Here is a 65,100-nt window from a genome sequence, read left to right as displayed (position 1 = left end):
AGGCACTCTTTTTAGTTTAATATGTTCCCAGACCTCGTGACAAGTCTATATAGCACAAGGGAAATGGAATAGGTGTATCCAGAAATTCACCAAGCAGTCATGTCTATGTATCAAAAAGCGAAGAATTAATTTTTGCAAAAGCCGTATTTTTAGGATTACATTCTGTGGCTAAACCTTTACAAAGGAAATATTTGTCCCTAGCCTCCTCATACAGCTGCCTTTTCACATATCACACTTTGGATAAAGTAGGTGCTTTGAGGAATGGACACAGATTCCTTGTTAGAAGGAAGTGTGCCTCAAGGCAGATTACCAATACTAAATTGTATGTTATGATTTGAGACAACTGCTCATGAAGCTTCTTGAGGAACTGCCTGCAGAAGGACATGAAAACACAGAAAAGTTAACTTTTGAAGTGGATAGTTATGCAAACTCACCTGTTATCCGAATACTGCAAAAAACCCAGAATCTTGTATTTAAGTGATATGTAATAAAGTCAGGTGTGGTTAAATAGGCTAATGATTACAGTAGGTTGGGAATCAGATTTCATTCTTGCCACCGGAAAACTAGATGGAGGTGGCTACTGCTTCCTGGGGACCATACAGAGCCAATGGTTGGATGGTGCAAATAGCTGCAGTGGAATTGGAGCAACATAGCAACAAATATTTCTACCATCCCCAAAATACTGAAGGGTTCAGATATCTTCAGTGATGGAAAGAGCCGTCCACAGAACCTGGATTTAGGATAGCTTGCTACAAACTGAAATAATCCCTTTATTCTTTTTCCTTTCGCATTTTAACAGGTGAGAAAGAGGTGTCTCAAAAGTGCAGTTTCCCCAGCGCAAACCTATTAAAATGTCTTGATTGCAATTTAGAAACGTCATTTGGATATATCCAAGGGTAATATGTAAGGGTTGCTTACCTGTAACTGTATTTCTTCGAGTGATAGTCTGTGAAATTTGCACATATGGGTTTCACTGCGCATGTGCAGCTTTTCAGACCATTCTAGAACTTAAGCATTGAAATATTTTGGTGGAGTCCCCACCCATAGTCCCCAAGTATTGTATAAGCCTGTGGTGAGACTGAGCCTCAGTTCCTGGCTGCTAGATTGTAACTTAGGTGTCAAGGTATGATAAAAGAGGGGAGGATGGGTGGGGCTGTACAAATTTCATAGACTACCACTCAAAGAAATATAGTTACAGGTAAGCGACCCTTCCTACTTCTTTGTGGAGTCTGTGAACATATGGGTGACTGACAAGCTACTAATCTTGGAGGTAGGTCATGCCACACAGGAGAACAGAATTGTCCTGCTGAAGGCAGTGTCCTTCTTTGGAAGATGTCCAATTTGTATTGCACAGTAAATGAGAGCGCCATCCATGTTACTGCTCTGCAAATGTTTTCAACAGGAACACCTTGTAAGAATGCCCAAGAGGTGGACAATGATCTGGTTGAGTGTGCAGGTCTTGACCTCCCAGGTGGTAGGCAAGGCAGATTGTCAAGATGACCCAAGAAGCCAGGCATTGGGAGGACACTGGTAGCCCCAGAGCATCTTTCTGATATTTAAGGGAAAGTCTCAGGGACTTTCTGTAAGGAACTGTTCTGTGTACATAGAATGCCAAAGCCCTCTTAACATCCAAGGAGTGGAGGGCCACTTCCAGAGGTGAAGATGGCTTCTGAAAGAAGGTAGGTAGAGTGATGTCTTGGCACATATGAAAATGTGATCCTAGCTTAGGGGTAAAGTCACATTCGTTCGAAGAACCACTTTATCCTCATGGAACCAGATGTAAGGGGCATCTGCCTGGAGAGCTGCAAGTTCGCTGGCTCATCTGGCTGATGTGATGGCCACCAGGAATGCGCTCTTCCAAGAAAGGTGAGGAAGATCGTTAGAAGCCATTGACTCGAATGGTGGTTTCTACAGTTGTGACAGGACAAGTTCCAGGCTCCAGGCCAGCGGGGGCAGGGAGCTTGGTGGATGGACATTTTTATATCCCTTAAGGAGTACTTGTGTCAAGGGGTCCTGGAAAGGGGATAGTTGTCCCATCTTGCTATACCAGGGAAGCACCGCAAAATAACACTTGACAGATGACAGGGAGAGGCCCTTTGTGGAAAGATGTGCCAATAAGTACCGTAGAAGTTGGGGCTGTGAAGGGGTCATGCCCCAAGTGTTGGGTGAATTCTTTGAAGCAAGACCATTTGTAGTTATGTGCTCTTTTGGTAGAGACCTTTTGAGCTGCTTGGATTATTCATTGGACTGCATCAGAGAGGTAGGCTGTGGTCTGATCCTCTATGTTGTTAGGCAGAGGGACGTCATATTGGGATGACAAATGAGGCCGTTCTGAATTGTGAGGTGATCAGGGCTGGATCTCAGGTGGAGGTGCTCGCCCTTCGATGCCCATAGGAAAGGGGCAAACCAGGGTTGCCGTGGGTTCCTCCTTGTTTGTTTATATTACATTTCACAGCTGTGTTGTCTGTTATCAGTTGGACGTGGTCTGTGAGCAGATGCAACTATACTCGGAGGGCCTTCTCCAGTGCTATCAGTTCCCAGGCATTTGTTAGCGGTCTGCTTCATCTTATGCTTATGTTTGAGGTAGAAATCAGTCTTGAGGTTAAAAGAGGCTGGCTTCGTCCATAGGCAGGTCTTCTATAAATATACACAATGATGGTAACAGAGTCGATGCCCGAAGCCAGGCATGGCGTCGTAAGGCTACTGCCCCAGTAAGGACCTTGCTGGGGCAGTCTATGGTGTTTTTGGCAAGCTCCTTTTGCAAGTTCACTAGTGAGCAAGGGTCCTGCTTGAATGCCTTGACTACTATTTGTTCGCTTGCAGGGAGCATGCCCAGGTATAGTGCAATCTTGCCCCATAGGAAGTTTTGGTACACACTCATATAGACACCATAGTGCACCATACGCGCAAAGAGGCAACCTGCAAATAATTTTTTTTGTCATGGTGTCAAGCTTTTTCTCTTCCTTGTCTGAAGGTGAAATTTGGTTTATTTGGGAGAGACGTAGTTGCGTTTCAGTGACTATAGTTAGCTTTGGGTTGTTTGGTCAACCAGGAAGCTGAAGAAAGGTCCACTCAATATAGGCCTTCTGTTCTTTTTGGAGTGGCCGGGAACAGGGTAGGAGACACCCTAGATGTTTTAATTAATTGGAGCAAGTAAGGTAGTGGGGGCAATATTGTAGTTGTAGAGGTCTGCTGCTCTGAGGAAGGAAAGCAGAGGTCGTCTACCACTGTTGTGGGCTGTGGGATAGGCAAATTGAGGGCTCTTGCCATCCTGATGAGGGCTGAGAAGTTTTTGAAATCATCTGAGGAGGGGTTCGGGCTCTGGGTCTACATGCAGCCCAGGTGTTGGGGGAGTAGGTGTGATCATGCTCCTCTTTGCCTTCCTGCTAGGGAGAGCTGAGGTTAGCTGGGGCTGGGCCACATGACTGGACTGAGCACGCGTTGTTGCAGAGGCTACTGCAGGTAGAAGTGGGAGACTTTCTTTGAGAGGGCGAGAAACTATGGCAGTCGGAACCGATGGGCTTCTTGAGCCCGAATCAGGGATTTGTTCCGTTGTGGTAACAGTCTGCATGGTAACATCTGCCATACCTTGCATAAGCAGGAGAGGTATGCAGGATAGCCCTAGTCTGGATATGGATAATAGGCACGTGGGTCAAGTGACTGTGACCAAGAGTGGTACTGAGATGCCCTAGGTGCGCTGAGGGACTGTGAGGTCCAACAATCTGCTAATGGTGAGTGGTATCGGTATCACAGGGAATGGTGGTCATCTTAGCGGCAGCGTTCTCCGAGTTCATCTTGAGCTCTTGGTATCAAAGAAGGGTGGCTTTCACTGAGGTGATCTTGAGCCCTCAGTACTGACAGATATATATAATGCTACTAGCTAACAGCTGCAGATCGCGGTGGAAAAAAGGAAACAAGGCTCAGGCCCTCCCATGGGCTTTTATAGTACTCGGGGAGTGTGAGCGGGGCCTCCACCAAAATGTTTCAATGATAAAGCTCTAGAATGTTCTGAAAAGCTACGCATGTGCAGTGAAACCAATATGTGCAATTTTCACAGACCCCACAAAGAATAAATACTTACATGCTTCTGAAACATTGTGTTCAAAATGGGATTCATACCCATGTAATGAAGATGCTCTTAGAAATTTATACCTATTGAGTTTCAGATTCAGCAAAGAAGCATAAATAGCTGTAACACTGTTAATACTGAAAACAAAGAATCAGTCCTTCTCAACTAGTCAGTTTTGAAGAAATTCAAACCTTAGAATGGAGTTGTACAACCAAACGTAACCTGTGAACTGCAGCCCCAACAGTTAGATTTTTTCTTTTCAACAGCAATGTCAAGACTTCAGGGCAGTCCTTTTCCTCCTAGTTACACAGATGTGCTTAGGCAATGGACAGAGATGGAAGAAAAGGAGAAACAAGTTTCCATCCCATGAAGAAGTCACAAACTAAGGCACACGCTTTTGTTGCAAGTCAGACCGATAGCGTTTTTGGTATTGTGATAGATGGACCCAATACCCATAGTTCTTGCTTTTCTTCCATCAAAAATACTGGATGGAATTTACAATCTTTAGTATGTTTTCAATAGTAAATAAGCAGCAGGTTGTGTAGACTTTCAAATCTATCTCCCCACACAAGGCATTCATTTATTTTTAAAACACTGCTTACTTTGGCACATTATTCTGTATTGTTGATGCATTTTGCAGAATGTGTAGCACACATATGTGTTAACATTGATTTTAAACTAATACCCGCAGTTGTATACTGCCATTAAAAGATGCTAAACTATATATTCCTAATATACGAAAACAGCTAATAGCACTGTTAAATAACCACTGTTTATTTTTTAAAAACTTAGACATATCTTAGAAATTAATGTAGTGTTCCAAAGCATAGAGGTGGAAGAAAAAGAAACTTTCCTTTAGAATAAAGTGCAGGGGTAAATCCAGTCTCAATAGGTAGTGAATCTGACCTGAGTATTTTTCAAATGGAGTAAATCTTTCACAGGGATTAAACCATGTCCATACCAAAAATATTACATTCAAAAAGTTACATCAAAGTTGATTTAATTTAAACAGAACATAAACAAAACCGTATATTCAAGATAGTTTAATGTTTTTTTCTGAATTAGAAATATCACTTTCTTAAATGATAAAATTACTAGTGTCATGACTGATTCTTCCCCCAATCACTGAATTACATTATATACATATATAGTACAGACTGATTGTAGCTGAAAACATTATTAAAATAAAATGTTTAATAGATACAAAGGATCTCTTCTTTCAATAACATAGCTTTAGAAGGTGTCCAAACACCCATTTAAAAGTAATTCTCTATTAGCATTAAGCTATTTAAGTGCAAACAATCTTTTTAGAAAAAAACAAACACCTACGATTGCAGCATCCATCTTCCTGAATTACATTTGCGAAGTCAGAAAGGAATGACTTTCATTTCCCATGATAGCATTCCAGGCTAACCATCTCTGGTTTTTAAAAAAATCAGTGCAAAAAACTCAACAGTGAATTTCTAATTTATAACACCATTATACTTCAATTTAAGAAACATTTTTATTTTACACGCATATGTGTATGTTACGTATATGATTCAATTACAGTGAGAAGTATAAAGAAACTGGAAAAAAAGTTTTACTATTTTTAATTGCAGCACCAAAAGAAGCATTTTTAAAGCAAAATTCTTCTTTGGATGAGCAGCCTAAAAATATTAGCTTTTAAAAAGAGTTCATTACATTATTATTATTATTTTGTAGTAAAACACTATGTGATTCACATAACTCCCAAGTTTACACTCTGCCTTTAAGAATTTGTGATGTTCTCTGGCTCAACGGCAGCTCCAGATTCCAATGCCATTACTTCTTGTTCTGTGTTCAAAGATTTGCTAGCAGGAGTGTGATGGCTATACTACAGTTCCACTTGGAGAATTGGCCTGGTTTTGAGATGGCAATAAACCCTGCAAACAAAGCAATTTACATTAATCCAGCAAGAGAACCCAACATTTAGTTTTCTAAACAGTAATGTTTGCAGAACGTTAGCAGATGGCATAATTGTCTATTGAATGTATTAACTGGTTTAGAACACACTATTTGAAAGCCTTGCAAGAATGATTTCACTCTCTCATATAGCTTGGCTTAAAGTAATTTCTAATATTTATTTAGCACATCATTAGGATTTGAAGAGAGGAAAAGCTGTATTCTTTTGCAACAAAAAACAACAATCCAATGGTCCTTTGGAATCAAAGCTGTGTGTTAAGTTTCCATGGACTACAGTTCAGCCCAGATGTATGAAGCATCCTCAACCTGATAAAGAGAGCAGTAATCCATTGAGTTATTTAAGTCTGGTTTGTGTTTTACAGAACCTCTTGTTATTTTTCTTTATCCATGGCCTCACAACACCAAGGAAAGGCCAATGAGCTACAGGCTGTGTTTGAATCTCTATTACGAAGATGAAAATTCTTTCCGAATTACTGGTGTTATTTGCCGCAAACATACAGTATACCAGTTTTTCTAGATTGAGCGGCATAGATTTCCGCATGTCACCTAAAATAGCAATCTCAAGTTTTTCTCAGTTTCCTTATATATACCAGGTCAATTTGACCTTTTTCTTGGATATAAAACTGCTTCTATAAAAGATGAGTAACAATTAAACCTTCCCAACTTGTAGAGAACTACTCTCTTCAAACTACAAGAGAGGAGATTCCATCTGAACATTAGGAAGAACTTCCTGACTGTGAGAGCCGTTCAGCAGTGGAACTCTCTGCCCCGGATTGTGGTGGAGGCTCCTTCTTTGGAAGCTTTTAAGCAGAGGCTGGATGGCCATCTGTCAGGGGTGATTTGAATGCAATATTCCTGCTTCTTGGCAGGGGGTTGGACTGGATGGCCCATGAGGTCTCTTCCAACTCTTTTGATTCTATGATTCTACTCAGCAAGTCTTGTGTGTCAGTCGTTTCTGACAACTCAAGGAAAATCCCATGGAAGGGAGTATCTCCTTGTGAGGAATTCACTCTACTTTTAACTAGATCTCCTTCCAACCTCAAAGGTTAAATAAGAACTCTAGTCACAGTCCATACTTCCTAATTAATGTGTTTAGGCTTTTAGTTTAAAATGGAGAGCTCATAGCTCTATCAGCTGTTTTGTTTTCAGTATACAACTTTAGGACGCAACTATGGCTTATTGCCAAGCTTGTCAAAACAGCCTTTAGAAGTGGTGAGAAGAAATTTGGTTTCTGTATCACCATCTTGCAAGCCATTTCATTTCACCTTAGAATTCACTAAAAAAACAGACTTGTTCTAAGCATCTAGAGAAGGAAAGCCTTCCAATACTTTCCAAATTGTTTTTCTTACCTTAACATCCAGCAAGTCATGTTGGTCAAGCTCAAGAACCAAGTCTGTCTGTAATGCAGAATTAATTACATCCTCAAGAGTCTACAGGAGCTCTTTCTAGCTCTGACCTAAACACTGAGGTAGAACAAAAGCAGACTCCCTAGTCTTGAATTGAGAAAGATGTACAAGGAGTCCCTGCATTGGAAAAGATAAGCCATTAGAACAGGCATGGGGAAACTTTGGCCCTCCCCCAATTCCTAACAGTCCCAGGCCCTTTCCTTTTCCCCCTCAGGAAGGGGCCTGAGGCTGTTAGGAATGGTGAGAGTTGAAGTCCAAAACACTGGAGGGCCAAAGTTTGCCTAGGCCTGCTCTAGAATCTGCTTTGCCATTTTGTCCCTTGAAAACCTCTACACTAAAATGTTTTATTCAGTTTCTTGCAGAGGCAAAGAAATGACACAGAGCCTACATGCATTAAAATTTGTTGCACACTATAATAATTTTAGATTCATATAGTCAAGAACTGTTAAGTTCTCTATTTACAAAATACTGTGACTAAGAACTTATTCAGTTGTGATGGAGCAGAACACTCAGTCTTAGCATACCCCCCAGCACAAGCTGCCTATGTCTCTACCTACTTCCTTCCTCAATGATTGGTTCTGCGGGACTCTGGAGTCAAGGGAATTTACAGGGGTTGGCTTGGGGCGTAGGCAGTTGTCGAAGTCAAACCTTAGACTCCATAGAAGAAACCATTCAGGAAAGAAGCAGCCATTGATGAATTAGCCCTGTTTTAGGAGATCCACGCTGAATGCCTGTTTTCCCCTCATACAGCAGTGAGCAAGTGTAGCAAGTGGCCAGTTTTGCCCACTGCCATTTGTTGCTGCTCTTCCTCACACAGGTAGCTGCCTCTCTCCAAGGTAGCGTGTTCTGCAAGCTATTTGTCACTATAGAATTCCAGCCATTACAATCAGTGTTGCCTAAGGTAGAATACATTGGAAGACCAGAATAGAGCTTTTAGTCCTAGAGATTAATGAGTATAATTGCTGAATTGAATTAAGGGAGTCATTAGGAAGGCATTCACTCTTTTAAAAAGAGTATAGCAGGAATAAGAATTGCATGAGAAATGCGAAAGCAGAAGACAAGCAGCAGTAGCTATATCTAAAGTTGATATACATTATGATAGCTTTCATGAGGTCAGGCAGAAAGAGAGGCTGATTAATTCACACTGTAATTCAAATCTCACTGTGTTGTATTTGTGTATATTATGCTGAAAGCTTTGGGTGTTAAGCAACTCACATAGTGGTATGTTGTCATTTTTACAGGACAACCCATTGTAGTAAAAAATGTAGGTTATTTTCTGTGGTATTTTATATTCTACTATAATCTATTGTTATGGATTATATGCAGGACCATCGTGACGAAACTTTCTCTGCTCACCCTGAGTTGTTCTTGGGTTTCACCCAGAACATAGCCCTGTAGGTTTCCCCAGACCTCTGCAGCAGGCTTCTGGGGTGCAAGGGATGGGCATCACTGAGGAGTTTTCCCTACTCTACTGTTCCATGACCATTTTTCCTCATTACAGCTAGGCCAATAGTTACCATACTCTTTCTCTTTCTCCCCCCCCCCCCCCCCCCAATTAAGACAATACCTACATAAAACAGCAAAAACAAAAATGCCTTGCTTGGCTAGTTTACAAATGATTTATCTCATCCAACACCAACTAACCATATGAAAGTAGCCGTTCCAATGGCTCCCAGGGACCAGGAGAGGTATGGTAGTGCAGTACTAAATTCAGTTTTCAGTACCTGAGTGGAAAATGCTTGCACCTCCACTTCCCGTACCTCTATATCAGTGATTCTCACACTATGTTACTCCAGGTGTTTTGGACTTCAGCTCCCACAATTCCTAATAGCTGGTAAGTTGAAGGCCAAAGCATCTGGAGGAGAAGAGTTTGAGAAACACTGCTCTGTACAAATGCAGTGCTGAACAAAAAACACACATATATGGCTATATCTTCAAATAAGCATCTGAAGTGCCAGAGTGGCTAAGGAGGATAAATTCCAATTATCTCTCTGGAAACAATCCTGAAATATTGGTAAGAAGCATAATCTTGCAAGTGCACAAAACTTGTGTATTATCTTTTGTATGTGCCAGTTGCAGATCTGTTTGGTCCATTAGTGCCTTCCAGTTTTAAGTCAGATTTCTGCACCAAGAGATACAAAATTCTGTGACTGGAACAACTGAGGAAATGTGTATTTTCCAGATAAGCATGGTGTTCTGTTTCTCACATGTATCAGAAGGAACAAAGAACTTTGGCAATGAACGCCATCAAAATCATATTTCACCTAACTGCTCTGATTTCTTAGAACTTCTAGGTTATTCACCTCCTCATACTGAATCACTGCATGTTACAAGGTTTTTAAAGAGTAAAACGGAGAACATTCCTTGCAATGTAAGAAATACTGTAATATTTTGATCCTTGTGACTCTGCAGAATAAGATTTCCCCTAGTATTCCTATTGTGAATTTCTCCCAGCTCTACTACCAGAAATCATTTACAAAAAGTTTGTTTCCCTCTGACGTTTTGTAGAAAGAGGCTGCCAGTGACTACTATTAGTGCCACAGCAATTATTAAAGTTTCCATGTTCAAAAGTAATTTTATACAAGACAAAACTGTTAATTTAGCAGAACTTCAGCAATCTTCAATAACATTTTAATACGTTTTGTTTCCACTGTGTGCTTTGGGAGAGACAAGATGTATCTGAACAAATACACGGAGATTCAAAGTCAGCAGAAACCTGGATGTCCAGCTCATTCTTGTACCTCTATAGCCTTAAGTAGCTGGTGTGTAGTCAGACAGTATGACTAATTTGTTAGCCAAATAGCAAAATATACTATAATCCATATGGAAAACCTTGCAATGTGACGTCTGTTGTAAGAAAGTGTAATTTAACAAGGCCTTTAGTGCATTTTGTTCTTTAAACGTTTTGAATGTTCTGTTGAATCCAAGTCTTAACATTTAACATTTGTCATATAGTATAATGGTTTCTACAACTACCCAGTGATTCAGGCCATGAAAGCCTTTGACAATACATATCATGGTTTCACCTGCGCCTGGATTATACTGTCCTGTGAATTCCTGAGATGCTGAACTAAAAATAAATGATTTTTTATTTATTGCAATGCTGACGATTTTGTTTTTAAATATATATTCAATATTGGATAAGTTTGATGTAAGAAAGAAGTCAATATATTTCAATTGCCCTCAAGTGTTATGGAAAAATTTATTTCTTCCCACACTAACAAAACCTATGGAAATTCTACATCTTTTGTTCATGTCAGGAGCGACTTGAGAATCTGCAAGACATATCTTTATGCAAGCTACCTAAACACTCTATTTAGTTGTCTTAAATATTTCTTTCAAAAACAAAAGTGATGTGGGCAGCTGCAAAGGTAGTAAGTTAAACATTTCAGCTACTTTAGGAAAGCTAATTCAGGGAGGATCTATTTGAAACAGAATATTCTGAAATTTAAAGCAGATTGGACAGGTGAAAATACACATTTTTCTAAACTGAGAAGAGGGCAACTTTCTCATCAGCTTTTGCTGTGTGCCTTCAAGTTCTTTCTGACTCAAAAGTGAACCCATTAAGGGAGTTTCTTGGCAAAATTAATTCAGTGGGGGTTTGCCTTTGCCTTCCTCGGAAGCCAAGAGAATGAGACTTGCCCAAAGTCACTGAGCGGGTTTCCATTGCTGAGCGGGGATTCAAACTCTGTTTTCATTGTCCAACGCTCAAACTACTGTACCACCCTGGCTCCTTTTATCAGCTTGTTATATCAAAGGTACATTAGTATTCCACTGTGAATAAGATTTGGTCATATTCTCAAAGAAGGTAGAACTAGAATCTTCTTTTTTGATGTTCCTCTCTCATTATTTACAACTGTAACTTGGAAGCATTTGAATGGTGTGATAACATTATGGAAGAAAAATACCTCACATCTGTATTGTCAGCCCTCAAAGGTTAACTGGAAAGTTGAAGATACAAACATCAGTTAAGCTGCTATACTGCAAAATAAGCTGAAACCACTGTTATACTTGACTTTTGTTGGATTCTTTCTCCTACTTTTCCTAAAATATCTAAGTTGGAGCACTAAAATCATCTTTAGGCTCTATCAGTAACTAATAGAAAGTGGGCAGCACCAGAGATGAGAACAACACACAACACCTCCATCAGCTAAGATTAAATCTTCTGCATTTACTTTCTTCCTTCTAGTTGTACACTCCAGAGCTTACATATCACCTAGCAGTTGCTGGATTTATATTGTTGGATAAAATACAGAAGAATAGACTCGGTGTTTCCTTAGCACACTCAAAAATATTTCAAAAACTAGATGGGTTTCACTTACGCAACTTTCCTTGGTTAACATATATATGCACATTTTAGTTTTAACCCAGTAGAATGAAAGGGTTTCTATTCTTTACATATAAGCAATCAAACAAAGGTCTAAAGATTTCCACTTTAGCAGAATTCAGAAGCACAATGGAGATATTTATAGGAATTGCCTTGTTTTCCTTTGTTGTAGAAGTTCTCCAAGCTCACCCAGTGACCAAGATTAGGGACCATCCATTTAAGGATTAAAACTGATGATGGAACAGAGAATTTTCATACTACACTATGGCTGAAGCTTGAACTGAGATTTGAAAATAAAAATGGTCTGGCTCTTGTCACAGAGTAAAGGTCACATAACTCAACCAAACAGCAACACCTATGAGCTCTTCAGGAAGAATGTCCTTTGGCTCCCTGCACAGTTTGTGCATTTCAATGCAATTTCCCACTGAAAATTTGCACCTGAATTCCTAAAGTACCAAGAGACAAGTGCAGGAAGTCCCCAAGTTATGAACAAGATATCACATTAAGAAGATTGCACCTCACTTTCTGCCCCTATGGTAATTGGATTTTGAAAAATTTGAGTTGCTGTGGAGACAAGGATGGGTGAGAAAGCCTCAGCTGAGACACCTTTTCCCCATGACCAACTCTCTCAGGAGTGAATTTCCCTTTCTATGGGAAAATTTCTTTCACTTCCTGTTGTCTCACCCTCGTTCTTAACTATGAATAGTTTGTAAGTGAGATATTTGTAATTCGAAGACTGCCTATATTAGAAAAAGAAAGGGAAATTCTTGTCATTTAAGTAAAAATTGAATTCTTCCTTTGAAAAGAACACCAGATGTATATGTATTAATCCAGCCGCACTTGGAACAGAATATTCTCAGACATACTAGCAAGGTCAGCAAGAATACCTGAACAAATGATTAGAAATACTTGTGGTGTGTGGCTATATAAATTCAGTGATCTTGGATTATTTGTTTATGCACCTTCTTAATTCTGATGAACAATCCCACAGTGCTTATATACTAATATTAAAAAAAACTGAAAGAGCTCCTGTAGAATCCAAAAGGCATCAATTCTCCATTCCAATGGCTCTTTAATAGATCTACTTAATCATCATAACCCATTGTTCCCTTATTTAAGACAGACACACCAATTTTGCAAAAACCCCTATGCATTCTTCAAGTTATGTACAATTTAACAGTCTAGTATAGATTTTATCACAGTTTGAATCAGCATACATGATGATGGATCAATATTAGAAGTATAAACTCTAAGTCACCATTTGAAATAGATATGAAATACTCAAGAGGTTATATATAATTCTTTAGAATCATTTATAAAAGCGGCAGTTACAGAGACAGCAGTTTCACAGTGGCTATTTGTTCAAGAAGGTGCCTGCTGAATCATAGGAGTCTCAGCTGTGGCAAAACATTGCAATTTCAGGCATGAGAAGCACTACTGACAGTTATCTACATTTTATAGTTCAGTTACACTTTTTTATTTAATGTCAGTATACAGAGGACAACCCTGGTAAATTATTCTGTAATGTCAAGTATTTTAGTGGGTTCGTTCAGCTGAAACAGTGACATAAAATATTAAAAAATAAGCAGTATGAAACAAACATGATTTCTTAAAATTATAAATATACCAACAATACTTATTAAAGCTTTATCATTATTGCAACAGTCAATTTAGTTTTAACAATTTGTCAGAAAGGCTCTTATGAAATTTATTCAAGTTGTCAAGAAATTAGATGGATGTATATAAAGAAAATACATATGAATTTTACTGTTGATTTTTCATTTTATCATTACAAATTTGTACAGTATCACCTAATGTGTCCACCTTAAAACAAATTCATGTATACAGACCATAAGTGCAGGAAAAGAAATCTTGGCTTTATATCTTTACACAAGTTGTGTGACAGTTAAATTAGCTGGTTTTTTCTCTTTTAACATAAGCAGGCCAGCAGTATTCTAAATGCAAATTTAGTAGCTTCAGTGTGATAGGAGGGAGGCATATAGTATTTTTAAGTACAGAACTGAGTTCCAACAGATAGAGCAATCCCCCCCCCCCAAAGGGTCTCAGTAAGGACCTTTTCGTCCTAGTTTGAAGACCCACATAAAAAAGGCTCTCTCTATGCTTCACAAGAAGAAATTGATCCATACCTGACTTGGCATCTTCTTTAAGAGGTGCCTTTAGCTCCCATCCCTTGTAATAACTGTGTATGGCAATATTTCAAAGAATTGAAAAAGTTTGTTTCTGGAGTGTATATTTTAAGATCTTTCATTTGCCCCCAACCTCAAGACTGATTTAGCAGTTCTCAAACTCTGAATGAGATATTATGTCTTACGATATAAGGATATTATTCAACAGCACTTTATACTTCAATCGCAACAAATAAAATGTCCTTTTACCACAAAAATGGAGTAGTGAATGTGTCTTTTACACATGTCCAGATATAATAATTCAATATATCTGTTAAACACCATTAGCAAATACAGAACTCATTTAACCAGGATGCTGTCTTATTACTTCTGGTACTGGACAACTGAAGAATGCTGTATAATTTAAAAACTAGATTTTTTTTCCCTGTACAATACAGTTCAAATAAATATAATCAATGTTATGTGCATTTTGTTCTACGACTGGTAACATGTTTGCTGGGGTATATGCTGCCATTACACCCTGCTCTTCCTTTTTTTTAGGGTTATCCTTACAGTGAGTCTTTAGAATTAGTGCCAAGTTTCCCTAAGCTTAAAAGAGGTTGTGGTGCATGATTTGGGAAGGACGAGGCTTTGTCACTGAAGGCAACATCTAACAGAAACATTCGTATGACTAGTCCTGCAAAAGATATTCAACAGCCTTCCTGCTGTCTCTATTAGGTTATAATTGCCAAAGACATGGACAAAATTTAGAAGTTTAACTTTTACCAGTAGCACAGCAAATATTTTATACTGTCAGTAATGAGGAGCTTTAAGGCCCCAAGAGTTGCCCTATAAATTAGCACAGATCTAAATTTTCAGCTTAATATGCAACATGGATTTACTCCACATTTTGAACTGGACACCACACTTTAAGCTTTTAAAAACATTTCCTAAAAGCCATATGAAGTGATTGGGGTGTGTTATATGAGTTCTTTAAAGTAGTCTAATTTTACCTTGGAAGGGGACAAAAAACCCACAAAAAACCCAAGGAATCTCAGGATCTGGAGTGCATATTAAGAGGACCTCCTACAGTCGTAGTGCATGTAGTTTTATTCCAATTTAGCAGCATATCCATCTACCTTCTGAGTTCTTGATATGGAAACTAAATTTAGATTTTCCAGCCAAGGCAAGTAAGCAGCCAGATTATTACTGCTTATTTTAACCCCATTCTAATATCCCATTCCATAGAAAACATATCATTTGCTATCCTGACTGAACCAATATGGCAAAGACAACTGACATCTTCTGGCAAAGGCAATAAAGACTTTTTGCTGATGAAAATGGGAGCAATTTTTCAGGGTTTTCAAGGACAAATGAAAACATAAACAGGTAGCAGCTTAAAATTATTTTTAAAAGTTAAATATGGGTTCAAACATCAGGTAAGACCCACACAAAATGCAGTATATAGCCCAGGGGGAAATATGTTACCACTACTGTTTTTGAAGAATCATTAAATAGATGTAGAGTTAAGTGCTCTTGTATAAAATAAAAAGAATGCTTATTAACTCATTTCTGGTTAAAAAAAAAAAGACTTCCGTGGCCTGAGCCCTGTAAACATTGCATCTATCTTGCTAGTTTAGGCCAGCTGAATGAGCTCACCAACTGCAAAAATAAAGATAGTAATATAATAACAATAACAATAACAATTTGAAACCCAGTCTAAGTAAACACGTCCTAAACAATATGCCATTTACATCAGTGTGCGATATTAGTTTTCAATGGTCTAGTGATTAGCATCAGCATGAAACTTACCTTTAATTAAAGATTTCCGCATTGGCCAAATATAGAAATCCTAGCTTTTGGTACTGCATACTCTATCTCTGAAATATTTGAAATCCATTTCAAATTAAATTGCTGCTGCAAACAAGTTGAGTTTGACCAATACAGTTTGCAATTCCTTTACAGAATATTTAATTTATAAAAAATGGAAGTAGCCCAAAGGCCAGAGTTCAGTTACTTTGCAATGGAGCAGAGCATTGAGATTTTTCTACCAGGCAACATCTGAAAAGTTACTCTCAGAACTGTCTCTGGGAAAATGAACAAAACCATAAAACATTTCCATAATTATAGCACAGATAAATAAATAAATAAATAAATATAGTTTTCTCGTTTATCTTCACAGTTTGTTCCCCACATCCATGAAAGCAATGCCACACATCCCTGGATTGTCTAAGGCATACTACAGATACAACATCGCAAACACACATTTGATAAGTTTATGGTGAAATGTTGAAATTTTTGCCACACAGCTTAGATCGTATAGTCATAATGGGCTTCAATTTCTGTAGGATAGCTTTTTGAAACCTGTGCACTTTAGTAGTTCTCAGTGACATTTTTTCCAACTAATTTTCAGGGCTGACTTTCAGGAACAAAAGAAAAGTGCAACTCTACACCTTAAAAAAAACACAACTGTCAGTCTTTTAGGGACTCATTACTGGTTTATCTATCAATACCCATGTGCTTCTATAAAGCATTTCCACACAAACACCAGACTCTGCTAATCTTTACTTCAAGCCAAGGATCCCCAAAGCCTTCATGGGTAGCTTATGGGGAAGTCATCTTCTAGGAGGATGAGCTCAAAATGACCCAAGTGCGTGTGCAGAAGCCACATCAAGTTTCTTTGGATCTTGGTCACTGAACTGCACATTGTTAAATGAGCATTTGAGACAAACCAAGCATAAAGTGGTATAATTAGATAATTATTTTAGCTGTGGTCAACATAAAAGAAAATGTGAATGCCACATTTAAGTGGATTTAATGGGAAATGGATGAGTTAAAAATTCTTAACAAGTACTTTAAAGTGAATGGAAAAATATAATACAAGGTACATTCCACACAGGGACGTTTTAAAAATATGACTTCTGCACATAGAAATGCTTGGAGGAGATTGATATTAAAAATCAGAATATTACAGTGCATATTTAATACCAGTTTATTCAAATTTTAAATGGAGACACTACAAATTGTCTTGATGATCACTGGAGCATTAAACGTTCTCAGTACTATGACTAGCTTTTGAAAAAAGTGAAAATACATCCTGCTTTATGGATTCCTGCCAAGTAAGTGTTCTAAATTCAATTGCCCAAAATGCATGTTATTCCATACCAAGGTACAGTCTACCCAAGCTGTGAACAGACTATATTCCTGAATGCCCTTACAATTTTACCCTCACTAATTGGTTTTTAGATTTGTCTCAAACATGTTATACAAAAATAGTTTTGAAAATATAGGAAAACTATCACTGACACTTTGGATACACAACACATCTCCGGCTGGAAGGCAACTGTATTTCAAAAGGACTTTATCCGGGTCAGACACTTCAAATCGTTCAGAAATATGGCATGCAGTATCCAAAAGTATGGCTCTGAGGAAATAATTTTTTTACATTAAGCATAAAGAAATTTATATTCAACATTCAGTTATGTTTTGAGAAAAACTACCTATTCAAGTTCTACTTCTTTGATGCAGCATTAAGGATTAAAACTTACCACTTTACCAGGCCTTGCCCATGTGCAAATAAATCCCTCCTGACAAGCAGTGACTATACAGTCTTCAAGAAAAATTAACACAGTCAGTCTTTCGTGTGCTATCTTTTTACAGATAAGAGGCTCTAACAAAGGAACATCTTCCATTCTGGGACACAGAGGCGTTCCCAAAGTTTTTGCTGGGTCTGTTTTGGTTTTAGTAACTAGGTTCAGTTTGTCACTGCTCTTGCTAGATATATGTCCCATACTATGGTTTCTCTTGTGGTCTTTTTCATGGTGTCTTTCCTTCCGGTCGTGTAGCGATAAGGTTGCAAACTTACTAACGCCGGAGGCAATGGCACCATCCATGACACTGCTTTTACTGCCAGAATTAGAAACTGCAGAGTGCGGAAGGCTATTTGATCGTGGAAGAGGAGGGGGCACAGAGTTCCCAGGCGTCGAGATGCTATTTCCATTACTTCCTGGGTTAGCCCCGCCACTTCCTGCAGGCGGACTTGTGGCATTCATGACGTTTGTGTGTGTCCTTGCCCTCGAGAGGGGTTGGTGAGGGAAGAGAATGTCTTCTGTTAGGTCCCATAAACACAGCTGTGTGTCCTGGCCAACTGAACCAAACCTATATGTTACGCTTACTGGGCGACTATCTGTAGAGTTCCTTTTTGACAGCCTAGACTGTGTGCTGTTTGCTCGGTCTCTTCCAAAATGAAGAAGGTCTTGGAAATCTTCATCGCTGCCACTAAATTCCATTGGGTCGCTTTCTTCTACACTAGTGGTATACGGATCAAAGGCCACAACGCTCACCCATGATTTGTGTCCATGGCCCCTAGCTATAACTCGACAATCCACAAAAGACCAGATAGTCACCAAGTCGTCCTCTCCCCCTGTTACAATGTATTTTCCATCTGGACTCCAACATGCACATAGCAGTCCTCCAAAGTAGCTTTTCATTGTACCATGCAACTCTACTGAATCAAAGTTAAACACTCGCAGAAAGCCATCCTGGCTTACACATGCCAAGAACTTCCCGTCTGGGGAAAAAGCAAATTCGTTCAGGGCACCTTCGCCTACTGTCCATTTAAGCAAAGGATTTCGCGTCGATTTGCTCTTGCATGTGTGGACTGCAAAGCTTTCTCCTTGTTTAAGTAGCTGATAGTGTGGGGCTGTGGTGCCACAATTGTGTTCCACATTATACAAGTACATATTGCCACTGGAATGAGCTACTAGGAAGAGACTTTCTGAACCAGGCACCCATTTTACACAAGTTACTCTGGACTTGTCTATTAGTCTCTGAAAAACAAAGAAAACATGTACAAAATCAGAGCCATCTCAGTGCTGCAGTTTTCATTTTTCTGTATCTGTGCTTAAAATATTAAAATATTCTAACTATGCCCAAAAGTTGGCTTCTCCTGAGGTATATAAATATGAACTAACAATGCAATCATTGGTTTAAACTGTTGAAATAATTTAAAAAATTAACAGTTTAACAAAAAAAGGAAAGTCTGACCCAAAACATTGTAAAGAAAAAAGACTCACCTATTAAAAACCTGATTAGAGATGTAAAATCTAAACAAAAACTTAAGGCATTAGTAGGAACATTAATATTTGAAACAAAGGTGTTATGTTTTAGAGATCCAGCAGATAACTGGCAAGTTTGTGTAATGGGACCACTGTAGATATTATAATATATTGATATGAAAATAAGAAGTTACTGCAAGAGAAATTTATGGATTTTTATAACTACACGCTGTGTAAACATACTACTTAGAAACTTGGCTGGAGGCAGAAGAGGAAAGATCCAAAATCTGGATAAATTAAAATTCAGCAGTCATAGATAACAATATTTTATGTATCCCGATACATCAAGGCAACTAGTTAAATGACAGAAGAGATTTTAAAGTTGCTGATTGTACCTTCCATTACCTCTGATGAGTTCCTGTAAACCAGTGGTTCCCAACCTGTGGTACATGGATGAAAATATGGCCTGAGGTCGCACCATTACTACACTGTTACAAGGAGAGCGACTGATCTAGTGAAACCCTCTTATAGTGCCAAGGCAATGAGGATACTGGGAGGGGAGAGACTGACTACCCACGAAAGATTACTACTACCACATCAACTTCAGATTATTAAGATATAGCTTTCAGAGGACGACTACTGGATGGCATATGTTCTGTCTAAGAAACTAGAACTGATGTGGTCTATCCAATGCAATTTTCTGAATCAGCATACAAATAACCAATCCAAATCTAAAGTTGACCAAAAATTGATTTGTAACCCTTTTGGTACTGATGTTGGAGAGTGGTCCCTGGTCAAAAACAGGTTGGGAACCACTGATGGAAACAAACTATGAGATGTAGCCTGTGAATTTATTAATTTACGCAATACTACTGCCAGAGCTGGGGAAAAGGTGGGACAAATACATATAGAAAGAATAAATAATAGAAAAAAAACAGCATAAACAAGAATAATAATATGCTAGTTCCAATTGAGAATGATATTGGATTATTTCAACTTGGTGATACTTGGTTACACCAAAATATATAACTCTTGATTAACAAGAGTTATTTGGAACTGGTAATAATTTGCTAATAAAATGATTAATCCCCCGAGAACTATATAAAAATTGTACTGAAGTATGAAATGCGACAACTCCATCCTACAGTTCTTACCTATCATACTTAATATACTATTAAAAATTCATTAAGCATCTGTAATCAAAACATTATTTACAGTAGAAGGAATGAATGATACAAACACAAGCATCATCTTTTAGAAAGAATGATCCTATCTAGATGAGAAAGAGAAACAGAAAACAGTGGGAGGTATAAATCTAATCAAACAGCAAATCACAAACACCGTATTTTCCAGCATATAGACAACTGGGCGTATAAGATGACCCCAACTTTTCCAGTTAAAATATAGTTTTGTATATACTCATATATATAAGACTACCCCTCTTCCAACGCACACCAAATAAAATTTTTAAAAGCACCAGATTTTATTTCAATATGGTAATTTTCCTATTACTGTACCTCCTTCCCTGCCTCTCAGATCTCGCACATGTGCACCTGCACTGCTTCACTGCAGTCTTCAGGAACGGGATATGAGAGGCAGAGGAGGAGGTACGGTAATAAGATACAAGGACGGGCCAGACAGGTAAAAGAGGTGTGTTTTTCTGGGCCCAGAGCCACTCTATCTTTTTTTTCCATACACTGGGTGCCCCGGACGCCTGGAGATTGCTCCACCCTTCACTTACACCTTCCCGGTGAGGCGCCCCTTCACCTCACCATCAGGACCACGAATTCTGATGAATGGATTTTCTTTTACCGTACTTGTACAGCGTTGCCCTTAGTGCTTTCATACAGTTGCTGTATACGGCAGGGACATGGCCACCTCCATTTTTGAGCTCCCCCCACAATAAGCAGCAACCACAGATTCTCCAATCCGGATTGGAAGTTTCAGCACCCGCTCTATAAGATGACTCCTGGCGTATAAGACAAATCCCGCATATAAGACAACCCCTGACTTTTGAGAAGATTTTCTTGGGTGAAAAAGTAGCTTTATATGCCAGAAAATATGGTATATAGGATTAGAAGATGATGTTGCTGTAGCAGAGTGGGAAATAGGGAAAAACTGTCATATTCTCCTTTATTATTGAATATTTTAAATAATTTCTATTATATTTTCTTATATTAAGAGGCTTTTATGTTTTCAACCAAACAAGCTGACTCATAGTAGAAAGGTAAGTTAACATTTGTATGGATAATTTACAAAATAGTATGTGTATGCTTGCATGCACCAAGAATAAGGACATCCACTTACTTCCTCATTAAATAATTTGCTAGTTTCTTTTTTAATAGGATCTATAAGTTGCACCTGCCCTGCAGAGAAGCCCACTAGTAGAGAAACACTTTCCGCTGTGGCTGTTAAATGATTGAAGTCATGACACGTCGGTTGTGTTCCTTTGTATATCCTTTTATCTATTGGTTTACTCAAATCAGCAGCCTGAAAAAACAAAAACAAAACAAAAACAAAAGTGAGATTAGCAATGAGCAACACACTATTCAGGTGATTTACAACAAAACAAGAAGTATAATGTTGTTGCAACCATAGCATCAGAATTGAGGAGCAGACAGGTTGAAAAAGCCAACACAAGCAGACAATTTATAATCAGGTCCTACAGTCTAGCAATTTTTAATACATTCATATGTCATTATGTTCCAAGTCTTTTTATTTTTCTTCTGGTGGGAGTAATATTCTGGCACATACAAACTGAAACCAGGGTAGGATCCATAATAAAAGTTGGCATTATCTTCTCAGTTACACAGTGCATGACTTAAGCAAAGCACTGCAATATATACACTGATGAACGTATATACCTAGGCATAGCCTAGGTCAATGGTTCTCAACCTGGGGTCCCCAGATGTTTTTGGCCTACAACTCCCAGAAATCCCAGCCAATTTACCAGCTGTTAGGATTTCTGGGAGTTGAAGGCCAAAAACATCTGGGGACCCCAGGTTGAGAACCACTGGCCTAGGTATACATTTCCTTTGTGGCTTTGTTTTCTTCCTCCATTTTCCTCATATACCTTATCTCTCTCTCTTTCCCTTTCTTTCCTTCTTGCCTTACTTCCCCTCATATGCCTCCACTTCTTTCTTCCTCTTTCCTTCCTTTTCTTTTTTCCCTCCTTCCTTTGTGCCTACTTTCCTTCTCTCTCCTCATACACATACCATCTAGCAGTAGTCAATTAATTTCATTCCTTCTGTTCCTGTCCCATCACACCTAGCAACAGCCAACCCACTTTGTTCCTATTCTTTCCCTTAGCTCTGGGCCCAAAGGTTTTTTTTGTTTTTGTTTTTTAAGTATAAACCTCTCAATTATTTAAGTTGGATAAGGAATGGTATGTAAGCCAGGTCTGGTCCAGATCCATGCAGCCATATATGATCCATGAAGCAAATACTGGGGGGGAGGGGGGTATTTAGTCAGATACCAATTGTATAAGTTCTCCCACTTAAAAAGATGAGAGAGGCCTGTAATTGACATCATAGGTAGACCTCAACTATGAGAGACAACATGAGAAAACGCATCCAGAAAATCACACTGTCTGATTTTTAATGAATTTATTTGCAAATTATAAGTATTTGGTCCATAATAAGTATTTGGTCTGTAACAAAAGTTCATCTCAATACTTGGTTATATATCCTTTATTGGCAATGACAGAAGTCAAACATTTTCTGTAAGTTCTCACAAGGTTGGCAAACACTGTTGCTGGTATGTTGGCCCATTCCTCCATGTGGATCTCCTCAAGAGCAGTCTTCCCATCTGGTGCAGGGCGACAATTTTGTTTCTGGTGTCCTTCGACAGCTCTTTGGCCTTCACCACAGTGGAATTTGGAGTGTGACTGCTTGAGGTTGTGGACAGGTGTCTTTTATACTGATGACAACTTTAAATAGGTGCCATTAATACAGGTAATGAGTGAAGGACAGAGGAGCCTCTTAAATAAGAAGTTACAGGTCTGTGAGATCCAGAAATCTTGCTTGTTTGTAGGTGACCAAATACTTATTTTCCACCATAATTTGCAAATAAATTTGTTAAAAATCGGACAGTGTGATTTTCTGGATGTGTTTTCTCATGTTGTCTTTCATAGTTGAGGTCTACCTATGATGTCAATTACAGGCCTCTCTTATCTTTTAAAGTGGGAGAACTTGCACAATTGGTATCTGACTAAATACTCCCCCCCCCCACTGTACATACAAACTGACACACACACGGGGGGGGGGGGGGGAGAGAAGATACCACTAAACCAGTGGTTCTCAATCTGTGGGTCCCCAGATGTTTTGGCCTTCAACTCCCTAAAATCCTAACAGTGGTAATCTAGCCGGGATTTCTGGGAGTTGTAGACCAAAACACCTGGGGACCCACAGGTTGAGAACTACTGCACTAGACAAAAGCAAAATGCTGGAACAAAATATTGTAAAGTTGAAGTTTGTTCCTTTCTAACAGGGATGGAGAACATATGACTTTCCAAATACTTCTGTGCTGCAATCCCCCGCAGTCCTTTTAAACACATAGTTAGAAGCGAAGGCTGAGGGGAGCCACTGTCCAACATCTTAATCCCCACCACTTAGTTTATATCAACATTTTTTCCTGACATGTAAAAACAGTGAACATAGGTTTTGCTAAATCTTAAGGTCACTCCCACAGTCTGATCTGTTGAAGAGTACTTCTTAGGTACTCTTAGGCAAGTAAGTTTCTATCCCATCTGAATTGAACACAAGTCAACGTCTTTCAGTCTTCCAACTCTTGTGGGCAAAGGAAAAGAAAGTATCCCTTTTTGTAATACACTGAAAATAAAATCTGACACAGCTTAGATAACAGGATCAGCCACTTTATGGGAAAATCCTATGCATCACTTCCTCAAGCAAAATACTGTATGCAACAAAAGTCATATGATGCTGTCTTCCAAATGACAGTTCTCCAAAAATACTGTCAGAAAGTAACTCCAGCCAGAAACATCATTAATGGGAGCTGCATGTGACTGCCTGTTTTTGGTATACAACGCGCACACAAAATATGGTTCATTGTTTAGTAATTTATCTCATTTGTACTGAAGGTCTTTATTACACAGGGCTTCTTTATTTTTCCCCATGACAGAATAGTTAGTGGTGAAAGATGGTCTAATAGGAACAGCAAAGTCTTTGAGTCAAAAACAGACAAAATATTCAGCACGGAGTTGAGGTAAAAAAAAAAACCAAGTTGTACAATGAGACCTTCACTCTCTCATTGTAATATTCAAGCATACATACACATGTCACTACAGTGGACCCTTGGTATCTATTGGGGTTTGGTTCCCGGAGCCCCAGTGGATACCAAAATCCATGGCTGTTCAAGTCACATTATATATATATATATATAACGACAAAGTAAAATTGTGTCCCTTATGTAAAAAAGCAAAATCGGGAATTGTGTTTGGAACTCTTTTGTGTATGGCTGAATCAGTAAATTCAAAATCTGTGGATACAGAGAGCCAAGTATATTAAGTACGTAAAGAAATCTCACAAAGTTAACTTTTCTCAACAAGCAGACTGTTGTGCAAAACCCTTTTATGCATTTAACCTTTGTAAATTTTCTCACAGCTAGTAAAAAGGCAACAAGAGCTCTTTTTCTTCCTTGTTGAGGCTCAGAACTGTGTCTGTAAAAAAACAACTGCCTTTTGCCTCTATGAACCAAAGTACATGCATGTGTGAGTGCACACACACTCTGCAACACAGATACCGAATCAAATAGGTACAAATAAGCGGCAGTTATGATAATTCAGCTAAGCAGTTTGTACAAAAATTGTTCTCATGTATTTGAAAACTCTTGAGATTAGCAAAAAGTATGTCTCATAGGCAAGAAGAAAACTTTATGGTTTATCATCCTGGCAAATGAGAATGGGGCAAGCAAAGATTTGCATTCTTAATACATCTGTGAACACACTGTGACCCGTGCTCTTTGCTGCACATAACTAGTGCTATGGACCTGTCTGGCTGCTGTGGACTAGATACAGGGACTTCACAATATGACAGCATCTTCATCTGGCTAAGTGTGCCAGGACACTTAGCCAAACAGTTTTTACTATCAGGAATTTCCTCCTAATGTTTAAATGAAATCTCTTCTCCTACAATTTGAATCCACTGCCTTAAGCCTTGTCTCTTCTCAATTTGACATCTTTTCAAATATTTAAACATGACTATCATGTCCCCTCCCAGCCTTCTTTTCTCCAAGCTAAACATACCCAGCTGCCTCAGCCGCTCCTTGGAGACCTTGGCTTCCAAACCTTTTATCATTTTGGTCACCTTTCTCTAGACACATTCAAGCTTGTCAATATCCCTCTTGAATTGTGGTGCCCAAAACAGGACACAGTATTATTCCAGATAAGTTCTGACCAAAGCAGAATAGTGAGATACTGTTTCTTCTCTGTTCTCTTTGAATCTTCTTTAAAGAGGGAACCCCATGAAATGTGACACAAAGAAGACGATTCCATCCACTTCCCCCACCTCCTTGTGGGATGAAAGTCCTAACACTCAAAACTATTATGCCATTCTGGCTTTCATCTTTTGTATCATTTTATTTGGTGCTAGCCTTCCCACTCCACACCCATTTTTATCATCTTTCTAGCTAAAAAAAACTATGAAGACTCTTAAAATCTGAACAGATACACTTGCTCAACACAGAAGTGCCCAAAGCTGCCTTGATTTTGTGTCATGCTTAGGGATTAAACTACTTCACACACCCACAAGACCTCGATTCAAGACTCATGATCCTTTGTAGTTATAGTCACCAAACAAAAGTACCTTCTTCACCCTTACTTAGTTCCTTTATACTCTTTTGCACATTTTCAAAATTCTAATGCCCTTCAACACAATTATAAGCTGTTAAGATTCACTATTGAATATTTGTATAACTCCAGATAAGTGGAGATAGCGAGTGCTAGCATCATCTAAGAGGCATTGATTCAAAACACATGCCACTACTGTCCATTATGAATTACATCAACTCCATCTTTTGAAGAAACTCCTCAGATGGGAATTCAACATTGGGTCATCAAGAAACTACACTACATGAATGCATAAAGGTTTTCATTCTTTTGATAAGCTAACAGCTATCAATACTGATTTGTTTCTTCTCTGACAATTAACCTTGTGTTTGTAAGCTGATGTCAAATGAGCAGTATATGGATACCTGCTATTCTAGAAAATGTATTACCTTGGTAACAACTGACTAGGAATGTTTTCCACTAAGTTCCTCTCATGATGCAAGATTAAGATATGTGCAATGGTAAAATGAGACATGTTCTATAAATCCTCAAAACTTAAATTTCCTTTGATTAGTGAAATTCAACTAACTACATTTTAGAGCTAAACCAGGCACAGGTATATGTAAAATTACCACACTGGCCTTTGAATAAAACCAAAAATAGATGCAGGAACAGAGCTAAACAGAAGAGATGCTTCATCATTTCACCTGTTTTCCTTACTTCATATCAGTACTCACCCAGCTCCAGGTTCCCAAACACAAGTTTTCATATGGAAAATGAGTTGAGGGCCCTTGATTTGGAGTGGGGGGAGGGGGTAAAGAAACTAGGTAAAAGAAAAAAGCCAATATTCCCAATTACCTCTTCCCAGTGCTGCTCTTTATTTTATTTATTTTCTCAATTTCCAATATCCTGATATAATTGCAAACACTTAAATATACTAGTTAACGAACAGTTATAACAGCTACAGTAAAATCCCAGCAAAATTTGCAACTCGATAAAAAACTCTATGATACATCCAACACTCATCTCAGACCACACCTCAAGATCTGTGGAAATAAAGTTAGTATCAAGATAATTTACATGGAGACCAAATGACAATTTACTAAGACAAGAAAACATTGTAGAAAAATGTAAAGAAGATCAGTGAATTTTTAAAAAACGAATCGGACTCCGAGAATGTAACTAAGAACAATTTGGGACACAATGAAGGTCTATATGAAGGGCATTTTCATCCAAAAATATTGTGAAGTGAAAAAGAAGAGGCAACATCAAATACATGTAATTCAAGACAACATTAAAGATAAGAAAACCAAATTAGAGCTCTGTCCATCAAGATGAATTATACAACTATCCTAAAAAGTTTAACAACTTTTACAAAAGATAAAGATGTGTTATGTAGCCTCATAATTACAAACGAAATCACAATGGCCATTAAACATTTAAAAAACCATAAAGCCACAGGACCAGATGGGTTTCTACAAAAAAATGGAAATTGTTTCATTTGTTTTATTTGTGTAATTCCTCAATTACACAAATTAATGAATAAGTCTGTACAGAATGGATCCATTCCTGATTCATGGAGAGAAGCTAATGTTATGTTAATCCTAAAAAAAGACCAGAATATAAAAAAGATTCAAAACAATAGACCCATCGCTTTGTTAAACACAAATTACAAATTATTTGGAGCCATACTGGCCAACAGAATAAAAAATGTATTGAGAACTTGGAAAAATGTGGACCAGGCAGGTTTCTTGCTTGTTAGACAAACCAAAGATAACATGAGAACAATAATCAACTATAGTATAATCTATAGTATAATCGAGACAAACAGGCAGCCTTTACATTCTTGGATGTGGAAAAAGTGTTAAATAAGATCCACTGGAAATGCATAGAGGAATCTCAAAAATGATAAAGTGCAGCAACAAGTTTCTCAACAAAGTAAAGAGTATATACTCCAACCAAAGGGAAATAGTACAAATTAACGGAGAACACTCTTGAGGATTTTCCAATCCAAAGGGTAGTTAGGCAAGGATGCCCACTTGCTCTCCTACTATTTATCTTAACAACAGAAAATTTGGCCATTAAAATCACCTTCTCCTGTACAATCCGCCCCACACACTTTGGTCATCTGGGGTGCGTCTGCTCCAACCAGTGAGAACCTGACTGGCAATCATAACCCAGAGGACTTTTTCGCAAGGCTCTGGAATGACCTGCCAGTAGAGTTCCAACAGCTAGATCAGCTGTTTGAATTTAAACACCATGTAAAGACCCATCTCTTCTGGCAAGCGTACCCAGTCAGTCTTTAAGCATGAAAATTTAATATGTCTCTTGTGTTTAATCTCTGTTTTATGCACTTGTCTTCTAAAAGATATCTAACAATCCCCTGCAGGGGATGGCTGATCATGCAAGAAAAAAGTGGATATAAAAGTTGGCTACATTGAACTGTGTAATACTTCAATAAAATGTGTTCTACAGTTTCTACTTCATTTCCTTCACAGGAAATGGTAATATATATTTTATAGAAATATGCTTTAATACGTAGCTTTTATAGAAATACATGTTAATATGTGAATTTGTAGTACTTTTGTCATGTTTATGTGTTTTCATTAATTCTGTAACCCGCCTCAAGCCACAAGGAGGTGGGTAAGAAATATTATTATATTGAAAATCAATAAAAATAACATTTTAAAAAAGATTTTAAAAGATAACACATAAACTTGTATATAAGTCGACCTTATAATTTTGGCATTTTTGTGCGCCAAAATTATGGATTTTTATCTGACCTGTGGATAGGCTGAGGGTCATTTTGCAGAGAGGTGGAAAGCACCAGCAAAGAGAATAGAAGGGCTTTGTGTTTCTTTTAGGTTCTCTTTGCTACTCTACTCACAGTTCCTTTTTTCATCAGAGTTGAGGTGGAATAAATTACATTGACTTGTGGATAAGTCAACCCAGTTTTGGGGGTCAATTTTAGGATTACAGTTTCGAGACTTATACAGGATTACACCTGAATGTATTTATTATAAGAGGCAAGTCAGTTCTAAATAAGCTGTTCACAAAAAAGAACATAAATTTCTTCTTTCAAATTTGACTTAGAAGTTATTTTACAACAAGACACAGTTTGCATAATTGTATCTTGGGTTGCTATGGAAAAATTCTAATATGGTGGTGTTGGTTAATCACTGCACGTTCTTTTCATTCTAATGCTTATGTCAAAATTCTGAATTTGTACTTCTGCCAAATTGTACAGATGCTGGTTTTCACCACAACATGAAATGTTCGATTTGAAATTTTGATGTTAACATGAATTAGAATTTAATTAACTAACTTAAAAACTAATCACTGGAATGGACTGGGTTAGCACTGGTGGATTAACATGTTGGTCAATCAATGAGTGTGGAGTGTGAAAATGGGACTGACACACAGAATGTCAGAGCTGAACTTTTAGAAGTATATTTTGTTTCTGGCTCCTTTTACTTTTCTTAGAAGTTGCTTCCCTCCAACCTAGAGTGTTCCCCCACATGGACTGCAAATCCATATGAGAATCGCTCTGTGGGTATCGTGGAAATTATTATTATTCCTACAAGCATTTGCAGATAAATTTCTTGAGAAGCAATGATATGGGAAGGGTTGCCTAGAATCACCATTCATTGGTGCCCACTAATAGCTGAGTCTTGTCTGTTGTGCCCACATATTTACAAATTTATTTATACCACCTCACCTGAATTAAAGAAATAAGTGATGGCATCTTACCCCAACTCCCCAATGCCTTCACTTGCAGTTTTCATGACTAATGAATCCCTGAAGAAATTAAGAGGATAATATGATCCTCACTTCCATTTTTATAGTTTTTTATCCCTTTCTTTCTTTTTTTTCTCTTTTCCTTGCTTTCATCTTCCCATCCCTTTTATGGTTCCTCGATTTTATTCCTTCACCCCTGATTGGTAGGAATGTTTTATAGATATAGATAAAATATACCTTTAATTCTGTTATATACCCTTGTTGTATGTATAATAAAAATTACTGTAAAAGGGGGGGGGGGTACATATGAAAGCATCCCCAGTAACACCATCATCTGGAAATGGCTTATTTAAGGCACTGCAGTGCTTTTATCCAAACAACCATACAGAGTGATAGTAGTTAAAGTCACTGAAAAATCCAAGAGAATCAACAGGTCTTCTCCGCCCACACCTTGCTCTTCTATCCTAGCAAAAGTCATCAATCAGGGTAACAAGTGCAGCTTCAATACCAAAATCAACACAGAAATCTGACTGAAGCTAGATGTAGTACTACAGCTAGAACATGCATGAAGCGGGAAAGCAACCATACCAGTTGAAGCCGCATGCACGAGAAGAAATTGGTGGCTACTGTCTGATAGTTTTTAAACCAGTCAGTCTTGTTTCAAAGTCCCTAATGTCAAATTGTATTACAAGGCTTGTTGTTTTGTATGGCTAAAGGAGTGGATATTGCTTAGAGAAGCTGAAGGACACAATAGAGAGAAAAACTAGTTCACTGAAAGAAATGAAACTTATTTGTTAGCCAAAATATTTTATAGTAAAAGGTCACCCACCAATTCTTTAACTTTCATTGAAAAATTATGTATGGATAAAAGTGATAAACTGAAAGGACAAGGATCAAAAATATATTAATGACCAATTGATATTCAAAAATGAAAGATTGTGGGGAGAAAACGAGAGTTTGGCAGGATGATTTAGAGATACAAATAAATGATATTAATTAGAATCAAATATGGGCATCAGTGCCATATAAAGCTATTCCACTCAAATGGATAGAACCAGTTTGAAAAACAGTAAGAAGATGACACTGTCGTCCTATAAAAATACACCATATAAATATAAAATTTATCTCCATTATGCTGAAGAAACTGGAAATTACAATACGCTGGAAACTGCTATAAGTATGTAACATGAAAGGATGGATAACTGAGTCTGGGAAATTGCACTAGTAGAAAAACCTACCAGAAATTTACAGAAAATGAAAGGAATTAATACCACGCATGGCTTTGTGACAAATTGGTATCACTTCATTAATTTAACCATCACACTTGAAACAGCTTATGGGTCCCAGAAAAATATAAAGGGTTTTTAGAAAAAAATCTTTCTACATATGAATGGATAATTTTGTTTGAATGCCATGTTATAATAACCTTTTTATAAACAATGAATTTTATAACTATTTGTTATTATTTTAAATTAAAAAATTAAACATGAAACAAATAAAGCTCTGTAGAAAAGGAGTGTGAAAAACAAAGAGCAATGACATATGAGAAAAAAGTACAAAAAGTTGAAGAAGGGAAAAATGAATAGTGGGAAACTCAAAGCAGATGAGCTTAAGCAAATGAGCTTCAAACAGAAATGTGCTTTCCAATGAGTGGCAGGAGATAAAGAAAGAAGCACTGCAAGGTTTACAGATCAGGATGTGTCTAATATCATAACATCTGAATCCACCACAGTGTGTCATCTTGAAAAGTCTACCGGCTTTTTTAAAAAAAACATACTGTTTGGAACATTTTAACCAGCTCAGTTCTGAATACCATTACAACAGGCATAGCACAGAATGTTACGGCAAAACCAACTTTTAACTAACAGAAACATCAAAAGAGAAGAACAAATCCCGACAGACCTAATGCAGATCTAAATTTCATATTCCTCAATAACTATGATTAGCCATGCCATTTCAGCATAGCTTACTACAGATACGCCTAAGAAGAGTTATGCTGCCCAGCCAGAATAGTCAGTGTTTTATATAAATTTTCGATGCCATAGTAAACTATAAGTGTGATCCAGGAAGTTAATAATAGAAAGGGAGAAAGAAGTAAATGTGTACGTTGCTAGCAGATTACTGTTGGGCAACTCATAATTTGGCTTTAATTCTGGAAGGATGTCTGTCTTAAGTCCATAATCCAGCTGCCATACCGAGGGGTTTCTTATCTCTGTCAATCATAATTAAGTTAACTAACCTGACTCCCACATATCAATCAACAAGTCTCCTTTCTGCCTCTCTAGCACCAAAGATGACAGGTAAGTAAACTTCATTCTCCTCTTCACTTGGCACTAAGCAGAGTATGGTATCTGAGCCAACTATATTTTTACATCTTTTCCAAATGAATCAAATGGAACACTTGAAAGGAAGACCCTAAGAAAACATTGGGAAGGCAAAGAGAGATGGTAAAGGCAACAACAGTCAGAGAAATAGGCAAACATGAAGCGAGCCCAGGTGACAAAGCATTCAGATTTGTGCTCTAAGTTCAGCAGCAGACCAGAAAAACAGAACAATGTCAACCCTCCCTTTTATTGATTTTATTTTTATTGATTTATTATTTCAGATACTTTTACCCCGCCCTTCTCAACCCCCAAGGGGGGACTCAGGGCGGCTTACAAAAAGGCACAATTCGATGCCTACACAAAATACACATAATGTACAAAACCATAGTTAAAACAGTTATCACAGCTAAAAACAATCAAAACAATCAGTATATAACACATCAATAAAATTTTATGCATCTCACTTTTTGAGCAAAGTGGCAATAAATAAAAAATTGCGGTGAAGAGATAAAACCAGAAAGGTGGGTGCTAACCCAATGCATCCTACTGAAGTGCTACAAAATTCCCTAAACTTCTTGTTATAAATGATATTCCATGTGTACTGAATAGGAAAAACAGAAGCATCCAAATAATTACTCTTTTTCTTGCTTGAACACACTGAACTCCTCCCATGTTACAGCCACTGTACTGGCTGCCGATCCACTTCCGGGCTAAATACAAAGTGCTGGTTATTACCTATAAAGCCCTAAACTAACTGCATCTCCACATACAAATCAACATGGACATTGCGGTCAGTGGAGGGGGGGGGGTTCTCTCGGTCTCACCACCATCTCAAGTGAATTTGGTGGGGACGAGAGAGGAGGCCTTCTTCATGACCACTCCCTTCCCCTGGAACTCCCTCCCTCTGGAAATTAGGACAGCTTGTTCACTCCTCTCCTTTAAGAAACAATTAAAAACATAGCTTTGCACATTAGCCTTTGGAGAGATTTTATTGCTTTTATCATGTTTTATCATGTCCAACAATGTCTGACAATGCTGATTATATTACCTTAAATCATGGGAGAGTCATATTTTATATGTGTATATTTTATACTTTTATACAGATTTTATCATCTTGTGGTGTTATTTATGAAGACGATCAACTACATGTTTTATCCTAGGTTATACTGGTTTATTTTAACCATACATATTTAGCTGTTTCTTGGTTTCTGTTTCATTTCTAATTTTTGTCATAGCACGTAGCATTGAATGTTTGCCATTTTTGTCTTTGGAAGCTGCCCTGAGTTCCTTCATAGGAGAGTGGGCGAGTTAAAAATAAAGCAAGTATGGCTTAATTTTGAAGAAAAAAATCCAGTCACGGAATGAGAAGTGGAGAGATAAAACTTGCAGAATGACCCTAAAAGTTTCTGCTATGAAATTTTTCCTTTCTGAAATACTCTCAAGATGTACCCCAACAGCCCAAGAAGTGAGTGTGTGAGTATCGCTAACCTTGTTTATGTAGTAATCATGAAACCTGCCAATCTGGTTTAGTAACATTTGGATGTTTGGCTGCTATTTCAAGGCTCAAGACAAAACTCTGTTTTCTCAAAATGCTAGCTTCATCATCAGGGAACACTGCAGCCCTCCAGATCTTGTTAAATTGCAACTCTCAACAAATCTAACCAGTATAGCTAATGGTGAAAAAGATGAAGAGTTGTAATTCAACATGTGGAAGACCAGATAAGTCCTACCCGATATATAATCTAACCACTCAGCCTGCAGGCAGATCTCTCTCTAGACTTGCAGAAAGGAAAATGTAATCCTGGGGGATGATTTAACACTAGTGCATTGAAATAATTTACCACTATCACTGTTACATAAGAAAGTGGTAGAATCTTATTGAAAGAAAAAAAATTATAACCAAGACTTATAACAAACTGCTGGCCTGGACGACGGAGACAGAGGTAGTTAAAGAATGCATGATCAAATGGGCATCACATATTGGAAGAACGATAAAAGTGAACATATGGGAGAAACTATGGACTAAAAAGATCAAATACACCTACTCGACAGATTTAAAGGAGAATTTGATTAAGATGTTCTTTAGATGGTACATGACCCCTCAAAAATTAAGCGTAATGTACAGAAACACCCAGAACAAATGCTAGAAATGCAGTGTGCAGGTCGGAACATTCTTTCACGCCTGGTGGACATGCCTCAAAGTGAAGACCTTTTGGAAAATGGTACAGGAGACATGCGAGAAAATATTGAAAATAGAGATCCAGCTGAAGCCAGAATATTTTCTATTGAGACTAACACACGAAAAAGTTGAAAAGCAAAACAAGGACATTTTATTTACATACCTCTCTACTGCCGCTAGAATGGTAATAGCAAAAAAATGGAAGCAAAGTGAACTTGCAACGAAAGAAGAATGGCTAAATAAAATTCAAGAAATTAAAGACGTGGACAAATTAACGTTTGCTTTAAAAGAATCTTATGGAAGACCGATTGTAAAGACAAACTGGAAAACGGTGGACGTTTACTTCATCGAAGAAAATAGTAAAAAAAACTAATAAAAAGAAAGGAAGAGCATGGGACATAAAAGCAGTATAGAAGAGAAAGGAATGAGAAGAAAGGAAACTAAGATTATGATATAAGTGGAAAGGGATAAATTAGTAAAGACAAAATGGAAGAAACCGGAAATGGACATGTGGAGAAGAAGATTGGAAGTCAACATGAATCCCCTACCCTCCCCCCTTTTTTTCCCGGCACCCTTCACACACCTCTCCCTTTTTTCTTTCTTTCTCCCTTTTTCTTTTTTCTATTATTCCCCCCCCCCCCCCACTTCCCCTTGTATTAAATTTGTATGTATAGACTCACCCTATACCCCTATCCTGGTTTTATGTATAATTAAAGAGAAAATGTATCTAATAAAAAGTATTTAAAAAAAGAAAGAAAGTAGTCTTATGAAGTGTCACCTTCTTGACAACTTAGGCAGGCTTCAATCATGTCAATTCACCACAACAGACATGAAAGAGCCTAAGGGCAAGGATGAGAAGCAGCCAGCATTCCTCCGTGCTGCAACCATGGGGTGAGATGCTTCCACAGCTGTGGAGAGAGATTCTGGTCACCTCCCATCTTCACAGTTGTAAGAGTGATCATGATGTTCTTCAACTGCAAAGAGCTGGTAGTGGAAGCATCTAAGGGGCTCTAGCCATGCAGGACCTAAACAGGTGTCGCGCGTGCACTATTTTTTTTCTGATCAGGACCAGAAAAGATGGGGCAGAATAATGGTTATCATGCTTAAGGATGCTCAATGTGGTAACCAGACACAGATATCCAACCTTGCATGGTCTCCTCCAACTCAACTTTTACCTGGGAAAGACCAGAAAGTCTGTGAAGGGAGAGGAACATTACAAATTCTGGCTTGGTTAGCCAGACCAGTCACAAATGAAGGAAGTGAAATAAGAGTATTTTTATGAACTACATGAACAGTAACATGTCCTACACAATTAACACGACACACACTTAGTTCATTTAAGTAAATCAGATACTTAGTACAGCAAGCGGTAAAATTAAAAATACACCAAGATGCATAAGTGTGATATGAAAGATGACTGGTGGAAACGCCAACAAATGCAAGAAAGTAAGACATTGAACTCATTCATCTTGGAACACTGCCTGGAATCTCATTTACCTCTGATCTTCCTCTTATCCTTCTGTTTACATGATCAGGCCACTCCTTCACCACTGAATCACTATACTTTCCAGGAAAACATGCTATGCTAACCTTCTCTCAAACAGATGCGAGATCTCACTTGCTTCCTCAGCTGAATACTGTTGGTTCCTTTGCAGGTGGATTAGACCTGGCTAAGACGTTGTGGTGACAAGCGAAATAGGAAAATTACTATTAAAATATTTAATATTAAATTAAGAAACCATCTGCATATAGCATGCTATAAAATTGAATATTTGAGTATGTATATTTACTAACAGCAGAAACACTGATTTCTAAAAAAAAAAAAGAACCACACATTCTTCTACTCTGTAATATTTTCCAGTTTCATACCCACATTTTAAGTTGCTTATGTAGACTACTGTTCACCACTTCAATAAAGTGGGAACCTTAGACTCTAAATCATACACTGATTCTGAGCACTTGAGAAATAGCTACAGTCAGGAAACTTATTATAGGTATCCGCTGATTTGACAGGTTAGAAACCAGAGCATTGTTGATAACCAGAAATTCTCAAAATGGAGATTCCTGACTTTTTTTGTTTGCTTGCAAATGCTTTTGTTCATTGTAAAATGAAAAAAGCTTATAATCAAATATATCAATTCTTGCATATATGCACAATGGTATATATATAATACACACACACACACACATATTGTAATTTATTAAAAACCATATAAGCAAGAAAAAGAGCTTCTGGGGCAATCTAAAAAAAAAAATCTAGGTGGCAGCAAGGCTGCTTTTGTGCCTACGAAACCAGCTTTTGTGGTCAGATTGCATGGGATAGGAGAAAAGGAAGAGCGAAGAGATGGATGGAGAGCACAATAAGGAGGAATAAATTTTCCAAATGAAATATCACTTTTCCATAAGGACATTTCTGACGGCGAGATTTTGAGAGAGGTGTGATGGGATGGAAGAAAGTAAGTAGTTCTGATAGATTCTGTACAATTTGAAGGGGTTGAAAAAATAGATGGTCAAAAAGCAGACTATTGAAAAGCAGGAGATGCCAATATTTAAGATATTAGATAAATTAAAGGGTCTGACTTTATACAGTCATCGATCTACATTTGCGGTTTTGTGAATTGCCTTTTGTGAATTGGATTATTTCTGGATTTGGTTAAAATCTCCCTAGTAGGGTCTCCAGACTGACTCTATGGTCAAATTTCTCTAGTCATACTGAAATTTTTAGAGACACTTCAGGTAGGGCATGGGCAAACTTTGGCCCTCCAGGTATTTTGGGCTTCAACTCTCACAATTCATAACGGGTAGGAATTGTGAGAGTTGAAGTCCAAAACACCTGGAGGGCTGAAGTTTGCCCATGCCTGGTTTAGATCCTCTAATGTGATTCTATGTTAAGCTTCCAGCAGATGTTGACTATAGAACCATGCTGGAAAACCTAGAAATTCTAGAGAGATGTTATCTCAGGTATACAAAAACACAGCAATTTCTTTATTTGAGGTTTTTCATTTTCACAAGTATCCTGTGTCTCTAAACCAAGTAAATGTGGGGAGCTGACTGCATAACAAAAAATAAACAATTCAACTTAAACTACTCCTTTAAGATAAAAAGCAAGAATGAGGTGCTGGTCAAAAGGGTACAGAATTATTTGCAGACATTTTCAGAGGTTCATCTATACCAGTGGTTCTCAACTTGTTTTGGCTTTCAACTCCCAGAAATCCTAACAGCTGGTAAACTGGCTGGGATTTCTGGCAGTTGTAGGCCAAAACACCAGGGAACCCACAGGTTGAGAACCACTGCTCTACACCCAAATAGGCAGAATGCATTGTGAGCAAGTTCTTTTTGGCTTGTTAAAACAATCTTAGAAAGAGAAAGCTATACTCCTTATCTGTTGACAATCTGTTATCTGTTGACAATATACTACCTGTGAATTTAGCACTTTCCTAAGCTGGTTAACCATTTAAAATATGACATCTTTGATTTCTGAAATCAATGTATCTTCCCAAGAAACTCACCACCAGAGTATGAAATTCATTTACTGCCACATATACAGATGCCTTTAGGAAATACAATTTCAGACAGATTTCTATTTATGCTTGAAAATGTAATTATATGTCTCCTTTGCTATGAGGAGCCTTTCAACCATGCTTTCTCACACAGTTTTATGAACCCTACAAAGATGTAGGAAGAGTGCTATTTTCCTGTTCCAACTCCTCATTTAGTTACATCACTTTCTTTTTGCTTTCTATAACTATTGTTTGCCCTTCAGATTTTTCTGTTTTTCATGTTAATTAGTAATCTTTCAGACAGATTCTCAGAAAGACACTCACTTTCTCCTATATTGGCCTTGCGTGTTTTCGGTGTTTGGAAAGAAAAGAGTGCTGATTTATAACCTAAATGATCTACCTGAATGCATTTGAAAAAAATTTTTTTTCATAAAACAAATGGGAGGAACACTAGAACTTTGAATTTTAGAGTATCAAAATATCTCCCCCAACCACATGTGTGCTTTTCTATTATCTCCAAGCAAAAAAGTATGATTCAGGACAAAAAATTAACCAACTTCTATGAAACTTTAAACTGGGTAAAAGAGCTTCTACATCTACTTGCTTTGAATCCAATCAATGAACAATTCTTTCAAGACAAGTATACTTTCCCACACTTAAAAGCTCAAGTAACTCTGCAGAACAAAGACACTGTGACAGAAATAAAATATTTGTGGGCCAGTAGAATGTTTTATTGTTAGAAAGAAGCGCTATAAAGTTGTCTGTTGTTTTAAATCATGAGCATTTAAACACAGAGAAAAACCTAAGTCAAAAGACTGCCAAGACATATGTCTAATTCCAATTTTACACCAAATCAAGTAAGCTTACAGTACAATCTGAAAGACTAGTGACACTAAAGGAAGAACTCTGGAATTTGGCCAAAATCCCTTGGCACTGATAGACTTGGCTAAGTACCACCACTAGAATTGAAGCCAGCAAATCTCCAGGGAAAAGCCAGTGAACCTTCCTAGCACAACGGACAAAAATTGGGTAAATAGAAGTGGTAGGTAGGCTTCCCCCTGTCATGATATGCTATCAATAGGAAACAAAAATATGCTGTCTCCTTCACTTCTCCCAATCTGTAAATTTGCATAGGCTCCAGCGAATTTTGTGAATTCTACCCTCAGAACAAATATATGACTCAATGATACCGCTGCTCTTCTCAGAATGGCTCCTCTGCTCCAGGTTTCAAACAAAACAAAACACAGGTTCTATTGTACCACCACAAATAGGATATGACCATATTCTACCACTGAAGCCAACTTCGGTTTTGAGATCTTCGGAAAAGAGTCCTCAATGAGTCTCACCACATCACATACAGTTCTAGAAAGGGCATAAAAGAGGGTATTCTGAGTAGCTATCCCAAGCTCTGGAAATGCCTTCCAAAGAAAGTTAGGAAGAGCCCCTTCTCTGCCATCCTGATTTCTAGGTAGGCTTTTACATTTAAGTTACATTGTTGTTGAAACTGGGTCAGACTGGCTGGGTGCAATGTTCTCTTTATTCATGTATTTTAATCATTTCCAAAATACGGCTTGATATATGTTTTTGTTACGTGCCTTCAAGTTGACTCTGACTCAGGGAACCCTTACAATAGAGGTTTCCTGTAAGATTTATGTCCCGACATTGAATGTTTGCCGTATATATGTTGTGCTCCGCCCTGAGTCACCTGCAGGGTGAGAAGGGTGGAATATAAATGTTTTAAATAATAAATAAATACATTTATTCAGAGGTGCTTTGCCACTGTCTTTCTCTAAAGCTGAGTGTGACTTGGAATTCAGTGGAATTTTATGGCTATAGGGTGATTTGAACCCTGATCTCTCAGAATCCAAATCTAATATTCAAAGTATTTCACCACCAGGCTCTTGTATTTTCTTAATATTACCCAATCTGTGTGCCGTTTTGTGTAGAAAGAGGAAATATACATTTAAGAGATATTAAATGATTGCTTGGTCTTCTCAATTTACTGATCTGCAATATTTATTTATTTATTTATTTATTATTATCTACAGTATTTGTATACCGCTTTTCTCACCCCGAGGGGGACTCAAAGCAGTTTATACATAAGTAATGGCAAAAATTCAATGCCAGTACAAACAATTACAATTATACACTAAAATTAGACATAAATCAAATTAAAAAAATACACCCATGAGCAATAAAACAATCATTAAAACAATAAAACAGTCTCGTCCATCAAATCGCCATTCCAGTCATTGTCTTTCCAAAATGCTGCATACATTTACTTCTACTTATATCAATAATGTTGATAATATCAGTTGCATTAAGACATTATCACAATTGTGTCCAAAGCATTATTATTATTATTATTATTACTATAATTATGTTTATTTATACTCTGCTTTTCTCATCACAAGGAGACTCAAAGTGGCTAAGTAATAATGTCTTAACAGCCTACAATTATCAAGTTTAGTATATGAAACTTACAATTCAATTAGGTATCTACCAAATCATCAATTGGGACCCTTTTGGTTTTTCCAGTTTATTAGGAAGAGGCAATAAACACTAAAAACAGAATAAACTGTTAACTTACTCATAACATTAAAAAAAAACAAATACAACCAGTTCTCCACACCTGCAGTTTTGACTTTTGGGGATTGGATTATTCTGATTTAATTTTAATGTTTTCTCTAGGAATCCCTAGATTCTTCATGACAACTCTGAGGCCAACTTTTGCCAAATGTTAACCAGACATACCGGAGGACCTAGAGAGAACTCTCCAGAAATTTCTAGGTTATAGAGTTGTGCTGAAGGACCTAGAAATTCCTAGATATGTGTTCTTGTAGGTAAAAAAGTGTATTTTCTGTATTTGCAGTTTTTCATTTTCATAGGGGTCCTGTGTCCTCAAACCCAGAGGGCTGACGGTCGCATATTCTTCCATAGAGTCTTACAGACACAAATTATTCATTACTAATAAAAAATAATTGAGAAAAGAGTACCAAGGCTAGAAATCACAATAATCCAATATATGCATGTGTAATAATTGAATATATGTGTCAAGTCGCCTGTTGACTTACGTGGAGGTGTTCTTATGTAAGGGATACTCAAGGATGGTTTTGCCAGTTTCTTCCCATAAAATTAGCCTACAGCACTGGTATTTATACATACTAACCAATATGTTATGTAAATATGCCTGTCATACAGGTTTTAGAAAAAAAGATTAAAGGAGTTCCTTTATCTTAAATATCTTACCTTAACATTTTTTCTAGAACATTGCCTGCTCTTGGCTTGGCTTTGATATACCCACCATAAGAGAAAATAAATCAGTTTGCTTGTATTATAATTTGAAAACAGGAACTATTAATCTAACTGCTGTAAGAACTAACATTATTCTTAGGTAAAGTGGATCTCTAAATTGATGAAGCTCAGCCAAAGCACCATCAAAGCTGAACTATCTTTCCAGGAAACAAAGAGCCTTGAATTAAAGAACAATACTACCCTAAATCTCTGCCCAACAATGTTCTTCATTGTTATTCAATCCGCTTCACAGATAAACTATTCTAAACTCTATTCTGTCAGGTCAATCCAGTCTTCTCACTTTTTTGCAGGCCTTCTTCCTCTGTCACAAAGTAGCAAGAACGTAAGTCTGATGAAAAGGATTATGTTTCCATAGCATTGAGAGATGGCAGTTAAAAATGGTGTCAAACTGCATTAATTCTACAGTGTAAATGCACACTGAGTCAATACTCTCCTCCTTTTCCAACACATCAAGCATAGTAAAGTAACGGAACAAAAAGTGCACCTAGGAAGCAGTGTTCACTATCTGAGAATTTAAGACTTTGAGATGTTGCAATTGCTAATGATTGTCCTAAACTTCAGAGAAGTACACAGGTAGTAGTCTTAAGTATCATGCAGGCCTCAAAGGATACCTATGTAGTAAAGCCAGCAGAAGACAATAGTTTCTCTGTAGCATTGCCTTGTCTGATCTGTTGATCGTAATAAATTATGCATAGCATTGCCAACCATTTTGTTTTAACTCAGCTCCTGTAGCTTTCCAAACTTTTTGACAATTATGTAACAGGTGAAGTTACACCAGCACAGGACAGAGCACCACAGCAAACATCACCTGCTATTCTTGCTAGTTTTCATGCAGCTTTCCAAGGTATGAGGTAACACAGGATTTCTGTTACAGCAAAAAAGATGACAAGCCTATTTATGTGACCTGTCTCTCCATCTTATCATATTAATTCAACTGGCTTATAAGATTCAGTTGATTTGTATGCCATCACCTTCTGAGAGATGGTAGATGGTGATGCATTTAAAAAGGCTTTTTATGTGATGGCATCACATCTATGGAATTCAGATACTCTTAAGAGTATAAATTTGCTCCATTTTTATTTATGGACCATTTCAGCAATTGAAAACTTCCTTTTCAGAAAGCCCTTAATTCTGCTGTTTTGCTCTGGTTCTCTGGATTGTTTGCTTTTAGTTTAATATGTTTTTCTTCTTATATTAGTGTGTATTAGTGATATGTTGTTTTTCTCGTCGTGCTTTATTGTAAATTGTCTTTTACATGTTGTACACCGCCGCGAGTCGCCCTAGGGCTGAGAGTGGCGGTCAACAAATGCAGCAAATAAATAAAATAAATAAAATAAATATTTTAGCTCTCACTGGATTTTTTATATTTGAAAAATGTTTTCATGAACTGTTAGGCACTGAGGGCACTGCCTTCAAAAAACAGAAGATGCCTATCTAGGTGAAACAAATCCATATTTTAACCAGTTGAACTAAGACTAAAATGCAAATTAACATCTTTATTTTGTTAACAAAAGAATAAACAAAACACAGGTATGAGAAGGAAAACTGCTTAACTGTGGTTGTTATATTAAATCATATACCCATCCACACTCTCACAATCCCATCCCCAATACAAACTGGAATATGGATGTACACAAGTCCAGTGAAGAGCCAGTGACTGTGATGGTGAGAATCAGCCCAGATTGCAGCCACACTGAGTAAATAGGAAATACATCCAGAAAAGGGATGAAGCTGATATGTGCAGAATGCTGGACAGTTGTTTCATAGTTATAACTAGCCCAATGCAAATACAGTGTTCGGCAATAGCTGCAATGTTATCAGACCTTTGTTTTAGGCTGAGTTCAGTTATATGTTACTTGACCAGATAACTTTTTAGTAAGATTATTCTATTCTGTATATGCAGTTCTAAGCATGAATTCAAACTGGAATGGCATCTGCCAGGGGAATTAAAACCACCCTCTTACGTCCTCTGTGTCCCCGTCCCCCCATCTGCTTAGTAAAGTGGGCACTTTATTCAACAAATTTGGGGGCACATAGGAGGCCCCAGGGACAAAACAGGATAGGACTTATTTGTTAAATAAGATAAACTATAATCATGCAATGTTGAATGAAGCTCTAAGGCACTAATAACACTGTCCATTGAATGCAGTTGGAAACTAGCAGATGTGACAGACAGATAACAACCCCCACAAAAACTTGTGAAAGAAAGCCCTTAATGCACATCAGTTCTCTGTAGTTTGTGTAATCACAATACATGCCTCAAACTGATTCCAAGATTTCCTATGTACATTAATGATCTGTGAAGCAAAACTGAAACTGCATTAAGTGGTCAGTGTAATTGGTGGCCCTAAGAATAATATTTTAATTGAACATTAAGTTATGACCTACTTACAATGAAGATACATAAAAACAACCACACAGGGCCTAACTTGGATACTTGTGTTCTATTTTTAAAAAAAATCTTGTTGGAAGTCTTTAGAGGTGGGATGGGTCTTCTTTAGTTGTGTGTTCCTGTATGAAACTAGGATGGAACTAGATGAGCCTTGTGGCCCTTTCCAACTCTGATTCTATAAAGAACAGTAGAGTATGGAGGAAGCGCTCTCATGGGTCTGCCAGTTACCAAACCACAGTGTGCACTCTGATTTTTCTAAACTTGATCATTATGTGCAATGGCCAAAATAGGCAACAATATCTGATCAAAACATAACAAATACAGTAAATTACCAGGATGATCTATAATACATTTAAGTTTGTTGTTAGTGAGTTAATAATTCTTACACTTAAAACTAACGGCAAAAAAGTATGCAATACAACATAAGACTATGCATTATTCTAATTCAACCAATACAGTTTTGTGGTGGTGGTTGCTGTTATTATTCTGAAATAATATGGAGGTAGCATGTAACTGTATATGCATACATTGGTAAATTTCATTAATATGCAGGACAACGAAGCTGCTTCCAAACTACATTTCCTAGGGAGAGAGCTGCAAGTTCAACAGCTGCACAAAGTGTGCATCAGCGGCTCAGTTTTTTAAAATCATTAAAAGCAAATATTTCAAATGCTATTGAATATCATATTTCTCAAAAGGAAGCTTAAAACTGCAGGTTCCTCATTTCCCCTTTTGGTCTCCCCGTGGCCTAGAATGTTTGTACAAGTGATACATTTTATTTGTGTTACATTCTTGTTTATTTATAAAAAGTCCCAGCTGTACACAGCATCATAGCCCCACTCTCAACTCTGCATCTTTATAAATGCCATTTATACAACATTTGGAATGCAGACAAAGGTAGTGTATCAGCCAAAATCAAGGACATTAGTTCTCTAATTGTATTTCAGAAGTCACAGGTTAAAAAAGCAAAACAGTATATGTTATCTTCAAATGAGAAGAATTCTCTCACGTCTCTTTAATTTATACTGCATTTCATTTTCAGGATTTAAGAGTAAAGAGCTCTGTCTTATTTGGGATGACCCCAGATTGCGTCTCCAGACTTCACATATATCAACCTTCATGTCAGCTAAGATTGAACAGCTTGGAAACAGTGACCACAGTGCTATCAAAATTTAATGTGTGTGAATGGAAAACTGAAAAGGAAGTCCAGGACAATTACAATGGACTACAAAAGGCAGAACTTTTCACAAATGAAAGGACTGCTAAAAGACTTTGGAAAATGACAAGCAAGATTCGGGGTATACAAAAAAAACAAACAAAAAAAAACAGGCTATCCTTCAGCCAGTGCACCACTGCAAAATTATAGTATGGAATTCACTATCACAAAGCATAGCAACGGTCACCAGCTCAGACAGCTTTAAAGGGGGATTTAGACCAATGCCTGAAGGATAAAACGATCAATAGTGAGGACATGACAGCATGTAAATGATGGCTGCACCTTACTTGCAGTATCTAAGGAAGAGTGCCTCTCAATAGTAGGTGAAAGAGAATATAAGCGAGAAATACGTTTGCCTCATATCCTTTGTGTAGATTTATAGGAAGCAAGAAACAGAATCCAGGACTAGACATTTGGTCTGATTCAGGAGAGCTTTCCTTCTGTTCTCTTAACTAGAAAGTCTCAATAACCTGAATTCCACTAACCAATTCAGTTATGTACCAAGGGCAAGATGGATGGATGGCATCCTTGAAGTGACTGGACTGACCTTGAAGGAGCTGGGGGTGGTGACGGCCGACAGGGAACTCTGGCGTGGACTGGTCCATGAGGACACGACGAGTCGGAGACGACTGAATGAATGAACAACAACAAACAAGATGTGATTGGTTCTTCACCTTCTGACCTAAGTCTGCACAAACTACTGAAAGATTTTGCAGCCTCGAACTACTCCTTGTGTCTTGAAATCTTCTTAGCTCTTTTTTCAATGTGTTTAGATGCCAAGGATTAAAAAGATTGATTTCCCATTTAGCACATTAAAGGGGTTTAAAAACCAGGCTACATTATTTCATAGACAAATGCATGAATACTTCATATTATGAACCTCTTCGTAAAAATGAGTGCGTCTTCTGTTTTAAAAACCTAATTGTGAAATTGTGTTAAATTTCTTCCATACTTTCCCCCCTAAGCAATTTCATGTTACTCCCAAAAAAACCTTATTAGGGTTTCTAAGTCATACAGACCAAGTTTTTGGGACACAAAAGAGGCTACAGTGATAGGGAGAATGGATGGCCAAGGTCTATCATTGAATCTTGGCCGAAGTATCCATGCTTAAGTACTAAAATAAGATGCCCAAAGGTTACATCAAATGTTTTGAAAATTGTAACGATCATCACGACATTAAACAAACAAATCGGAAGCAAGGAAATAGTACTTTCGCTACAAATACCAAACATGGGAGTTATGGCCAAAATATTGTTTCCCCACTGTATAACTTCTCCTTCAATTCGAATTTTCAAAAACTGTAGTCTTTTAAAAAAGGAAATAGAGGAAAATAATGACACCACAGCATATAAAAGAACAAATGAAAACATTTAATTTTATGAAAGGGGTACATGAGGGTATGAGAGAATTAGCTTTTTCCCTCACTCACAGTTTTCTGTCCCCAGGTAGATACATCTAGAAACATGGCTCATTTCTACCCCTGGAATTGGAACAGTATTGACCAAGCAAAGAATCATTGCCACATTCTGTATGTTATTCATATAAGCATAGATGTGGTTGTTGCTGTCACATCTAGATTAGCTTAAAGATAAAATAGTATATATTTGCCAGACTGGTTTTGATGAGGAAATAAACATTTTTGAAAATAAAGACTTCTGTGGAACTCTAAACGTTTTTTGCAAACAAATTCAGTGCAATTAGGTATTTTATGAGAACATTACTCAAGCCTTGAAAAGAGTTGCATAAAATGTATGGGAGGATCATAGCTCAAAGGAAAGACCTATGCTTTGCATGCAGAAAAGTCCCAGGGTGCTTTGAGATTACACTTTCAAAACAATTTACATTGACACAAATAAAACTAAGCCATAAAATGAATACAAATAAAACTAAGCAATAAAATGAACCGCTACATAAAAACACCTTGATAGTTATATTTATTTATATTCTGCCTTTCCCCTAGTTCACGAATCAAGGCAGCTTACATTACCTAGAACAAATATGGAGTAATTAAAAAGTCAAGCAATTAAATCATTTAAAAGTTAGGAAGCAATTAAACCATCATAAAAGTGAAACCACTCATAGCAAATTAAAACAATATCAACTCAAAAGACCAGCACATTAAACTGCCTATTAAGACAATTTAATGTTAATAAGAGCACTTTAGCTGTTATAATCTAAAACAGTTATGTCTAGACCTCCTTCAAAAGCAGTGCTATTACAACACATTACAGGGTTTGAAGTTCATGGACTGAACCAATACACAGAACATACCAAACCACCTTTGGAAGAACTTCTTCTCATGAATTTAGGAATTATGGGTATTTACTTGCAAGTTAGAGCCACATAAGAATGTGTGTGTTGTAGCCTTCCAAGTCAACTAATGCTTATTTTATACAGTTCTTGTTACTGACATAACATCTGAGTCAACTTTTCAAAACTAACATTACTCACATAGACAGGGAAGTCCTGGTTCCAACTGGAAAAACTGATGTCATAAAATTCAAAATTCTAGAAGTCAGTGAGTCTGAAGATTTGTTATCCACTTTGACTATAGTCTAGGATTCTATGGGATCCATAAAACATAGCTGTAAACAGTTGGATGCAATCAGTTAAACCACTGTGCTGGCAGGACTGCTGACCAAAAGGCCGATAGTTCAAATCCAGGGACCGGGGTGAGCTCGTGTCTGTCAGTTCCAGCTTCTTGTGCGGGGACATGAGAGAAGCTGCCCACAGAATGTTAACACATCCAGGCATCCCCTCGGCAACATCCTTACAGACAGCCAATTCTCTCACACAAGAAACAACTTGCAGTTTCTCAAGTCACTCCTGACACACAAAAAATCTTCCTTTGATCTCAGAAGCGTTTTATCAACAGGCAACTATTTAAAGCCCATAATCCTGTACACAGAAAGCCAAAGCAATGAAACAATCATTGTTATGTCTCTGTGAAGCTCAGAAAATATATATAAGTTATGAAAAGTATTAGCTTTCACAGATAATTTATACCACATTAAGAAATGCAGGTTGGGCATCCCTAATCCAGAAAACCCAAACTCTCCAAAATCCCAAACTTTTTGCCACCAGACACCTGCTTTCAGTTTTGAGGTGGCAGCTTCTGCACTCCTGCACTCACCAGGCAGAAGCAAGTACCCAGCAGGTTCCTTGGAGAATTCCTGTATTTTTCTTTCTTTCTTTATATAATCAGTCTCAAATCCTCAGTCTCTCCTCTGTCTGGCATCTTATACACAATACAAGCAGCAAATGAATGTTATGCAAAGGTAGAAAGAGACACACAAGTGACGAAAGAGATGAGAATCTGTGGAATTGTGGGACATGTAGATTCCTTCCCACCAAGCACTGTTTGGATTCCCTGCCATTTCACTGATATTTCAGAACAACAAAAACAACATCATCTGAAACACTTTGGGTCCCAAACATTTTAGGTAAAAAATACTCCACCTGTATTTATCGAATCACCTGAATATCTGAAATAAATGTCATTCTGGGAACATCTACATTTTCAATGTCCAGGTGGTGAAATACAGGACTATGGCCTCTGAGACCCCCATTTCCTCCAAAGTGCCTTTTTGTCTTCTTTCTCTACCAGAAGCTCCATGAGCAGCAATACAACAAAAGCCTCCTGTGCCTCCATACTGCTGTTCCTATACCAGTAGTAAACTTCTAACCAAATTATTTAGTTTATTCTGTCTTCCTCCCAAAACTCGAGTAACAACACAACTTACTTTCAGGTAAATTGGCACAGATGGCAAGCTTAGCTGCAGGCCCTAAAATATCAATATACCTCCTTCTGAAAAGGGTAAGAGTATTTGCTATTAAGAATGTTAGTATGACCAACCCAGGCTATACAAATGTTTAAACAAGCCTTTGAGAACGTCTAGTCCAATGGTCCGCAATCAATGACACAGCACTGCATTTTTATCTCATGCCCTACTCCTTAACTACAATTTGCACTATCCCATCCCATTGTCCTGTTTACAGTTTGGCCATGTCTTACGGTAGTTGTCACCTTAGGTCATTGGGCAATGTTATGAGCTTTAAACTGTTGTTTTTATATGTTATAGCTTTTACCTTATTGTATTGCATTGTGTTTATTTTATGCTTTGTCTTGGCACACTGTGCCATATGTAAGCCGCCCTGAGTCCTTTCAGGGAGATGGAGGCAGGGTACAAAAATAACATCACCATCATCACCACCACCACATTAGGAATGGGATTGAATCTTAACAACCATGGGCCACACATTAGAGGGAAAAACAAATCATGCATTACTTTTGCCTTATAGAAGCAAGAGATCTGCTGTTACCAATAAACACATAAAACTTATGAAAAAAATCCTATAAAAACTCTTGGATCCTAGGCAATTAGTAAATTCTAATATATTATTACAATTTAAGGGAGAAGTTTTAAATGTTTTATTAGGTTAGAATAATATTAAAAAGTCATTGAAAAGATTGAAATCTAAAAAACAAAAAAAATCACACAAATCTAATGTGTGTTCTAGATGGAGTTTTCCAATGAGCATCACACTCAGAAAAGTGTACTGGTTTTGAAACTGTTGTTAAAGTACAGCATCATTAATGCACATGTGATTTTGCATAACAAAGAAGTCCTACCCCAAAGGAGATTAAAATTTAATTTACAATAGGAATAAACAAAAAACAATTTTTAGTTTGCTCAAGGGCTTGTAAGGACCCAGTGGAATTTTTCTTTTTCTCCTCTGTACAACAAAGAACCACAGCATGTGATATAACTCGCTGTGCCAAAGAGAAAAACAAAAATTCAACTGGGTCCATGTAAGGCCTTGAGCATACTTAAAAGTAGCTATTTGTATTGTATTCGTGTTGTAATCATTTTTTCAACACTATCATCTCAGATTTCTTTCATTGCTCTTCAAACTGTGATGCACATCACATTATACACACATATATATATGTATGTATGTATGTATGTTATAAAACATTATAAGCACAGATTCAACCAATTATAACTTAAAACTATGGGGGGGGCTTTAATTTTGTTCACGCAAGCATTATGCTGATATACAGCCATACCCTGCTGTAGCGCCCTATTATTTCACAGATCATCAGGCTCTCTCAGAACTTCAGTTGTTTGTCATTTCATAAAGGATGCCATTTCACTATGCAAATATATATCAAAGGACTTTAACATCTATTTTTGTGTCCACAGAGAGCTCCTAGAACCATATTTCCCAATAGATATAGAGAGCCTACTGTACTATACTTTAACTTTCTGATCCATGAAGCTTGAGAGGCTGAGAAGATTATCATGTTCAAAGACAGGAGGCATTTATTTCATTAATTTCAAACAAAGATTATAGTTTAGTTCAGTTTTAAAGAAATTGTATGCAATCCATCTGCTTTCAGATACGGTCACATTAAGCAGAATGATTCAAGGCCAAAATCTCTCTCCAACTCAAAAGTTTACTTTGCAATCCTGTACATGTCTTACCATCTTCAATGGTAAATATTTTCTAGTCAGTGAGTGAAAGATAGTAACTGGAGAATGTTTTGCAGTCAACCAGAGAACTGAGTAACTGCTGCAGTCAATAGGGTTTAAAGAAAAAAAATCAAAATAAAAAAATTCCATACTTTAACGCAAGATCATGAAGAGAAACACGAATTCAAAAGCTAGAAAAACCCAGTATTTCTTTAGTACTTGATCTCTAAATAGATGTATAAATTATAAGCGTCTTCACTGGCCATGTTAATGTTACAAGTTTCCTTCACTCTCATTTTTATTATGGATTTTCAAGTGTTTTCCAAAAGTCAAAGCATCACATGATTTCCTTGGCAAGATTTGGTCAGAGGGGGTTCACCATAGCTCGCCTCTGAAGCTAAGAATGTGTGACTTTCCCAAGATTTCCATGGATGAACGACAATTTGAACCCTAGTCTCCCAGAGTGCTATTTCAACCCACAAACTCCATACTGACTCCTAAGTTACACTGATTTCTCTGGGCAACTTATTTGAAAAGTTGTCCAATAGTCTATAACAGGGGTCCTCAAACTAAGGCCCGAGTGCCGGATGCGGCCCTCCAAGGTCATTTCTCCGGCCCTCACTCAGGGTCAACCTAAGTCTAAAATGACTTGAAAGCACACAGCAGCAACAACAACAACAATCCTATCAGCCACAAGGAGGCCCACACTTTCCATTGAAATACTATTAAGTTTATATTTGCTAAAATTGTTCTTCATTTCAATTACTGTATTGTTTTTAAGTGTTATTTGCACTACAAATATGATATGTGCAGTGTGCATAGGAATTCATTAAAAAAAATTCAAATTATAATCTGGTCCTCCAACAGTTTGAGGGACTGTGACCTTGGCCCTCTGTTTAAAAAGTTTGATGACCCCTCGTCTATAATGTATCATCTGAACCAATAAACACCTTACCCCCAAAAATCTCTTCTACAGATTTACTGTAACACTAAACAATAAAAAGTATTAATTATACAGACCAGGGCTTCTTAAACGTTTTCCACTCATGACCCTTTTTCATCTAAAAAGGCAGCATTCTTGCTCTGACCTTCTTTAAAATCTTTACTAAAGATCAGCCACAGCCACCACTCACAAAGAGCTTTATATATGCTGATGACCATGGTCTAACAACACAAGCAAAAAACTTTGAAACAGTTGAAATCCAACTTACTAATGCCTTGAAAGATCTCTCCAGCTACTGCAAAGATAACCACCTAAAGCCTAACCCTGCCAAGACACAAGTGTGTGCTTTCCATCTACGCAATTGTGAAGCCAACACGAAATTGAAAGTCACCTGGGAAGGTCAAGAACTTGAACATTGTTTCCATCCTAAATATCTCGGTGTCACCTTAGATCAAACACTAGCATATAGGAAACAATGCTTGAACAGCAAGTACAAAGTAACTGCACGCAATAACATCCTGCAGAAACTTACTGGCAGCACATGGGGTGCAGACCCAAAATTAATAAGAACATCAGCCCTGGCCTTGTCTTACTCAACTGCTGAGTATGCCTGCCCTGTTTGGCATAGGTCTGCTTATGCAAAGCAGGTGAACATAGCATTGAATGAAACATGCAGAGTAATCACAGGATGTCTTAAACCTGCACCTGTTGATAAATTCTACAAGCTAGCTGGCACCCCCCCCCCCCCCCGATGTGCGATGGAAAGTTGCTGCTAAATGTGAGAGAAATACGGTTGAACACTGTGAAAGCCATCCACTACATGGATACCAGCCTCCTCCCAGTCGACTCAAATCAAGGGAAAGCTTTATGAGAACGACCACTCCTCTTGGCGTCCCTCCAGCAACAGCAAGGGTATCCCTTTGGGCATCAGTTGGGATCAGAAAATCCCAACTGGATGGCCCCCGCAAGGGTCTTCCTCCAGGGGCAAACCAAGAATGCGCAACCCGGAGGTCCCTGAATGGACTCAGAAGCGGAGTGGGCAGGTCAAAGACAACCTGGCAAAATGGCACTACCTAAAAGAATCTTGTGTGACTGTGGAGCAGAACAGACAACTCTGCATCTGTATGCTTGTCCATTGTGCCCTGCCTCATGTACAGAGGAGGAATTGTTGGAGGCTACAGATAATGCCGTTGCTGTTACCCATTTTTGGTCAAAAGATATTTAGCCACCTGCCCATGTTCTATTTTTATCCGTTTTATACTAATTTATGCAATATTTTCGATACGAAATAATTAAACCTAGAACAGCCATTGGACTTGCTGGCATGGGATGGTAGTAACTCTGACTTATGAGTCCTAGTTACAAAAGGGGTGCGAGACAGGAGGAAGTGAGAGAAATCTTCTAAGAAGGGAAATTCACTCCTGAAAGAGTTATCATGAGGAAACAGTGTCTTCACTGAAGTTTTATCACCAATCCTTGTTTCCATGACAACCCAAAATGTATAATGCCAATTGTCACAGGGGCAGAAAGTGAGGCAAAACTGTCTGAACAGGAGCACAGACAGCAAAACAAATGTTACAGGGATGTTAATAATTTCCTATGTTGTCAAAAACTAAAAAACCAAATTGGGGGCTGGAGCCATACCTAAAAATGTACATGTTGTAAAATGCATAAAAAGTCAAAAAACAAACCAACATAACTATCTTCTTGGTAACCCAGGAACAGCATGTACAGCTGCACAATGCTTACATATTTAACAATGTGAGAAATTCTGAGAAAGTTGTTTATAGAACCCAGACATAAGCATCTAATCTTATAAGTTCACGTACACTCTCTCTACTTTTTCTATCTGAAAAAGGGTATTTCTGCCTGGTCATCTATTCCCAAAACAAACATTGTTGAAACCCCTGGACATTCTGATTAAAACCAAGGTATTAAAAACCACGTGCCCTTCAGAGTGCTGCCATGAAACATATTTCTGCACTCAGTTCACTTTGGATACTACTATTGCACTTCTAGGTGTCCTCCAACATATAAGAACAAGAATAGTACATAATAGATCACCAAGGATAACACAACTTTAACCCTAAAGAGAAAAACATAGCTCCAGAAGTCCAAAGAATACCAAAACCGATTTAACTAAGATTATTTTGTGGTAATAATTAAGGAAATAACAGGGAATGAACTCCAGCTATTCCACTCCACTTCCATCCCACAAGAGCTTAATTGACCATTTTAAAGTCATCTAATGTCCTGGCCACACAGATTTCCAGAAAGATCCTTTATGCTCCCTGACAAGGAACAGTAGCATCAAAACTTTCCAAGATAAGGACCTAGCTATCTCTACTTACTCTTTCAGAAAAAGACAATGACTTGTCATAATATTAAGAATTCTATGTAACGCGGGTCATTAAGGAACCAGAAAAACCGCATCACCAAACCATGTGATTGGAATCATATCAGTCATCCAATATGAGCATGCCACCTTTCCCCACTCCGTTGGACAAAAAGACATAAAGAAAAAACTTTAAAAGGGACAAGGAGAAGCCTTGACAAATACAGGTTGAGTATCCCTCATATGAAATTCCAAAATACTCTAAATTCAAAATGATACACATGGGAGGTGTAAATAGTGACACCTCTGCTTCCTGATGGTTGAATGCACAGAAGTTTTGTTTCATGTACAAAACTATCTAAAAAGCACCTATAAAATTACCTTCAGGCTATGTGTATGAAGCATACATGAATTTCATGTTTAGACTTGAGTAGCATCTCCAAGATATCTCATTATGTACATATAAACAAGTACAAGTATCATTACAAATTACCATTTGTGTAATACTTCAAATGCCATAACATTTTAGAGAGGTATTCAATTGAGCTAGATTTGATCAGATTGATAAAATGGTCAGATATGGGAGGTTTAACAGCATTCCTTATAATGAACGGAATTGTATCTGCTGAGCACCTGAAATTGAGGATCTAGCACGCATATTATTTGATTGTAAAATGTATCAGAAGGTAGGAGACTTGTACCTTGGTCTATATATCAAATGGACAATTTATTGGGAATCTCAAATCAGAACATATTTTATGTGTGGCCAAGACCCAATAAATAACATAAAATAGCTCAGCATTTACGCAAATCAATATATCTGAGATCCACATATGTGGGGATGGTTGGAGTAGGAAGGAATAGGGAAATATGATGTATATATTCAGTGTTATCATACTTATTTACTGTATTATTATAAGTGTCTTATTTAATGTACTACATAGAGTTTTATTAAGTTTTATCAAGCTTTGCTTTGTTTTGTTTGGTTCAGTGATATGGCCTACAGGCTAATGAATAAAATGATAAAATGTATTTAAGTACAAGTATCCCAAAATCTTTGTTTCAGGCACAAAGTTATTTTTAAAGCGTGTATAAAATTACCTTCAGGTTATGTAAAGGAAGCACACATGAATGGCATGTTTAGATTTCGATTCCATCTCCAAAAGGTATCATTATGTACATATAAGCAAATACTGGTATTCCAAAGTTGGAAAAATTACTCTGAAAACCAAACCGCTTCTGCTCTCAAGCATTTCAAATTAATCAGGCATGGGCAAACTTGGGCCCTCCGGGTGTTTTGGACTTCAACTCTCACAATTTCAAACATCCTACCAGCTGTTAAGTATTGTGGGAGTTAAAGTCCAAAACACCTGGAGGGTCTGGCTGTTAGGAACTGTGAGAGGTGAAGTCCAAAACACCTGGAGAGCCCAAGTTTGCTGATGCCTGATCTATCTGAAATGCTTGGGAGGAGAAGTGGTTTTGGGATCATTATTATTATTATTAACTTTATTTATACCCTGCAAAATCTCCCGAAGGACTCGATGCGACTTACAAAGGCCAAGGCCACCAACGAACAATAACATACACATACACAATAAAAATCATAAGCAAATAAAAACATTAAGCAAGGCATAAAACAATAAAAACAATGACACAGTGACGCATTTAAAACTAAGGGCTGGGCCAGTGTAATAGACAAAATTTAAAAGTACTAGATTTGACAAGTGAAATATAGGGGTATTTGGAGGTAGGTGCAATGTGCAAATATTCCTGAATCCTAACAAAGTGCATTTGGGACTTGATGCCAGGAGTTTCCTATTCTGGAAAGGCACACTGGAACAGCCAGGTCTTCAGGCTCTTCCTAAAGACAGCCAGCATTGGGGCTTCTCTGATGTCCTTGGGGAGAGAGTTCCAGAGTCGGGGGGCCACCACAGAGAAGGCCCTGTCCCTTGTCCCCACCAAACGCGCCTGTATATCATACTCTATAGCAGGCATGGGCAAGCTTCGGCACTCGAGGTGTTTTGGATTTCAACTCCTACAATTCCTAACAATCTACCAGCTGTCAGAAATTGTGGGAGTTGAAGTCCAAAACACCTGGCGGGCCCAAGTTTGCCCATACCTGAGATAAAAGATACTCTGCCTGAGACTGTCCCTATAGTCTGCCTCTCCTTCCTGATAGTTCAACGAAAACTTTGTTCCATGCACAAAATTATTAAAAGGCCATACATAAAAGTACCTTCAGGCTATGTATAAAAATACTTCTAGTCTCAAGAATTAGAGAAGGGAGACTCCACCTGTGCTCAGAGCCTGTTACAACGGTCTGTCTCTTCCAAAGTGGAAGAGCCTCAGGCTCAGGCGACCTTAGGCCGCCCTCCTTCCCCCAGCCCCATGAAACCCGCGTGTTACCTTGCGGACCCCCTTGTAGATGTAGAAGTAGAGCCCCCAGCCCACATTGAAGCAGAGCCGGTCACCGTTCCCACTCTGGTCGTTGACGTTGACGAAGGAGACGCGGACGGGGTTGGAGCCCTGCGAGTTGGGCATCCGGTTGGGCCGGCTGTACTCCGAGTGGCTGAGCAGCTTGTAGAGCCCTTCGCGGGTGGTAAACTGGGTCTTAATCTCGTTCATCTCCTTCCCTCCTCCCTCCGCCGCCATCTTGGAAAGGAGCGTTCATCCTGTGCCCAGGCCCCGGATGTAAGGGCCAGTGCGCAGGCGCGCGAAAAGGCAGAGTGGAACTCGCCTTTCCCCTTCGGTCCCAGCGCCGAAGGAGAGAGAAAAAAGGGGGCGGAGCCTAAGAGCCCTTATGCGCCAGATCAGGTTTCTTAGGCGGGGCGGGGAAGACTTAGAGGAAAAGCATGAGTAGTAGTGCGCGTGCGCAGAAGGAGATACACTTTCCTCAACAGAGGTGGGAATTGGAAGGAGGAAAATAATGCATTTGTATGCCTTTATATTAAAATGCTGGGTATACCAACCCGGTGCCCAAACTGTAAACACCAGGCATGGACCAACTTCGGCCCTCCAGGTGTTTTGGACTTCAACTCTCACAATTCCTAACAGCCGAATTGTGGGAGTTGAAGTCCAAAACACCTGGAGGGCCGAAGTTGGCCCATGCCTGGTATATACCCTTAACAATTGATAACTATGTATTTTAATCCCCTCTAAAAGAATATATGTACACTAGGTTCTTGTAGGTTTTTTCGGGCTATAGGGCCATGTTCTAGAGGCATTTCTCCTGACGTTTCGCCTGCATCTATGGCAAGCATCCTCAGAGGTAGAATATATACAGTTTTGCAATTGTGGACTTTAAAAAAATCCTCCTGTAACTATGTATTTACTCTTAATAACTGATAATTCTGATTTTTCCCCAGCAATTCCCCCCCAAATTATTATTATTATTATTATAACTTTATTTGTACCCCGCTAGCATCTCCCCAAGAGATTCGATGCGGCTTACACAGGCCGAAGCCCCAAAACACAATACAACAATACAATACCCAAAGCAAATTAAGAACAGTTAAGCAGAAAACAATAATAGTAAACAATACAACAAGACACTATTAAAACTGGGCTGGCCGGAGTAGGGGTACAGGGTTAAAAAGTGCTGGTGTGGCAGGAGGGATGTAGGGTAAATATAAGTGCGGCGTGCAGTGATCTTGGTTCTACTAAAGTGCTTCTAGGATTTGGTGCTGGAGGTTCCTAATCTGAAAAGGCACATCGGAACAGCCAGGTTTTCAATTCCTTTCTGAAGACTGCCAATGTAGGGGCTTGTCTGAGATTTTTCGGGAGGGCGTTCCAGAGTGAATACACTCTGGGCTTTTTGGCACCCCCCTCCCTAAAATATATACACCCTTAATGTATATCTATCTATATCTTTATCTCTATATATCTATAATATGTAATACCAATTATAATAAAGCTTTATTTACACCTCGCCCAACTTCCCGAGTGGACTCGAAGCGGCTTACAACAGTGTAAATAACACAACAATAATCAAAATAAAACTATAATAAAACTATAAACCTATAACCAATTTATATCTATCTTTATCTATTGTTGTTCATTCGTTCATTCGTTCAGTCGTCTCCGACTCTTCATGACCTCATGGACCAGCCCACACCAGAGCTCTCTCTCTATATATTATACTCTCTGTATATATATGGTACAGTGGCTTAAACCGCTGACCTGCTCAATTTGCTGACCCAAATAACCAATAACCAATTTATATCTATCTTCATCTATATCTATCTTCTATTCTCTCTCTATATGTAACATTATACTCGCAGCCCCCGATGGTACAGTGGCTTAAACTGATCACCTGCTGAATTTGTTGACCGAAATAATCAATAACCAATTTATATCTATCTTCTTCATATAAATTTAAATTCTATAATATTCTCTCTCTATATCAGTGGTTCTCAACCTGGGGTCCCCAGATGTTTTTGGCCTTCAACTCCCAGAAATCCTAACAGCTGGTAAACTGGCTGGGATTTTTGGGAGTTGTAGGCCAAAAACATCTGGGGACCCCAGGTTGAGAACCACTTCTCTATATATATATTTAACATTATACTCAGAGCCCCTGGTGACACAGTGGGTTAAACTGCTGAGCTGCTGAATTTTCTGACCAAAAGGCTGGCGGTTCGAATCCAGGGAGCAGGGTGAGCTCCTGATGTCAGTTCCAACTTCTGCCAACCTAGCAATTCGAAAACATGCAAATGCAAGTACATTAATAGGTACTGCTTCGGAGGGAAGGTAACGGCACTCCATGTAGTAATGCTGGCCACATGACCTTGGAGGCATCTACGGGCAATGCCGTCTCTTCAGCTTAGAAATGGAGATGAGCACCACCATCCCAGAGTTGGACACGACTAGACTTTATGTCAAGGAAACCTTTACCTTTACCTATGTAACATAATCAGCCCCTGGTGGCACAGCGGGTTAAACCGCTGAGCTTCTGAACTTGCTGACCAAAAGGTCAGCGGTTCAAATCAGGGGAGAAGGGTGAGCTCCCGCTAGCAGTTCGAAAACATGCGAATCTGTACCCATTACAGTCAGTCCGGCCCTAGTTTTATTGTGTTATGGTGTGTTGTTTTTATTGTTTACTGTTATTGCTTAACGTTTTGATTTGCTTTATAATGTTATGCATATTGTTATGCTGTTGTTTTTATTGCGGCCTTGGGCTTTGTAAGCCGCATCGAGTCCTTCGGGAGATCTTAGCGAGGTACAAATAAAGTTAATAATAATAAATAAATAATAATGTGAGTAGATCAATAGGTACCGCTTCTGCAGGAAGGGCAACGACACCTCTTCGGCTTAGAAATGGAGATGAACACCACCCCCCAGGGTCGGACACAACTAGACTTAATGTCAAGAGAAAACCTTTTCCTTTTTAAAATTATATTTATATATCTAGATGGCTATTAACTTTATCTATATCTATGTATCTTAGAAATATCTATATATCCCTATCTATCTCTATAGTAAAAACGATGTTTGTATACAACTTCCAAGACTGCTCCCACATCCAGAGACCTGTGACACACAACCCCCCCTCCCCAACGAACACACACATAGACTATGAATCTGTACCAAACCTGGCGCACAGACCCAACCCCCTCAGGACCAACAGAAAATACTGCAGGAGTTTGGGGGGAATTGACCCTATGATTTTGAGTTATAGTTCACCAATGATCAAAGAGCAGCCTGAACCCAACCAAAGATTGCATGCATACCCAACATTACCAACTTTGAAGACTAAAGGGGTTAGGAGCTGCACCCCCCCCACACACACACACCCAGAAAGCCCTGTGACACACACAACACAACAACGGATATCGACCACACTTGGCACACAGACACTCCTCCCACCCGCAGGACTAACTTTAAATACTGGCAGGGATTGAGGAGTAAAGGAAGACAGGAATTGCACTCTACCCACATCCAGGGAGCACTGTAAGACCCACAATTGATGCATCTTGACCAAACTTGGCGCACATATCCCTCATGGCCAACTTTAAGAACTGGATCGAGTTCATGGAAACTGCAGTTCACCTACAATCAAAGAGCACTTTGAACTCCACCAGTGATGGATCTGGACCAAACTTGGCACGCATAATTCTAATGACCAACTTTAATTGTGGGCAGTTTTTGGGAGGGATGGACCTGGGATGATAGGAGTGATAATTTATCCATATCTTTATGCATTTTCTAATGGGATCATTCATAAAATCCAAAAACAAATAAACAAATAATCCAAAAACAAATAATGACTTTTTCTAATAATAGCATTACAAATTACCTAACCTGGGTATTGCAGGATACCTAAAAAGTATATAACAAAAGTTAAAATATATTTGTATGTATGTTTGTTTCTGGGTGATTTCCAAGGTACTTCCCACATCCAAAAGCCACGGGACTCCCTCCAACAACAGATCTGGATGAAAATTGGCACACATACCCCCCATGACCAACTTTAAGCACTGGCGGTATTCAGAGGGAATGGCCCTGGGACGATGGAATCTGCAGTTCACTCACATGCAGACATCACTGTGAACCACACTGTTTTAGTCTTAAGACCTGAACCCCATCTCCAAGAAATGACATTATATACATGTATGTAAAAACAGATACACCAAAAATTCAAAAGGAAAAACTCAAAGCACTTCTGCTCCCAAGAATTTCTGATAACGGATAATCAGCCTGAGACTGTTGCAATAGCCAACCTCTCCTTTCTGATGGTTCGACATACAAAAACTTGGTTTCAAGCACAAAAGCCATATACAAAATTACCTTCAGATATATGAAGCATAAATGAATTCTGTGTTTATATTTTGACGCCATCTCCAAGTTATCTTACTATATATGTGTAAGTACAATACACATATGCATATGTACAAGTATTCCAAAATCTTCGTTTCAGGCACATTATTTTAGATTTTAAAATTAAAATCATATATAAAATAGCCTTCGGGCTCTGTGTATTATTATTATTATTATATTTCTTTAATACCCCGCTTTATGCCTCCAGAAGGGGACTCAAAGCGGCTTAACATAAAAACATTAGCACAGCATTTAAAATATACAAATATTAAACCAGAATTGAATATAAACAGATTAAACCACCCAAATCTATTTGATGCATATTAAAAGCTAAAACCACAACACCTCCTGAATTGATCTTAAAAACCTTCATCTTGAAAAGTCTGCCTGAATTTTGTAATTAAGCATTGACCCCCCCCCCCCCCCCAGGGTATCTCACAATATACAGATTTACTGAAATCTGGTTAGGGGGACCCTCAAAATCCAAAATCCTTCCAGTCCCAAGCATTTCAGATAAGGTGTGCTCAACCTGTACCATGTACCATGGTCTGTTACAATCAGCCTCTGCTTCCTGATAGTTCAGCTTTCTAATGTGTAACAGATATAAACTTTGGGTTGCGCTATGGTTTCTGGGCTGTATGACCATGTTCCAGAAGCATTCTCTCCTGACGTTTCACCCACATCTATGGCAGGCATCCTCAGAGGTCATGAGGTCTGTTGGAAACCAGGCAAGTGAGGTTTATATATCTCTAGATGAACAAGATAAACAACAGGGATCCTCTCTCTTCAGCAGGGGTCTATAGTACTGTATACCACACAGCTGTGGACAAGACTACATAGAAACCACCAAACTCAGCATTGCCCAAACACAAATCCAGGAATCCAGGAACATGACTAATTCCACCAGAGATGTCAGCCACTTGATGGACCAACCTGCACACAGCATATTGTATGAGAACACAGAAATGCTGAACCACTAACAACCACAACATTTGATTTTATTGTTGATGATGTTTTTTATATTGTATATTGTAATTGTGTCCTTGGCGGCATTGAATTCTTGCCTTGTAAACTGCCTCGAGTCCCGGAATGCTAAGAGGGGCGGTATAGAAATGTACTAAATAAATAAATAAAATATGAAGAGAAGCCATTGAAATCCACAAGCATGTGGACAATTATTTATTTATTTATTTGCCTTGCTTATATACCGCTGTTCTCAGCCCGAAGGCGACTCACAGCGGTTCACAACAAATACGAACAGCAAAAATTCAGTGCTACAGTATTGAAACAGTTGACAACCTAACACATTACACATTACACGACCCATTCACTGTCATCTCGTCATCAAAAACATGTTCCAGATTCGTCATCCATTGTTCCATTCCAGTGTTCATTAACCAATCATTGCACTAATTATTCGAACGCCTGCTCAAACAGCCAGGTCTTCACTTTTTTGCGGAATACCATTAGAGATGGTGCTAGTCTAATGTCCGTAGGAAGGGCGTTCCACAGCCGAGGAGCCACCACGGAGAAGGCCCTATCTCTCGTCCCCGCCAGCTGAGCTTGAGAAGCAGGCGGGATCGAGAGCAGGGCCTCCCCGGAAGATCTCAAAGTCCTGGTGGGTTCATAGGCAGATCAACGGAATGGAAGAAACCATGAAAATGAAGAAAATCTGGCTACCAGTATTAAAAAAAAACCTCTGGAATCAGGACAGTAAATAAGGGGGAACACTCAGAAAACTGGCAATTCCAGACAGAAAACAATCAGGGCCAGCTAACACATCCCAACAAAGGATTCCAAGAAAGAAGCAGCCAGGCTTTGAAGCTGCAAGGCTATTCAATGCTAATCAAGCTAGCCAACTGCAACATTCAGGCTTTCCTGAAACAGACAAGAGTCCTTTCTCTCACCTTGGACATTCCACAGATATATAAACCCCACCTGCTTAGTTTCCAACAAACCCCTCAACCTCTGAGGATGCCTGCCATAGAAGTGGGAGAAATGTCAGGAGAGAATACTTCTGGAACATGGCCAGACAGCCCGGAAAACTCACAGCAACCCAGTGATTCCGGCCATGAAGGCATAAACTTTGTTTCATGCACAAAATTGTTTTTGGAAACTGCGTATAAATGGGGAGAGAGAGGCTCGGGGCCCTCTCCGTGCCTCAGGCCGCCCTCCTCCCTCCAGCCATGGCGTTACCTTGCGGACCCCCTTGTAGATGTAGAAGTAGAGCTCCCGGCCCACATTGAAGCAGAGCCGGTCGCCGTTCCCGCTCTGGTCGTTGACGTTGACGAAGGAGACGCGGACGGGGTTGGAGCCCTGCGAATTGAAGGGCACTCGGTTGGGCCGGCTGTACTCGGAGTGGCTGAGCAGCTTGTAGAGCCCCTCGCGGGTGGTAAACTGGGTCTTAATCTCGTTCATCTCCTTCCCTCCTCCCTCCGCCGCCATCTTGGAAAGGAGCATTCATCCTGTGGCCAGGCCCCGGATGTAAGGGCCAGTGCGCAGGCGCGCGAAAAGGCGGAGAGGAACTCGCCTTTCCCCTTCGGTCCCAGCGCGGAAGAAGGGAAGCCCACGGAGCGCTCGCGCCCGGGATGGAAGGGGGCGGGGCCTAAGAGCCCTTCCCCTGTTTACCGCGCCTCTGCGCGTGCGCCGGAGGGGGACCTCTGAAAGCCATGGGTAGCAGTGCGCATGCGCAGAAGGAGATGTCACTTCCTTGTAGTGTTGTGGGAACTGGAGTGGGGAAAGGAGTGCGTTTGTGTGTACGTATTTATATGAATACTAGCTGTTCCCTGCCACGCGTTGCTGTGGCCCACATGAGGGTTCTGTGTGGGAGGTTTGGCCCAATTCTATTATTGGTGGAATTCAGAATGCTCTGTGAATAATTGTAGGTGTTGCGGGAACTGGAATGGGGAAAGGAGTGCGTTTGTGTGTATGTATTTATATGAATATACAGCGAGCCCCCCCCAAAAGACAACCAAAACAATGTATAATTCTGTCTTTCTTGATCCCACCAAAGAATGTATACATAATAATGTTTTTAAATAGTAGACACAAATTTATTTATTTATTTATTATTTTTATTATTATTAAACTTTATTTGTACCCCGCTAGCATCTCCCAAAGGACTCGATGCGGCTTACAAAGGCCAAGGCTTCAACATAACAATACACTTAGGCAAATTTATTTATTTGTCGTGTCAGAACAACCAGTCTAACAGAACAAAGCAAACAAACAGAAAAATACACATCTTGTGAGTTTGGGGTAATTGATTAAATGTCCTTTGACCAGTATCTGGCCACTTGGAGTGCTTCCGGTGTTGCTGCAAGAAGGTCCTCCATTGTGCATGTGACAGGGCTCAGGTTGGATTGCAGCAGGTGGTCAGTGGTTTGCTCTTCTCCACACTCGCACGTCGAGGATTCCACTTTGTAGCCCCATTTCTGAAGGTTGGCTCTGCATCTCGTGGTGCCAGAGCGCAGTCTGTTCAATGCCTTCCAAGTCGCCCAGTCTTCTGTGTGCCCAGGAGGGAGTCTCTCATTTGGTATCAGCCATTGGTTGAGGTGCTGGGTTTGAGCCTGCCACTTTTGGACTCTCGCTTACTGAGGTGTTCCAGCGAGTGTCTCTGTAGATCTTAGAAAACTATGTCTAGATTTAAGTCGTTGGCGTGCTGGCTGATACCCAAACAGGGGATGAGCTGGAGATGTCTCTGCCTTGGTCCTTTCACTATTGGCTGCTACTTCCCGGCGGATGCCAGGTGGTGCAATACCGGCTAAGCAGTGTAATTTCTCCAGTGGTGTAGGGCGCAGACACCCCGTGATAATGCGGCATGTCTCATTAAGAGCCACGTCCACTGTTTTAGTATGGTGAGATGTGTTCCACACTGGGCATGCATACTCAGCAGCAGAGTAGCACAGTGCAAGGGCAGATGTCTTCACTGTAATTTAGGCAAATTAAAAACAATTAAAGCAGTATTAAAACAACAAAGCCACAAGCAATAAACAATACATCAACAAGATAAAACTGGGCCAGGCCAGAGTAGAGGGTACAGGATTAAAAAGTGCTGATGTGACGTGATATTATAGGGCAAGTGCAGTGTGCAGTGTGCTGCAGTCTTAAATTCTAATAAAGTGCTTCTGGGACTATGTATTGAAGATTTCCTAATCAGGAAAGGCACATCGGAACAGCCAGGTCTTCAAATTCTTTCTGAAGACTGCCAATGTAGGGGCCTGTCTAAGATCTTTGGGGAGAGTGTTCCAGAGACAGGGGGCCACCACGGAAAAGGCCCTGTCTCGTGTTCCCACCAAATGTGCTTGCGATGCAGGCGGGATCACGAGCAGGGCCTCTCCAGATGAGCGTAATGAACGCGTGGGTTCGTAGATGGAGATGCGGTCACACAGGTAGGGTGGTCCCAAACCATTTAGGGCTTTGTAGGTAAGCACCTGCACCTTAAATTGGGCTCGGAATTTATTATTTAAACTTATATGCCGCCACTCCCCTGGGGCTCGGAGCGGCTTACAAGAATGGCTAAAATCTAACAAAATTTAAAAGCAATTTAAAACAATTTAAAAACAGCAATATCAAACATTAAAAGCCTGTCAAAACAGGTATGTCTTACATGCCCTGCGGAAAGCTGGTAAATCCCGCAAGGCACAGACTTCAGGGGTTGGTAGGGGTGAGGCGGTCCCTCAGATACATCGGCTCCAGACCATGAAAGGCCTTAAAGGTGAGTACCATCACTTTGAAAGTGATCCGGTGCTCAATTGGTAACCAATGCAGCTGTAGTAAGATTGGTGTTATGTGGCATCTCATCGGAATTCCCGCAAGAAGCTGAGCAGCTGCATTTGTACCAACTTGAGCTTCCGGATCACCGACAGAGGAAGGCCAATGTAGAGGGCGTTACAGTAGTCCAGTCTTGAGATGACCGTGACCTGGATCACCGTAGCTAGGTCGTCCCTGGACAGGTAGGGGGCCAGCCGTCTAGCCTGTCGCAGATGAAAGAAGGCGGTTCTACTAACAGCGGAGACCTGGGCCTCCATCGTCAGCAGAGGGTCCAAAAGGACTCTCAGACTCTTTACCAATGATGACGGGCGTAACGCCTCGCCATCCAGGGTAGGCAGCTGGATGTCCCCACTGCCCGGTCGACCCAGCCATAGGATCTCCG

General features: G+C 38.8%; 1 protein-coding gene across 2 annotated transcripts; it reads right to left on the bottom strand.

The window, feature by feature from the left end:
- Positions 1–4,822: 4,822 nt before the first annotated feature.
- On the bottom strand, positions 4,823–62,534 carry WDR20 (WD repeat domain 20). 2 transcript variants are annotated; one of them, XM_060755164.2, is made up of 4 exons: positions 62,142–62,534; positions 21,237–21,419; positions 17,421–18,701; positions 4,823–5,973 (listed from the first exon to the last, which is right to left on the bottom strand). In XM_060755164.2, the coding sequence occupies exons 1-4, from the start codon at positions 62,403–62,405 to the stop codon at positions 5,920–5,922; spliced, it is 1,782 nt and encodes a 593-aa protein (XP_060611147.1). In that variant the 5' UTR covers positions 62,406–62,534; the 3' UTR covers positions 4,823–5,919. The 2 variants fall into 2 exon arrangements, with proteins under 2 accessions (XP_060611147.1, XP_060611148.1); XM_060755165.2 differs by lacking the exon at positions 62,142–62,534 and adding an exon at positions 55,539–55,834.
- Positions 62,535–65,100: the final 2,566 nt, after the last annotated feature.

Source organism: Anolis sagrei, chromosome 1 (assembly GCF_037176765.1).
Source record: "Anolis sagrei isolate rAnoSag1 chromosome 1, rAnoSag1.mat, whole genome shotgun sequence".
NCBI classification, from domain to species: Eukaryota; Metazoa; Chordata; class Lepidosauria; order Squamata; family Dactyloidae; genus Anolis; species Anolis sagrei.
This window is presented reverse-complemented; position numbering and strand designations above follow the sequence as displayed.

Excerpts from the sequence above, each read along its gene's own strand:
- WDR20 (XM_060755164.2), bottom strand. The coding sequence starts at position 62,405 with ATGCTCCTTTCCAAGATGGCGGCGGAGGGAGGAGGGAAGGAGATGAAC. Across the intron at positions 21,420-62,141 it reads TCTACAAGGGGGTCCGCAAG|GCTGCTGATTTGAGTAAACC; the intron begins GTAACGCCATGG and ends TTGTTTTTTCAG. Across the intron at positions 5,974-17,420 it reads GGGCAAGGCCTGGTAAAGTG|GGTTTATTGCCATCTCAAAA; the intron begins GTAAGTTTTAAT and ends CTTTGTTTGCAG.